This window comes from Panthera onca, chromosome A1 (genome assembly GCF_046562875.1).
Source record: "Panthera onca isolate mPanOnc1 chromosome A1, mPanOnc1 haplotype 2, whole genome shotgun sequence".
Taxonomy (NCBI): Eukaryota; Metazoa; Chordata; class Mammalia; order Carnivora; family Felidae; genus Panthera; species Panthera onca.
Window position 1 is genome coordinate 146,708,311 of NC_138339.1, and position 72,089 is coordinate 146,780,399.

The window sequence follows — 72,089 nt, forward strand, 5'->3', positions numbered from 1 at the left end:
AGACCCTGCTTAAGATTCTCTCTCTCCCTCTCCTTCTGCCCCTACCCACCCCCCCCCAAATAATAATAAATAAAATAAAAAGGTCCAGGATGCCCAAGGACATGACCTCTTCTTTTTTGTTGTTGTTTATTTATTTTTGAGAGAGAGAAAGAACATGAATGGGGGAGGGGCAGAGAGAGAGGGAGACCACAGAATCTGAAGCAGGCTCCAGGCTCTGAGCTGTCAGCACAGAGCCTGATGCGGGCTCAAACTCACGAACCGTGAGATCATGACCTGACCTTGTCAGATGCTCCACTGAATGAGCCAACCAGGAGCCCCGGACATGACCTCTTCCATGCCCCACAATTCTGTCCTCCCTGAGAGGGAATCCCTAGAGATCAAGGCCAGGAGGACACTGTACAGAAGACTGCAGATCCCAGAGCCTTATTGCCTCTGGGCACTTTTAAAAGTATTAAACCGACAAAAGTGTTCTTAAATCAATAATATTTCTGTTTTCCAACCCTTTCTGGGGATACATTCAACAAGGTCCCAAAAAGTAAAGAATCATGGGTACAACTAACAATCATTGGTAAGTCTTGATAAAGTTTTTTTTGATATGCATTCCTGAAATTGGGAGGGAGGATAGCTCTAGTGAGCAGGTAATAAATCCACCTGGAAGGAAATCAGATAGTTTTCCATTCCTCAATTTCAACAAAATTGAAGCGGCACCTAATCAAGTTATCAGCTGGTACATTAAAACTTTATATATTATATACTTATAATTTATACATTAAGATTAATTTTTGATGACCTATAACTATGTGATTTGGATGCACAATTTGGAAGGAATTCAAAAATTCATTGCTATACACATAACACAGCTCCTTCTATATAGTTATGGGATTTGGGTATGGGAACAGGGCTTTGGTGCTCGTATCTAGAAAAGAAAAATATAAATAAAAGTGATGTTCAGTCCTATTTTTATTCCAGCAATAAGTAATATTTATCGATATTCATACACGAACTGGACAACAAGTCTTATTGGTTTTATTAAGAGAAAAGTGTCTTCAAAAATATTATCTTTTGTGTTTACAAGTCACACATCAATATTTTTATTTTACTTTGATTAATTGTGCAGAAATAATCAAATTTGTGGTTAAATCAATCTGAAAGAAACTTTTTTTTCCCCAGAAATCATTCACAAAGAATATCATAGTAAAGTCAAATTTAGGAAGAACAATTTACTTTCAATTTATATAAATATTTTCTTGCACAGACATGTGGTAGAATGATCAGTAAAAGAATTCCAAGCCTAAAATATACTACACTGGGATAAAATTCCCTGCAGGAAGTATAATGAAAATACAAGTCCAGAATAGATGGAGCAACAGATGTGAAATTCCTGTTAAGGAAACTTCTTGCCCACGCCTGGGTGGCTCAGTCGGTTAAGTGTCCGACTTCGGCTCAGGTCATGATCTCATGGTCTGTGAGTTCGAGCCCCGCGTGGGGCTCTGTGCTGACAGCTCAGAGCCTGGAGCCTGCTTCATATTCTGTGGTCTCCCTCTCTCTCTGCCCCTCCCCTGTTCATGCTCTGTCTTTCTCTCTCTCAAAAATAAATAAACATTAAAAAAAACTTTTTAAGCCCAAGAAAAAAGATGCCAGGCTCCCGCATGCATGATACATTCCCTTACTTTATATGAGGGAGAAAATCACTTTTAAAACACTCCCGAAAAACTCTCTTTCTAACGAACAAGTACTTGTACCCCTGTTGAGTTACAGCTTGGTCTGGCAAAATTTCCCTCTTCCTTTTGCTGGAGACGGGGGACGTATGTGGCTTCCTTTCCTAACCTTGCTGCTGTTCAAAGCAGAGAAAAAATTCCCCTGTGGTTTTACTGCTGCACATGGCAAGTGACTCCTCCCCCCCAGCAAAAGGCCGCAGAAAATGATACAGGATTCACTTGTAATTAAATCTGTAGATAACAGGTCAGGAAAAATAAATCCAAACCTTCATCAGAAGATTGAATTGACGGAATGGAAAAACATACCACCAAGCTACTAATATATCATTTTCTCAAAAACAATTATGAGGCAGCATATTGGTCCTGGCTATAAACAGAGAACCAAATATAAATAGATAATTGACTTTTCTAGGATCTGGTTTATAAAAGGGGGGGGGGGGGCCTTAAAATACACATTCTACAACATCTGCATCCAGACACAAAGTAGATTTCATCCAGATGAAAGAAGGGAAAAGCTGACCGACCAACAGGATAAGAGAGAGAGAACTGGAGATTAAAATAAGAGAGGAAAGCCAGAAGGGATAATATGAAGAAGACAGAGCAAAGCACCAGCCAAGCTTGACAACAGGTGGTCATTTGTGTCCCAGTGAAAGAAAAGCAGAAGAGGTTTAAGGAAGGTTTCTGCACTACTTTGAATTTCCAAATGGATTGTGATCTCCACGTTAAGGGAGTCATGCTTGAGTGGAAACCCAGAGGAGCCAGCGGGCCAGCTACCTCCTCCTGCCCACCAGAACCAGGGCATAGCAAAGAGGGAACCACGAGGAGAAGGAGGAGCACCAGTGGCCCAGCATGGCCACTTTGTCTCTGTTTACTATTCCAAGTGTTACCATGTAAATAGGGAACCGAAGACTGAGCAGATCAGCTGACCCTGAACTTCTCTTTGCCTCCAGAAGAGAATTTCATTGAGTCTTACTGGGGGACTATGCCCAGGGGATGGATACCCATGTATCTTGGGATTTTTAAAAATTTCTCTTAATGTTTATTTATTTTTGACAGACAGAGACAGACAGAGCGTGAGTGGGGGAGGGGCAGAGAGAGGGGGAGGGAGACACAGAATCCAAAGCAGGCTCCAGGCTCTGAGCTATCAGCACAGAGCCCAACGCAGGGCTTGAACTCACAAACCATGAGATCATGACCTGAGCCAAAGTCAGACACTTAACTGAATGAACCACCCAGGCGCCCCAACCTCGGGATTTAAAGTATTGTCGGGGCACCTGGGTGGCTCACTTGGCTCGCTCTTGATCTCAGCTCAGGTCATGGTATCGCGGTTTATGAGTTCAAGCCCCACATCGGGCTCTGGGCTGACAGCACAGAGTCTGCTTGGGATTCTTTCTCTCTCCCTCTCTCTCTGCCCTCCTCCCCACTCTAAAATAAATAAATATTTTAAAAAATTACAAAATAAAGTATTGTCAATAAACAGTACTATGTCATGAGTCTGATGATGTCCTGTGTCCGAATACTTCTGCAATCATATGGGAGGCTGCTTTAAAAACTGTGGGGAGGGGCACCTGGGTGGTTCAGTTGGTTGAGTGTCTGACTTCAGCTCAGGTCATGATCTCATGGTTTGTGAGTTTGAGCCTCACGTCGGGCTCTGCACTGACAGTGCAGGGCCTGTTTGGGATTCTCTCTCTCTCTCTCTTTCTCTCTCTCTCTGTCTCTCCCTCTCCTTCTCTCTGCCCCTCCCCCACTTATGCTCTCTCTTTCTCAAAAATGAATAAACATTAAAAAAAAACCTGTAGGGATTATCTTATCAGTATCCTAAAATTTAGGATCACTGTGGGAGTTTCCCGGGATTGCGTGACCTCTGCAGTCACGGCAGCTCTTGGGCAAAGCTTTAGTTATTATTTCATGCTAGGGACTCAGGTCTGCGTTTATGATGAGGGAGAGTTTCCCTGTTAACAGAATTGAATACATCTCACGAACACCACGCTTCCACCCATTGATTTCAGGGAATATCCTGGACAGGACTGGTAATTACTTCCCAGGTCCCTGACTATAGCTTTTCATTTTCCCTACAATCGATGCCCGTAACTTCAGCCTCTTCCATCATCAAACATTAAAATCCATTGACTTAATTAAGTCACTCCAGCATTTACAAAATGAGGTGTCTGCTTAGCTAATAAGACATAAGCAGCTGTTTTGAAATCCAGTAACTTCGAAATTACAAAACAAGACGTACTTAAAAGGCACCCTCTGTTCTCCCTGTATTTTCTGTCTCCACAGTTATTCTGATCTGAGCTGTTTCCTGAGACTGACTTTGGACCTTCCCCAGTTCTTCATGCTCCTTGCCTCAGGGTCCCTTGAGACCCCATGGCTTTGCAATGGGACTGTTGTATATTTACATATCCTTTGGATGATATCACCTCCCTGGTGGAGATCATGACCCACAGCAGCTGGCATCTCCAAGCATGTCTAGGCTCTGCTCCTTGGGCAGCTGTCTGCATGCCCACATCTGAGAGGAATAGCAGAGTAGCTCTGCCCTGCTCAGGGTCACTCTCCACCCCATTTCCTTCACTGGGAACATGGAAGTGAGACTTAGGGGCTGCAAGCCTGTGAGCTCTGACTTTAGAGCTCCCTAAATATGCAAAAAGTTTGACCTACCTACTTGATCGTGTCCTCCTCCTTCAATCCTTCAGTGCACTACCTCCTAGGTGCAGAGCCTGTGAACTTGTGCGTGGCCCCATCTGGCTGGTAGCCAGCACTTGGAAAGGCAAACTTCCGCTCTCTGTGATGTCACCATCATACTCAAGAAACAAGGTATGTATCTAATAAAGTGGGAGTAGAGTGTCTTGATGACTAATATGCCTTTCTGAAAGATTTTCTTTCCATTAACAGTTGAAACAAACCAAACAAAACCAAATGGGAGTAGTTATTCCTGATTCATTTTGACAAGTAAAGAATTTATCCTTGAAAACTCACTGGATACTTAAAAAAAATTTTTAATGTTTTACTTATTTTTGAGAGAGAGAGACAGAGTATGAGTGGGGGAGGGGCAGAGAGAAAGGGATACACAGAATCTGAGGCAGGCTCCTCAGAGCCCTGAGACATGGGGCTTGAACTCACGAACCATGAGATCATGACCTGAGCCGAAGTTGGACGCTTACCCGACTGAGCCCCCCAGGTCCCCCAAGAGATTTTCAATCCCATTTGAACTCATCACATATTTCATTAGGAAATGAGGAACAAAACTTCTGCAGCAAAGCCAACAACTAGACTGTTAGACCCCAGGACCCTTAGCATTTATAGTTTAAGCTGAGGGGGGAACAGGTGGCAAAAACTTTCCAGACAAAACAGTGCATTTCTTTCATGAATATGGCTTCCATGTTCGGCATGGAAGGAAATAATTAACAGTTGCTTAGCAACCATAAAAGATAGACAGCTTGGTGATTATTTGTTGAGAACTTCCCTTTGCCCGAAAAGCATTTTTCTTTTTAAAAACTGAATATAAAACAGAAAAAAGAATTGAGGGAAGTCCTAGGATTCCTCAAAAGCTTAAATATCTGTTGTTTCATGTAAGCTGACAACAGCATCGTTGGGTTACCTCTGCAGGTAGTGCACTGGCAAGCGAGGAATCAGGGCTCGGAAAGGTGAAAGTGACAACATCAGAGCACACAGAGAGAAATGTACCGTCTTCCATTTCCTCTTTACATCCTAATCCTTGAAACATAAAATGCAGACCAAACAGGAGCCCACATTCCCCAAAGCCAGGTACGTCACTTTCCACTACCCGACAAGGGTTCACTCTTAAAAAGAGCTCACACTTAAATTTAAAGGTATTTCTCATGTATGAGCAGCAGATAAAATAAATGTTTGAATTATATCAACTTCTGTAGCTTTTTAAAAAAATTTTGTTAGTGGTTTCCCTAGAGTTTGCAGTATACATGTTCAACTAATCGAAGTCCACTCTCAAATGGCACCTTATGGAGGGTATCTCATAAGAGAGCATTCACAATCCTCCTTCCCATCCCTTGCAACATGGTCTCCATCCTTCCACTTATCCATATCCTATATTCAACTAATACATTATGCTATAATTACCTTGAGCAGTTATCTATTAGACTATCTTCTACACTTCTGGTGGATGAACCAAAACACATTCCACATGCCACGTTATGGGCCCTAAATTCCAAGAGGGCAGAAGCTCCTTTGGTCGGGACCCTGCCCTATGTATCTCTTTATGTGGCTATTGATTCATATCATCTAATATCATTTGTACTAAATGGGTACTCTAGTGAGTAAATGAGTTTCCGGAGTTCTGTAAGCTCCCCATCTGGAACTCTCCAAACCACACCCTTTTGGGTTTCTATGGAGGCTTCAATTGCCATTGTTGCTTAAAATCATCGGCCACTGGTGACTGATTCGAAATCCAGCCCTGTTCCTAGTCCCATGGTTGGTTTCCCCAGCAACCAGCCTCCCCCCTCATTTGGGGTCCAAAAGTCACCTAATTAACATAGCAAAAGACTCCTCTCTATATGGGGTGAAGACCAAATAGATATTTCTTTTTGTTTTTAAGTTTATTTATTTTGAAAGAGAGTGTGCAGGGGAGGTACAGAGAGAGAGAGGGACAGAATCCTAAGCAGGCTCCATGCTGTCAGCACAGAGCCCAACATGGGGCTTGATCTCACAAACCATGAGATCATAACCTGACCCAATATCAAGAGTCAGATGCCTGGGTGGCTCAGTCGGTTGAGCAACTGACTTCAGCACAGGTCATGATCTTACAGTCCATGGGCTCGAGCCCCACGTTGGCCTCTGTGCTGACAGCTCAGAGCATGGAGCCTGCTTTGGAATCTGTGTCTTCCTCTCTCTCTGCCCCTCCTCTGCCTGCACTCTGTCTCTCTCTCTCTCTCTCTTTCTCTAAAATAAACAGTAAAAAAAAAAAAAGAGTCACACACTTAACAGACTGAGCCACCCAGGCGCCCTAATATATTTATTATAAAGTTGTTTATTTGTTTTGTTTATTTTTTAGAATCCAAAGCAGGCTCCAGGCTCTGAGCTGTCAGCACAGAGCCTAATGCATGGCTTGAACTCATGAATTGTGAGATTATGACCTGAGCCAAAGACATGACCTGAGCCTCAGCTTCACTGACTGAGCCATCCAGGTGTCCCCAATATATTTCTTATTATAAATCACAATATTACAACAGGTAAAGTTTCCCCCACTCTGGCTTCATTCAATATTCTTTCTTTGGCTTTGGCTTTCTGCAGCTTGAATACGGTATGTTTATGCATCGATTTTTTTTTTTTAATTATTTATCCTGCTTCTCATTCTCTGAGCTTCCTGAATTTGTAGTTTGGTTTCTGTTATAAATTTTGGGAAGTTTTAAGGTATTATCACTTGAAGAAAGAAGGAAGGGAGGGACAGAGAGGGGGTAGAAAGGAGAGAGAGAAATGGATTCACAGAGAAATGGATTCAGAATGTGAGGTACAAAGCAGACAGGAATACCATTTAGGACATTTGGCCAAGATTGTGTTAAGCCTCACATAAAAGCAGAGCCCTGACAGAGCCATAGCGAGGGCTCCCCAAAGATGCCCCATCTCCCAGGGTACCTGTCCATCCTTCAGAATCTCTTTGCTTTGTTGAATCTGAGTTTACTTGACTGACAGCCAGGTGAAATGAGTAAGGGGGACAGTCTACAGTGGAATATAACTCGCCCTCCCCTGCTCACTACAGCACAACTAAGTTGGCCTCTCTCCTTATCCTGAGTCCCACCTCAGGGCCATTATCTGTGCTATTCTTTTTGTAGTGATGTCTTCCTCCACCCACATACTTTGTCATTATATATGTTATTTGCATGCCTGTTTGATTTCTGTTTTCCCCACTACGCATAGGCTCCAGGACGAGCCACTAAATCACCCACAGTGCATGAAACATGCTAAGAACTTGTGAGTATTTCATAATGAATGGCTAACTTGGCCACTGTGCTAAGTGAGAATTCCTGCCCCTTTTGCACAATCACCAGAATAGGCCATGGGGTGAAACATACCATCAGAGCTGAGGGAGAAGAGGGAGGGAAACTGGGGGAGGTGGTAAGAGTGTGGCAGAAGGAGAGTCAAGTGACAGCTGAGACAGACTGGAGCATTTGTCAAGGAAATGAGGTACTGGAATAACCATGAATGCATTGATAAAACTAGCCATGGTTGGGAAGCCAAGAGAGTTGAGAGGGAATAGAATAGATAGAGTATGGAATGCTTAGGGTAAGGGTCAGATACCCAAGGGCCATACAGTGCCAGGTGGGGGGGAATTTCTTAATGGCCTACAATTGCCAAGCCACCAACAGGTCAGGTTCCCATTTGATTTCATTGACTTCACAAACTCATGTCGCCATGTTGGAAAACCAAATTCCCCAATAAGATAACTAGAAACACAAAGACTTGGCCTGGAGGAAACTAAGGGGTATCTCATTTTCCATAGTAACAAACATAATTATCCTGTTGAGAAAAGAAAAACTAAATCTTTGAATGAAGTAAGCGTACCTCAGGAAGAGCGATAAAGCTCCTTCCAAGTCAGAACTGCCTAGTGGCATTATTTGAACTTGGTTATCAAGGTTGGAACTAGAAAAACTTTAAATCTCTCACCTAGATTGCTGATCAGTTAAATGTGCATACTTATTAAGATAATTGAGCTTAAAAAATTAATTGAAAAACTAAAGTTTGATTTTATTGAGTCAATCCAATAAGACTTTTGTCTATGATACTGCCAATGTTTGACTCCGGTGAAGTCAATTAGACACTAAATCCTCGAAGTCCTGCTCCTGACATACACAGAAAGTAAATTTCTCTCCATATTATTACATATTCACTAGTTAGGAAATATTACATATATGACCTCTACTAAGAGCCTCTAAAGGATGGTTATCCAAACCGAAGGTATTATGTATATGCATACCTAATGAGTAACTTTTTATCCCTAAATTGAAAAATGAAAGTCCAAGGTCACCCAGCTACTAAGTCCCCAAATCACATTTCATCAGAATCAGGTTTTCCCATTTTGTCATTTCAGAATATCCTCATATTACACATTTAAGGTCATCAGTTGAATGCCATCAATTTCTAAACATATTCAGGGATGAATTTTGTTGTTATAAAATTAGGAAGCTAAGGTTGGCTTTATCAAAATATTCTAGAACCTTGGAGTTCATCTTTCAAGTTGCTTTCTCTTTCTTTCATCTGATAGAAGTGAAGTCTATAAAAATAAAAATTTGGTTCCATTCACCCTAAGGAATTTATGACCAAATGTTAGCTCTATTTGATAAGATAAAAAAGATGCTTCCCCCACCTCATTCTCTTCACTCTCACCTCATGTTTACCAGAGATAACACTTAACACCTTTGGAAGCAATTTTTTTTTTTCTAAATTCTCCTTGCTGATAATCGGAGAAAATTCAGGGCCTTGAACCTACAAAATAAACTAAATAGAGAGCAGCTGGAATGACTTCAAGTGCAGACACATTGCACCAATGCCCAGGTTTACTGGATATAAGAGAAGGGATTGATGAAAAAAGTTGACAAAGTCCTGGATGTTCACCAACATTAAGTGACAGCTTAAGGAGTCAAGACACAGGAGGAAGAGGGGTGGGCCTGGGGATAACCTGGCTGAGGATCTAAAACAGCGGTGGCTGGAGACATTTTTGTCACAATGACATAGATGTTCCTAGCAGGTCCTTCTCAAGGATGTTGCTAAGTATCCTACGGTGCACAAGACAGTTTCACCCACCAAACAGAGAATTATATGGCCCCAAATGTCAAGGCTGGGAAACCCTGTTCTAAAAGATTCAGGGCACTGCTCCTGTCTATTTTACTTCCCCTAAATGTGTGGGGAAAGTTGACCTTGGGTTCCTCCTTACCATGGTCAACAAGTAGGACTAAAGTTTCCACAATGCCATCACGCTTCCACAACGTCAAAGTTAGACAGCAGATTGCTGGTCACCCGTCTTCTGTCCCCAGCTCCACCATACAAGCTAATTCCCCAATCCAACCTAATTCTAATGCCCAGCTGGCACATTTGTGTGCCTGATGACAATAAACAGGAAGTAAACTTCTTTTTTATATGTATTTGTATTTCCAAAGAAACTGGAGACTAGACCATGTCTTCCTTGAAGGACATTCTACAGCATCAGTCAGAAGCTTCCAAGGCCTGGGAATAGACCTAGTGGAGAAAGGAGGAAGAAGGAAAGGGGGTATTGACATAATGTCCTGATTCAAAGTCCTACCAGCTACACCAAGGGTACACTCTTAGCAGGGAGCAGCTGTCAACATGAGGATAAATCTGCCACTTCCCATGCTCCCCCACCCCTCAACCCACAGGTAAACAAGTTATTCCAGAGAATTCCGAGGCTTCCTTGAGGTCCTCATCAGAGTATTAAGCATTAGCAATGCCTGCTCTATAATGGATGTTTCTACTTTTAAAACACAGAAGATAGGCAATGGAAAAAATATTCATGCATTACCCACAGTCCTCAGTTTTTCAAGATCTCATCCAATCTGAATTTAGACCTTTTTTTTTTGAGAGAAAGAGTGCACAAGCAAGGGAGGAGCAGAGGGGTGGGGGGAGAGAGAGAGAGAGAGAGAGAATGAATCTTAAGTAGGCTCCATGCTCAGTCCAACACAGGGCTCAATCTCACAACCCTGGGATCATGATCTGAGCAGAATTCAAGAGTCAGACACTTAACCGATTGAGCCACTCAAGCGTCCCAACCCAATTTTAGACTTTACATGAAATAATAATGATCTTAAACACATTTTAGGGAATAGAAACTTAATAGTTATGTTCCTCAATTATGAAAACATGGACAAACGTCCACTTGCTACCCTTCTGCTTTGATTAGGAACAAAACTGCTGCCATGTGTCAGATTTTGTCCTTCACCAGCTTACACTCCTTTATTGGCATTTTACTGCCCTACAAGTAAACTCTAAATTTCTAGAAGTTCCTGCATGATGGTTGTTATTTCTCATGTTCCTCCTTGCTTCCCATGCTCTGTCTCCCTATCTCATGTTACTGAAGTATCCCAAGCTCTTTCTTGCCTTGATATCCTAGAATTTGCTCTTTCTTCAGCCTGCACTAGAATAGTCTTCCTTAAGGTTTTTCAGCATGACTGAGTCCTCCTGTTCTCAGGCCTTTGCTCTACTGGCACCTCTTCAGAGAGACCTCCCAGACCATCATGTCACCACAGTTATTCCCAAGACCATATTTCCTTTCCTTTCAAGAACTTATTACAATTATCATTAACCTTTTCGGTTTTTTTTTTAATTTTAATGTTTATTTATTTTTGAGAGAGAGAGACAAAGACAAAGTATGAGTGGGGAAGGAGCAGAGAGAGAGGGAAACACAGAATCTGAAGCAGACTCCAGGCTCTGCACTGTCAGCACAGAGCCCAACATGGGGCTTGAACCCACAAACCACAAGATCATGACCTGAGCCGAAGTCAGTGCTCAACCAACTGAGCCACCCAGGTGCCCCAATCATTAATCTTTTTAGTATGCTTTTTACTACTTTCCACTAGAACATTAGTTCCATAAGCACAGAGATCTTATCTGTGTGTTGTCTGCTTCCCACATAGTTCCTAACACACAACTACAACTGACCAGATTTGTTGCATAAATTAAGTAAAAAATCCATAAAGCAAGACATTCTCCATAAGGAGGCATTATTCAAACTGTACCCTCCAGAAATTTCAAATGTAATCACATAGCCTGAGCTATTTAGAGGAGTCAATATAGAGACAGAGAAGTATGAGCTCCCCAAGTTCTGAAATGGAGCGGGATGTAGAAATCAGCCAATATACTGACCTCATTGATTAAGCCACACAAACAACCCTGTTTGCCAGATGAAGGCAGTCGGTCTGCACTCTTCCAATTCATCCAGGAAAGTAACACAGACTGGTCTCATTTCCATATCAGCACAAACAATTTGGATGTTTTCATAAAAGCGAACATTTTATAAATCACTTCCACCAAGCTGATATTACAAAGAAAATCAAAATTGTTCCAAAGGACCCTGTAAATATCATGCCCTCGAGGAAAGTTAAATTATTAACGATGAATTACCACAAAGGAAGGTCATTGGGAAAGTCGTCAAATTCTCACTAAATACACACAGATGTAGGGCACCTGGGTGGTTCAGTTGGTTAAGCATCCAACTTTGGCTCAGGTCATAATCTCATAGTTAGTGGGTTCGAGCGCCATATCAGGCTCTCTGTTGTCCGTGCAGAGCCACTTTTGGATCCTCTGTCCCCTCCCTCACTGGTTCTCTCTCTCTTTCTCTGTCTCTCAAAATAAATAATAAACTTTTAAAAAAAACAGACATAGATGTGTTTTTGTGTCTGTGCATGTCCAAGACAAGAATTTCCAAGTTACAACACTGCCTGCCACACAACAGCAGTCTAGATACAGAAGGAAAGGTCACACCTCTCATGTGAGAACCTTAAACTACTATCTGACAAATTTCACTGGGAACAAAAATGCTTCAAATGTGTCTTTAAAAAGTAACAATATCAAACTTCCAAGCCCATAAGGCCCTTGGGCGTATGGCCACTGCTCCACCACAAAATGGTGGCTTTGATACCCAGACACTCTGGAAAGGGTGTTTCCCTGAACTAGGACCCTTGTGTCTTAGTCAAGTGTTTCACACGTGGTGGGGGAGGGGAGGGGGGGTAGCCTGTGCAATTACTGACACTTTTCATACTGTCAGTTTGTATGAAGATTTTGTTTCTGAATCTAGAAACTACTCTTCCCCTAGCTGCACACACTACACTCACCTTCAGCTATAGTGCTGCATTTCTTTTACAGTATACTCAAACATCACCCCAAGTATAACAATGCAATTGCTAGCAGCTATAAGCAAAAAAAAGAAATATATATTATATATGTTATATATATGTATATGTAAATGTATAAATATGTATTTTATATAAATATACATTTATATATATTGTATATAATTATTTATATATTATTTATATTATATATTACACATTATATATAATATATATTATATTATTATATATTATATGTCACAAATTATATATTATATTATGAATTATGTATATTGTATATATACAATATAATAATGTATATTATTATGTCATATATTATATAATATGTAACATATATTATCATAATATATATTATAAATATATATAAAGCATTTATTTGTTGGGTTTGTACCACAACCAGCTGAAGAGCCAAAGAACTTCAGTATCAGAATCCGACCACCCTCTTTCCCTTTCTCCCTTATTATTTATTAATTTAAGTCTTCCTAGAGCTCCCTACTCATGACTCCTTAAGGTCAGTAAAGCATCGACCTTCAATGATAAACTTTGGTTACAGTATAAATATGTCACGTGAAATGCACAACGCCAACTTTACTTCTTAGAACTCAAATCCCCTCAGGAAGGGAGCCGCCTGGCTGGTGCTACTATATCCCAAGAGGCATGATGAGGCTCGTTCTTGGAAAGCTGGGAAAAAACAGCTGGAGACCTGAACTAAGTGCACTGCCAAGATGAAGAGGCCTTGCTGGCAGGCACAAGGAGCCAACTGGACAATGTACACCTTCTCCCTCCACCAGCCTTCCGGTTGCTCTCTAGTGCCTCCTATAGGCAGACCTACGGGAAAGCTAGCATCCAAAAGAGAAAGCTGTTCCACAGCATCACAAAGCAGGGGTACAGACAGGTGCATTTGGAACTGGGAAACGACAGCACACCCCTCTCCCACCTGATCTCAGGTCTCAGATACGTGTTCACTCTGGTGGCTGCTTGGCAGCTACTTGAGGGCGTTTGGTTGAAGAGTTCAACTTGTTTACCTCTGGAAACAGATGTGGACTTCTAGTTATTAATGTTGAAACAGGGCACACGAGTCACTCACTAAATCTCCACCAACAGAAGCAAGGAGGCTGACGCCAGAGATAGATAAACACAACCTTGAGCATATGAAGCATCTTACCTGCCAAAATATAAATATAAATTGGGCTGTACCACTCTGAGACTTCAAAGAATAACAAAATCAATCCCAGTAAGTCACTTCGTCCCAGTATAAATGGTCTGCCTCTCCTCTCTGCTCTAAAGTGAATACAGATGGCTCAGTAATTCAAGGACTGATGAACTGGGTGGTAGATTTTCACAGTTTATTTCTCTTCTCCCCTACTGCCTTTCTCTTTGGCAGACCTGAACACCCACTCAGCTGCTTCATCCTGGGCTCTCTGAAAGGCTCAGTGGGAACGATCACAGAACCACTGACTACAAACTCAGAGGCCTACCAGCCAAATCCCGTGAAGTCAGGATTAAGACAAGGGAGTGTGCAAAATACCCTACCCATGTCTCAAGCAACATACTGTCTTGGGGGGAAGAATTGCCTCTACTCTTCAAGGTCCTTCCAGCTGGACCATGAGTCAAATCGACATGAGAACAATTAACAAGGGAAAATCAAATGTAATAGCATATGTAAAGGGAATCTACACAGACATGGAAATTGCAAAACCAATGAGGCAATATGATGCTTCCATGAGCTAAGGAGAGGGGTTGGGGCCCAAGGACACAAACAGGAGAAAGACCATGAGCAGGAAGGTGAAGGGAAATGTTTAGAAAACAAAGAGGTTCTGCCCTGTTACGTAGATACGTTGCTTCGGTAAAGGGGAGTCTGTGTTACTAGCTCTTTTCCTGGTAGAAGCAGGCAGTTGAGGGGGAGGTAAAGAGCTTTTCCTGAGTCTGCTGGGTTTTGATTGCTTTTAACTCAGAGTAAAGTTCCATGCCAAAGTGGCCCATCTTGGGGTGGCCTGCCCTTGGCCCCTACAGTACAGATTTCCTCAAAAGTTTACAGCCAGCACACACATTGACATGTGTGTGACATGGGACATGCCCAACACCATGGAGGAACTGTGAAAGCTCCTATAGACACCTGGCAGGGGAGGCGGGGCTGAAGGAGGAACCATGTTGCCAGGCTACTTCTAGCATCCGAGCCAAGGAAGCTCCCATAGACGAGGCTGCGTGAAGACAAGGCAGGGGTCAGGAGCTGACAAATCACAGTACTGAAAGACTCTCACCTAAAGGACTCATGGGAAAAAACGAGAAATAACACATTTCAGGGGGACATTTTAAGATAGAAAAACACAGTAGACATTTAGGACTATCCGGATAATTTTTCCTCCTCTTGGGCACCAACCCACTCCTTCCCCACACCCCGTACAGGTGGCCAGGCAAACTCAGAGATGAATAACAATCACAAAAGAACCAACCTGGACATGTGCATTTAAAACTCTGTGGGGCACCTGAGTGGCTCAGTCGTCTGAGCATCTGACTCTTGATTTCAGGTAAGGTCATAATCCCAGGGTCATGGGATCATGTCCCATGTCAGGCTCCACACTGGGCATGGAGCCTGCTTAGGATTCTCTCTCTCTCCGTCCACCCCTCTCCCTCACTTGCATTCTCTCTAATTTTTTTTAATCTGAAAAAAAAAAGGAGGGGAGAGTAAAGGTGGAATAAAACACAAGCAACAGGCAAGTAGAGAACACATTTAAAAGGGGAACAGCTGAAAAGAAAGCCAAAATGAATCCAGAGTAATAGTCATTCATAGCCTCAAAGAAACTGCAGAAAGCTTACTGATTATTGAAAAAGAGGTCAGGGGTACCTGGGTGGCTCTGTCAGTTAAGCATCTGACTGTTGATTTCAGCTCAGGTCATAATCTCATGGTTTGTGAGATCAAACCCCACATCAGGCTCCATACTCGGCACGAAGCCTGCTTGGGATTCTCTCTCGTCCTATCTCTCTACTCATCCCCCACTCGTACTCTTTCTCTTTCTCTCTCTCAAAATAAATAAACTTAAAAAAAAAAGAGCTCAAATTAGAGATTCCATAGTTCAAAGAAGATATTATGAGTTAGCATGAATGGATGAAAAGGCAAGCAGGTAGAATTTGAGAAAGAAAGGGGGAAAAGAGATAAAAATATTACAAAGAAAAGCCACACATAAACTGGATTCAACATACACATAATTTGTGTTCATTACTCAAGCCAGAGACTAGAATTGATGAGAAAAAATAAAAGAATAACTTAAACATGCAAAATAACAAACTGGAAATATATATAATAAGGAAAAAGAAAGTACACATAGGTAGGAAGAGATTAATAAAGTGTTTAAAAGCTGATTTAAGAAAAGAGAAAATACAAACAGTAGAAAGGATAAACAAAACAAAAGCTCTAGAAAAGAAAGTGAATTAAAGATTTTTTTTTCAGGGGCGCCTAGGTGGCTCAGTTGGTTAAGTGGCCGGCTTCGGCTCAGGTCATTATTTCACGGTCCATGGGTTCGAGCCCTGCGTCAGGCTCTGTGCTGACAGCTCAGAGTCTGGAGCCTGTTTCAGATTCTGTGTCTCCCTCTCTCTGACCCTCCCCCGTTCATGCTCTGTCTCTCTCTGTCTCAAAAATAAATAAACGTTAAAAAAAATTTTTTTTAAAAAAAGATTTTTTTTCAGTAACCTCTACCCCCAACATGTGGCTTGAACTCATGACCCTGAGAGTAAGAGTCGCATGTTCCACGAACTGAGCCAGCTGGGTGCCCCACAAAGAAAGTGAATTAAATCAATTCCTAGAAAAGGGAGAACACAAAATTAACAATATTAACTACAAAAAAAGAATGCTATAAAGTATAGAAGATATCAGAAGACTTACAAAAGAATATCATCTGCAATTCTACATCAACATTGCTGAAGAGCCAAAGGACTTGGATGATTTTCTAGAAAAATAAATAGTAGGTCTGAAAAGAAGGGTTTGTTTTTGTTTTGTTTTGCTTCGTTTTTAAGTAAGCTTCATTCCCAGGGTGGAGCCCAATGCGGGGCTTGAACTCAAGTCCCTGAGATCAAGACCTGAGCTGAGATCAAGAGTCAGATGTTTAACCAATGGAGCGCCCCATGAAAAGCAATTTTTAAGATCTGCCATTTAAGATCCTCGCCTCAAGTATTCTTATCAGTGGGCTTTGTGAGCAGGTTAAAATAAAACTTCATAAAACAGACAATTCCTAGTCTTATAATAGTGAAACTAGTTCAGACAACAGCACAAAAAGAGAGTTATTTGTAAAGTTAATAATACCTTCACATCAATATTAGTTAAAAGTATGTAAACTCCACTCGTGAATGTAGGTACAAAAATTCAAAATAAAACATCATCTAATTAAATCCAGCAGCATATTGAAACAACAAGACACCATGACCAAGAAGTATTTTGTTGGAGGGATGCAAACACATATAAGACACCAGTGCAATGATTACATCAGCAAACTGAAGGAAAGAAAATTTATAAAATCCAATAGTTATTTCAGATAAAAACTGAGGTGAAACAGGAATAGGAGGAAACTCCTGAAATATGACAATCTACCAAAATCAACACTGACCTAGCAAATGTACGTTAGTATTTCTCCTGAAAGCAAGAAATGTTTGAATGTGCAACTCAAAAGCCTATACCAAGTGCTGTGAAAAACAGTGAATGATAGACTATCGAAGGAGTTTCTGGGCTTCAAGTACATAAAAAAAATTGTATAGACATTTACACCTATGAAGCAAGCCCTACAGAGTGAAAAAACAGATTATTGTTAGTGATGTCCATAAATCTCCCAAGGAAAGAAAGTTTGACTCAAGACTTCTTGCAAGAAAGGTACTTTCTTTTTTTTTTTAAGTTTTATTTATTTATTTTGAGAGACAGAGAGAGAGAGAGAGAGAGGCAGAGAGGGAGAGAGATAATCCCAAGCAGGCTCCACATTCGGGATGGAGCCCAATGCGGGGCTCAGTCTCACAACTGTGAGATCATAACCTGAGCAGAAATCAAGAGTCGGACGCCCAACCAAATGAGCCACCCAGGTGCCCCAAAAGGCATTTTCAATGTATGTAAGAATTAGGGATTCCAGTTCCAAACACTCATTTTTACAAATATGCATGTGCACATACCTACACACACACACACACACACACACACACACACACACAGAAACATACCTGCATACACATGTACACATATACAGGCATACATTCATACAGACACGTGCAAACACAACATCACATGTGCCAAGTGCATACACAGATACATACATACATGTACATCTTTATTTTTCCAAATCCCACAGAGTGAAAAAATATTTACTGGATTTCAGCAATTCCTTCATTTAACGTTAGTGTCTCTTCTGCAGAATGAAGTGAAAGTCAAGGGAAGTTTATTTGATATATCTTATTTAAATTAGTATGTAACATATGATCTCAGTTTTCCAGATGATTCCTATCTATCCTGCCTGAATATGTGAGTTAAAACCCCTGTAGAATAGGGTTCACCAAATATTAAGAACAATCCTAAATGGGGCTTTAAGCGGTTCCATTTTCCTTTTCTTTATGACTTGAATTTCTAATAAAGTTTATATCCTTTTTACAAAACCAATAAAGTCCACTGTCTGCAAAATGAAAAATAACAATAGGAGTAAAATGAGAAGAAAACAATTAGCATTACCATGATGAGTTTCCATTATAATGTGCTCAGTGTGTCTGTTGGATGAGTCAAAGAAAACACTATAATGGAGTTTCCATTCTGTAAATTTGATTTCGCTACAGGAAACACGAGCTGAGACAGCCATTCCAATCACTTAATGGGCATCCCTGTCTTCTTCTTATTCAATAATACCAATTATATCTGGAGAAGGCCTCCCCATCTCCTGTCAATGTTTCCTGTGTGTATTCTCCGGGGTTCTCTTAGTTCAGTATTAAATGACTCAAGTGTCAGGGTTTCATCTATTTCCCATTATAGAAGCCAACCATTCGCTTACATCTACAGGGTGACAAATACACTATGATGTGAGGAAAGGTCATCTGTGCCTTATTATTGAGTTCTAAGAGGACCTCCTGGCATGCCACAGTTCCCTGGGTATCTGATTAAGCAACAATGGTACCATAGATTAGACTCATTGATGGATATTTTAAGTAACAAGAAGAAAATCTAGGAACCACCTCTCTTAACATTCATATATCCTTGGTCAGGCTGCCTTGTTAACAGTATGGAGAAGCTTGTGAAATTATAGTTATTCAGATTCTCTCTTTGCCCTACCTTACTTGGAAGCAGAATTCCAAAGCCTGCTGTCCTAGATCCCACCTCCATTTTCTGATCACATTGTGTCTCCTTCCTAAATTACACACACACAAAGCGCGCCTGGGTGGCTCAGTCAGTCAACTCTCCGACTTCAGCTCAGGTCATGATCTCATGGTTCATGGGTTCGAGCCCCATGTTGGCCTCTGTGCTGACAGCTCAGAACCTGGAGCCTGCTTCAGATTCTGTGTCTCCCTCTCTCTGCCCTTCCCCTACTCATGCTCTGTCTCTCTCTCTCAGAAATAAATAAACATTAAAAAAAATAAATTACACACACACTTTCAACCACATTCATACATGCACACCCCACAGAGGCAGCTGCCTTCCTGAGAAGCAGTGTGGCCAACAGAGCTCTGATGAAAATATGGTATTTGCTTCCTGGCCAAGACAATAAACATGAAAATAGACAAAGTAAATGAAGAATACAAGGTGATGGCAATTAGTAAAAGGGGCTAAAGCAAAGTCTAGAGCACACAAATATTAAGTGATTATGGCTTTAGGTTAGGATTTTAGAGGATTTCTAGAAAAAGGGTTTTTTTAAGAATTATTTTCTCCCCTTTTGGACTTATTCCTCTTCCTCACCTTCTTTGCAGAGAGTTCTAGTGCAATTAATCCCTATTCCTTTCATTCCTTTCTAAAAGAACTCTAGTAGAAAACATGGGGGCACCTAGGTGGCTCAGTTGGTTACACATCTGAATCTTGATCTCAGCTCAGCTCTTGATCTCAGGATTGTCAGTTCAAGCCCCACACTGGGCTCCATGCTGGGCATGGAGCCTACAAGGAAGGAAGGAAGGAAGGATGGAAGGAAGGAAGGAAAGGAAACAAACTTAATAGCTCTGAAAGAGCCTAGAAGCACAAGTGGCCCAGGAGCATTGAGCACATCTAACAGCCAGATCCTGGTTTCTATTATTACCATTCCTCACTAAGAGAAAGCAAGATGGCTTAAAAAATAGCTATTCCCGGTCTATCGCAGAGAAAGTACAAGATGAGTCTGAAACTTCATCTTACACCAGAAAGAAGTCCTCAAAAACAAAGGATGGAGCGTGTCCCAAGGACACAGGCATCAGCCTGTCGGGGCAACCTCGAGACAAAGACAAGACAATGTAAGCGCCAAAAAGAGTTAAAGGCATTAATAAATCATAAGCCTTTCATGGGGAAATGGGACTCAGTGAGTTGAAAATGATAACAAACAAGGCAAGAATGATACTGGCACAAGGGCGGACACTTGCTAATAGAAGAAAGCCAAGTACCAAGTAGCAAACATGGAGAGAATGTTGGAGTTAGCAAATAATTTTCTTGTTTTTTTTTTAATTTTTTTCATGTTTATTTATTTATGAGAGTGAGAACGTATGTGTGAGAGAGGAGAGGGGCAGAGAGAGAGAGAGGGAGAGAGAATCCCAAGCAGGCTCTGTGCTGTTAGTGCAAAGCCCGACTTGGGGCTCAAACTCACTAACCAAACCCTGAGATCATGACCTGAGCAGAAATCAAGAGTCAGACGCTTAGCCAACTGAGCCACCCAGACTCCCCAACAAACCATCATTTTCTAACCCTAACAATGAAGACCGGCTCAGGGCAGAATCATAAATGGGTGCTAAATATAGGAGGGAAATTGCCAACTTTATAAAGGCAAAATTGCCACATAATAAGATGTACCCATTATTTGTAGAGTTTGAGGAGTTGTGACAGATTTATATACCTAGGTGGCCACGACTAAAATCAAGATTAAAATCTTTTCCATCACCTTAAAAATTCCCACGTGCCCCTTGGCAGTCAACACCCCCCACACTCCCAGCCTCAGGCAACCACGGATATGTTTTCTCTCAGTAGATATTAGTTTTCCCTTTTCTAAAATTTCACGTAAATGGAACCACACATCCCATATTCTTTGGTCTCTGGCTTCTTTCATGGAGCATACCATTTTGTTTTTTTTGTTTTTTTTTTTTTTGTTTTGTTTTGTTTTTTTTTTTTTGATGATAAATCCTGGTTTATTTTTTTTTTTTTATTTTTTTTTATTTTTTAATATATGAAATTTACTGTCAAATTGGTTTCCATACAACACCCAGTGCTCATCCCAAAAGGTGCCCTCCTCAATACCCATCACCCACCCTGCCCTCCCTCCCACCCCCCATCAACCCTCAGTTTGTTCTCAGTTTTTAACAGTCTCTTATGCTTTGGCTCTCTCCCACTCTAACCTCTTTTTTTTTTTTTTTTTTTTTCCTTCCCCTCCCCCATGGGTTTCTGTTATGTTTCTCAGGATCCACATAAGAGTGAAACCATATGGTATCTGTCTTTCTCTGTATGGCTTATTTCACTTAGAATCACACTCTCCAGTTCCATCCATGTTGCTACAAAAGGCCATATTTCATTTTTTCTCATTGCCACGTAGTATTCCATTGTGTATATAAACCACAATTTCTTTATCCATTCATCAGTTGATGGACATTTAGGCTCTTTCCATAATTTGGCTATTGTTGACAGTGCCGCTATAAACATTGGGGTACAGGTGCCCCTATGCATCAGTACTCCTGTATCCCTTGGATAAATTCCTAGCAGTGCTATTGCTGGGTCATAGGGTAGGTCTATTTTTAATTTTCTGAGGAACCTCCACACTGCTTTCCAGAGCGGCTGCACCAATTTGCATTCCCACCAACAGTGCAAGAGGGTTCCTGTTTCTCCACATCCTCTCCAGCATCTAGAGTCTCCTGATTTCTTCATTTTGGCCACTCTGACTGGCATGAGGTGGTATCTGAGTGTGGTTTTGATTTGTATTTCCCTGATAAGGAGCGACGTTGAACATCTTTTCATGTGCCTGTTGGCCATCCGGATGTCTTCTTTAGAGAAGTGTCTATTCATGTTTTCTGCCCATTTCTTCACTGGGTTATTTGTTTTTCGGGTGTGGAGTTTGATGAGCTCTTTATAGATTTTGGATACTAGCCCTTTGTCCGATGTGTCATTTGCAAATATCTTTTCCCATTCCGTTGGTTGCCTTTTCGTTTTGTTGGTTGTTTCCTTTGCTGTGCAGAAGCTTTTTATCTTCATAAGGTCCCAGTAATTCACTTTTGCTTTTAATTCCCTTGCCTTTGGGGATGTGTCAAGTAAGAGATTGCTACGGCTGAGGTCAGAGAGGTCTTTTCCTGCTTTCTCCTCTAAGGTTTTGATGGTTTCCTGTCTCACATTCAGGTCCTTTATCCATTATGAGTTTATTTTTGTGAATGGTGTGAGAAAGTGGTCTAGTTTCAACCTTCTGCATGTTGCTGTCCAGTTCTCCCAGCACCATTTGTTAAAGAGACTGTCTTTTTTCCATTGGATGTTCTTTCCTGCTTTGTCAAAGATGAGTTGGCCATACGTTTGTGGGTCTAGTTCTGGGGTTTCTATTCTATTCCATTGGTCTATGTGTCTGTTTTTATGCCAATACCATGCTGTCTTGATGATGACAGCTTTGTAGTAGAGGCTAAAGTCTGGGATTGTGATGCCTCCTGCTTTGGTCTTCTTCTTCAAAATTACTTTGGCTATTCGGGGCCTTTTGTGGTTCCATATGAATTTTAGGATTGCTTGTTCTAGTTTCGAGAAGAATGGTGGTGCAATTTTGATTGGGATTGCATTGAATGTGTAGATAGCTTTGGGTAGTATTGACATTTTGACAATATTTATTCTTCCAATCCATGAGCAGGGAATGTCTTTCCATCTCTTTATATCTTCTTCAATTACCTGCATAAGCTTTCTATGGTTTTCAGCATACAGATCTTTTACATCTTTGGTTAGATTTATTCCTAGGTATTTTATGCTTCTTGGTGCAATTGTGAATGGGATCAGTTTCTTCATTTGTCTTTCTGTTGCTTCATTGTTAGTGTATAAGAATGCAACTGATTTCTGCACATTGATTTTGTATCCTGCAACTTTGCTGAATTCATGTATCAGTTCTAGCAGACTTTTGGTGGAGTCTATCGGATTTTCCATGTATAATATCATGTCATCTGCAAAAAGCGAAAGCTTGACTTCATCTTTGCCAATTTTGATGCCTTTGATTTCCTTTTGTTGTCTGATTGCTGATGCTAGAACTTCCAGCACTATATTAAACAGCAGCGGTGACAGTGGGCATCCCTGTCGTGTTCCTGATCTCAGGGAAAAAGCTCTCAGTTTTTCCCCGTTGAGGATGATGTTAGCTGTGGGCTTTTCATAAATGGCCTTTATGATCTTTAAGTATGTTCCTTCTATCCCGACTTTCTCAAGGGTTTTTATTAAGAAAGGGTGCTGGATTTTGTCAAAGGCCTTTTCTGCATCGATTGACAGGATCATATGGTTCTTCTCTTTTTTTTTGTTAATGTGATGTATCACGTTGATCGATTTGCGAATGTTGAACCAGCCCTGCATCCCAGGAATGAATCCCACTTGATCATGGTGAATAATTCTTTTTATATGCTGTTGAATTCGATTTGCTAGTATCTTATTAAGAATTTTTGCATCCATATTCATCAGGGATATTGGCCTGTAGTTCTCTTTTTTTACTGGGTCTCTGTCTGGTTTAGGAATCAAAGTAATACTGGCTTCATAGAATGAGTCTGGAAGTTTTCCTTCCCTTTCTATTTCTTGGAATAGCTTGAGAAGGATAGGTATTATCTCTGCTTTAAATGTCTGGTAGAACTCCCCTGGGAAGCCATCTGGTCCTGGACTCTTATTTGTTGGGAGATTTTTGATAACCGATTCAATTTCTTCGCTGGTTATGGGTCTGTTCAAGCTTTCTATTTCCTCCTGATTGAGTTTTGGAAGAGTGTGGGTGTTTAGAAATTTGTCCATTTCTTCCAGGTTGTCCAATTTGCTGGCATATAATTTTTCATAGTATTCCCTGATAATTGTTTGTATCTCTGAGGGATTGGTTGTAATCATTCCATTTTCATTCATGATTTTATCTATTTGGGTCATCTCCCTTTTCTTTTTGAGAAGCCTGGCTAGAGGTTTGTCAATTTTGTTTATTTTTTCAAAAAACCAACTCTTGGTTTCGTTGATCTGCTCTACAGTTTTTTTAGATTCTATATTGTTTATTTCTGCTCTGATCTTTATTATTTCTCTTCTTCTGCTGGGTTTAGGCTGCCTTTGCTGTTCTGCTTCTATTTCCTTTAGGTGTGCTGTTAGATTTTGTATTTGGGATTTTTCTTGTTTCTTGAGATAGGCCTGGATTGCAATGTATTTTCCTCTCAGGACTGCCTTCGCTGCATCCCAGAGCGTTTGGATTGTTGTATTTTCATTTTCGTTTGTTTCCATATATGTTTTAATTTCTTCTCTAATTGCCTGGTTGACCCACTCATTCGTTAGTAGGGTGTTCTTTAACCTCCATGCTTTTGGAGGTTTTCCAGACTTTTTCCTGTGGTTGATTTCAAGCTTCATAGCATTGTGGTCTGAAAGTATGCATGGTATAATTTCAATTCTTGTAAACTTATGAAGGGCTGTTTTGTGACCCAGTATATGATCTATCTTGGAGAATGTTCCATGTGCACTCGAGAAGAAACTATATTCTGTTGCTTTGGGATGCAGAGTTCTAAATATATCTGTCAAGTCCATCTGATCCAATGTATCATTCAGGGCCCTTGTTTCTTTATTGACTGTGTGTCTAGATGATCTATCCATTTCTGTAAGTGGGGTGTTAAAGTCCCCTGCAATGACCACATTCTTATCAATAAGGTTGCTTATGTTTATGAGTAATTGTTTTATATATCTGGGGGCTCGGGTATTTGGCGCATAGACATTTATAATAGTTAGCTCTTCCTGGTGGATAGACCCTGTGATTATTATATAATGCCCTTCTTCATCTCTTGTTACAGCCTTTAATTGAAAGTCTAGTTTGTCTGATATAAGTATGGCTACTCCAGCTTTCTTTTGGCTTCCAGGAGCATGATAAATAGTTCTCCATCCCCTCACTCTCAATCTAAAGGTGTCCTCAGATCTAAAATGAGTCTCTTGTAGACAGCAAATAGATGGGTCTTGTTTTTTTATCCATTCTGATACCCTATGTCTTTTAGTTGGCGCATTTAATCCATTTACATTCAGTGTTATTATAGAAAGATATGGGTTTAGAGTCATTGTGATGTCTGTATGTTTTATGCTTGTAGTGATGTCTCTGGTACTTTGTCTCACAGGATCCCCCTTAGGATCTCTTGTAGGGCTGGTTTCGTGGTGACAAATTCCTTCAGTTTTTGTTTGTTTGGGAAGACCTTTATCTCTCCTTCTATTCTAAATGACAGACTTGCTGGATAAAGGATTCTCGGCTGCATATTTTTTCTGTTTAGCACACTGTAGATATCGTGCCAAGCCTTTCTGGCCTGCCAAGTTTCAAAGGAGAGATCAGTCACAAGTCTTATAGGTCTCCCTTTATATGTGAGGGCACGTTTATCCCTTGCTGCTTTCAGAATTTTCTCTTTATCCTTGTATTTTGCCAGTTTTACTATGATATGTCGTGCAGAAGATCGATTCAAGTTACGTCTGAAGGGAGTTCTCTGTGCCTCTTGGATTTCAATGCCTTTTTCCTTCCCCAGTTCAGGGAAGTTCTCAGCTATAATTTGTTCAAGTACCCCTTCAGCACCCTTCCCTCTCTCTTCCTCCTCTGGGATACCAATTATGCGTATATTATTTTTTTTTAGTGTATCACTTAGTTCTCTAATTTTCCCCTCATACTCCTGGATTTTTTTATCTCTCTTTCTTTCAGCTTCCTCTTTCTCCATAACTTTATCTTCTAGTTCACCTATTCTCTCCTCTGCCTCTTCAAGCCGAGCCATCGTGGATTCCATTTTGTTTTGCAATTCGTTTAAAGCGTTTTTCAACTCCTCGTGACTGTTCCTTAGTCCCTCGATCTTTGTGGCAAGAGATTCTCTGCTGTCCTGTATACTGTTTTCAAGCCCAGCGATTAATTTTATGACTATTATTCTAAATTCACTTTCTGTTATATTATTTAAATCCTTTTTGATCAGTTCATTAGCTGTTGTTATTTCCTGGAGATTCTTCTGAGGGGAATTCTTCCGTTTGGTCATTTTGGAGAGTCCCTGGCGTGGTGAGGACCTGCAGTGCACTTCCCCTGTGCTGTGGTGTATAACTGGAGTTAGTGGGCGGGGCCGCAGTCCGACCCGATGTCTGCCCCCAGCCCACTGCTGGGGCCACAGTCAGACTGGTGTGTGCCTTCTCTTCCCCTCTCCTAGGGGCGGGATTCACTGTGGGGTGGCGTGTCCCGTCTGGGCTACTTGCACACTGCCAGGCTTGTGTTGCTGGGGATCTGGCGTATTAGCTGGGGTGGGTAGGCAAGGTGCACGGGGGCTGGAGGGGCAGGCTTAGCTCGCTTCTCCTTAGGTGATCCACTTCAGGAGGAGCCCTGTGGCAGCGGGAGGGAGTCAGATCCGCTGCCGGAGGTTTGGCTCCGCAGAAGCACAGAGTTGGGTGTTTGCGCGGAGCGAGCAAGTTCTCTGGCAGGAACTGGTTCCCTTTGGGATTTTGGCTGGGGGATGGGCGGGGGAGATGGCGCTGGCGCCTTTGTTCCCCGCCAAGCTGAGCTCTGCCGTCCGGGGGCTCAGCAGCTCTCCCTCCCTTTGTCCTCCAGCCTTCCCGCTTTCCGAGCAGAGCTGTTAACTTATGACCTCCCAGACGCTAAGTCGCGCTTGCTGTCGGAACACAGTCTGTTCGGCCCCTCCGCTTTTGCCAGCCAGACTCGGGGGCTCTGCTTGGCCGGCGAGCCGCCCCTCTGCCCCGGCTCCCTCCCGCCAGTCCGTGGAGCGCGCACCGCCTCGCCGCCCTTCCTACCCTCTTCCGTGGGCCTCTCGTCTGCGCTTGACTCCGGAGACTCCCTTCTGCTAATCCTCTGGTGGTTTTCTGGGTTCTTTAGGCAGGTGTAGGTGGAATCTAAGTGATCGGCAGGACGCGCTGTGAGCCCCGCGTCCTCCTACGCCGCCATCTTCCGGCACTCTCTCGGAGCATACCATTTTGGAGATTCATACATTCTGTGGCATGTATCAGAATATTGTTTCTTTTCATTGCTGAGTCTTATTCCATGGTATGAATACACCACAATTTGTATCTGTGGTCACCTACTGATGGACATTACAGTTGTTTCCAGTTTGGGCCAATGATGAGCAAAGCTGCCACGTATGTATTTCTGCACAAGCCTTTGTATGGACGTAGGCTTTCATTTCTCCGGGATAAATAACAGAGAGCAAAGTCCTAGGTCATATGGAAAGTGCATGTTTAACTTTCTTAAAAACTCCCAGATATTTTGCAAAGTGGTTGCACCATTTTACATTCCCACAGTAATATAGGAAAGTTACAGTTGCTCTGTATCCTTGGTATTGTCACTCTTTTTTTTTTTTTTTTTTTTTAATTTTAGTCATTTCTAGTGGGTGTGTAGGGAGTAAACTTTGATGAGGAACAGGATATCTGCATGGTCTGAAAACGCCTCACCAAAGATTGCTTATTAGGAGCCAGGGAGAAAATAATATCATCTAGTAGAGAAATCAAGCTACACTGATCAAAAGCATTGTAAGTGAAAGGCAATGGAAACTGTTGTCTCTGGATGATACACCCTGAGAAGCACACAGTATCACTTTTGTAGTATTCCTTTTTTAAAAAATACAATTTATTATTTAATTATTATTTCAGAGAGAGAAAGAGCACAAGTGGAGGAGGGGCAGAGAGAGAGGGAGACACAGAATCCAAAACAGGCTCCAGGCTCTGAGTTGTCAGCACAGAGCCTGATGCAGGGCTGGAACCAATCCAACCATGAGATCATGACCTGAGCCCAAGTTGGACGCTTAACCAACTGAGCCACCCAGGCGCCCCACTTTTGTAGTATTCTGACTGGGGGTGGGGGGAGCAGTGCATAACCTAAAACTGATCAAGACAAAACATACACAAACCATAAATGAGGAACGTTCTGCTTTGAAAGGGGACCACAGTCTTACAAATTTCAATGTCATAGAAGAAAAGGAAAGACTGAAGAATTGTTCCAGATTGTGGATACTAAAAAGACATGACTGTTAAATGCATTACTTCATCTTAAGCTGGATCCCGTAGTGCAGGGGATCTTATTCTTCGGAAATCTACAGTGAAGTATTTAGTTATACTCTATGCAGCTTTCAATTGGTTCCAAAATTAGATACATACATACATACATATATACATACATACATACATACATACATATATATATACACACACACATATATTCAAAGGGCAAATGTCAAACCAAATAAATCAAAATGTGCCAAAATGTTAACAATAGGTGAATCTGGGAAAAGGGTGTGCTGAAATTCTGTGTACTATTTCTTATTTACAAATAAAAACTATTTTAAGTAGGGGTGCCTGGGTGGCTCAGTTGGTTGAGCATCCAACTCTTGGTTTTGGCTCACGGTTCGTGAGTTCCACTCCGTCATGGGGCTCCATGCCAATGGCGCGGAGCCTGCTTCCGATTCTGTCTCCCTCTCTCTCTGCCCCTCCCCTGCTCACTCTCTCTGTCTCTTAAAATAAATAAACTTAAAAAAACAATTTTTAATAGAAAAAAACAATTTTAAGTAGCTAAGCAGATTGGATCAAGATGGCACCTACCTCGTCCTCATATCTAAATCTTCAGAAATTACAAAAAAGAAAATGAGTCTGTTTTTTTTTTTTTAATCAATAACAGCCACAGGAGAAAATAAGGAGGGACATCTGTGAACCAAAAATGGTGATATCCTAAATAATAATAAGCAAATTAGAATAGAAGTCATAACTCGAAACAAACAGATACACTTCCCACTCCTCCATGCAAACACCAAAATCCAAACCCAAATAATGGCCAGCTGGCTTCGAGTTAGATGCAAGTACATAAAAGTGAACCTTGAACTCTTAGATGGTAACCTGGGCTCCAAGGAGAAAGCATTTACAAATTCAGGATTCGCAGTGATGGCAGTAATGTGGTTCCATCCTCTGTCCTGATAAGGGGTGGAGCTCTTCCAAGGCCTCTGGCTCATCCCTGGCCATAGTTAACAGCCATGGGCCAGGAGGCTCCACGACCAATAGGAAGGGAAGTGAGGGTGGGGGTGGGGCTCAGAGAATGAATAGCTTCCATGTTCAGACCACCCATTTATTTCCCTGGCCCCTCTTTTGCTGTCTGGTGCTGCTCTCCCAATCCTCTATGACCAACTGTTCATCTCTCATCTCTAGGGGGTCTGATCCCCCTTGACTTACTATCCTGCCTGCTCCTCTCTGACAAAGCCATCACTAAATGTTTGCCAACCCTATGTGGCCAAACCTGTCCTGTTGCTCCCCAAGTCTTTTCCTGAAGTCCCCATCTTACTCTGATTCACATATCCCCAAGGCTCATGTCCTCAGACTCGGGTCTGCTAATCTGCCTCCCTCCCAAATTCTTCCCTTCTTTGGTTCTTGGCACCACAGATCATGTTTCTCCTTCAGTTCCAGACATTGTGAGTCGTTTGTTAGCAATTTTTAAGCCTATCATCCTTTTCGGCCCTCACAAGCCAACCTTGCTCATTTTGCAGACAGTTGCATTTCTCTTCCATAATTCTCTTCCAACCAAGGCAAAGTTTTGGAAGCAAGGTCCCAAATAGGCACTCATGATTCCAGTCCAAGGTGAGCACCCTGGAACCTTTTTTAATTACAGATCTGGAAAAGTAAAAGGATCCCTTTCTCTCAATTCCCAGATATGTCATTTCATAATAAACAAGAAAGGAAATAAAACCAGGAACAGCAAGTAATGAATTGGCCTGAGTTTTAGGAGTTTGTACACTGGCTTCCAAATATCATATCGAGATCCAGCTGAATTTTTTTTTTAATGTTTATTTATTTATTTTTGAGACACAGCACAAGCTGGGGAGGGCCAGAGAGAGAGGGGGAGACACAGAATCTGAAGCAGGCTTCAGGCTCTGAGTTATCAGCATAGAGCCCTTAGGTGGGGCTCGAACTCACCAGCCACAAGATCATGACCTGAGCAGAAGTCAGATACTCAACTGACTGAGCCACCCAGGTGCATGCCAAATGAATGTAACTGGCCTCTTTCCAGGCCACACGACATTCAAAACTGATGTTTATGACTTCTCGTGTCAAGTCCTCTGGCCTGTTTCTTTGTTCAGTTCTCTTTCCTAGAAGTGTAGACTCTGGCTCTTTGTGAGAGCAGCACTACAGATTCATTTGGTTGGTAGAAATCTTACGTTATCACTTCCCCATTGTTCTAACCTGGGTTAGACTCACCGTTGAAAGATCAACATGACATCTGTGATGACACACCATCTTGCTCCTGTGTCAGTGTCTGTCTCTTGAGTGACAAGCCATAAGACACATCCCAGAGGCTCTGGACTTCTACTAGGCTACCAACACGGGCCAACCACCTACTCTACCCAAAAACAGGATACCCATGAAGACAAAATTTTTAAAGCAAAGCAACAAAGATTTAAGAAAGGCATTTCTGCCAGGTTTACCCCTTCTGGCTTGTTTATAATGGCCCCTGTGAGGCGCCTGGATGGCTCAGTCCGTTAAGCATCTGACTTCTGCTCAGGTCATGATCTCGCGGTTCATGAGTTTGAGCCCCGTGTGGGTCTCTGTGCTGACAGCTCAGAGCCTGGAGCCTGCTTTGGAATCTGTGACTCCCTCTCTCTCTGCCCCTCCTCCACTCATACTCTGTCTCTCAAAAAAAATAAATGTTAAAAAAAATTTATAATGTTACCTGTAACAAAGCCGGGTTCCAAGAAAATTCTAATACAGCAACATCAGTAAAATGGAATGAGACACAATGTGAAGCCCTTTATTTTTTTTTATTATTGTGATTGCATACCCAAATATCAATGAACACAGGCTTGTAGGATTTCTCCTTTAATAATTGTTATTAGAGGGGTGCCTGGGTGGCTCAGTCGGTTAAGCGGCCAGCTCTTGGTTTCAGCTCATGTCACGATCTCATGGTTCGTGGGATGGAACCCCACGTCAGGCTCTGTGCTGACAGCTTAGAGCCTGGAGCCTGCTTCGGATTCTGTGTCTCCCCCTCTCTGTCGCATGCTCTGTCTCTGTCTCAAAAATAATAAATAAAAACATTTTAAAAAATTCAAGAAAAATTGTTATTAGAAAATATTTGTTACGAAGTCCCCAGCTAAGTGCTTTATTTGTAGGACCTCACTGAATCTCTGCAGCAGTACTCTGAGATAAACAATTATGCCTTAACTTTACAGATGAGGAGACTGAGGCTCAGCAAGGTTCAATAAACTGGCCAAGTTCACACAGGTAATAAATGGCTGTGCAAGGACTCAAAGCCAGGCTGGACTGACTGTCACCTGTGCCCTCACCACTCTTCTTACTTTTCTCCCTCTTTTTTTTTTTTTATTTCTGCACCTGTGCGTGTTATATCCCCAGTCAATACAGTTGGATTTATTAGAACCTCCTGCCAATAGCCATTCCCCTTAAAAATACCTCACACTGCTCTCTCTCCCACAATACTTTCAAAATGAACTGCCAACAAGTATGTAAATGAGCTAAGTGGCGTCCTTAGGCTTGAAGAGGACCCATCTGCAGGCTTTACAGCCTCGTATTCCTTCCAATGTTGCAAGCGCTGCCCCTTGCTGCCCCCGATAGCTGTTTTACAAGATCTTCATGCCTTCATAACTGTTCCAGCTTCTCCATTAAGTTTTCCTTGTGAAGACCGATGGTCTGCATGCCTATAACGTTGGAATAATAAAAGGAAATGGGAATGCTCTGCCAGAGCATCCTCTGTTCCCAGTACCAATACATCACTAAATTCAATGCTCCCGTTCCGGAGCGCTGTCAGAGCACACCACCTCTGCGGGCCAACTCATACAATTCTGCAGGCGGTAGAAGCCAAGAACAGGTGAACAGAGTGCCAGTCCGTTTCATGAACCAGGAAGTGCATCTACCACAGAAATGGTCTGTGCCGCCATTGCTAAAAGTAAGCCACGGATATCACCCTGGGGCTTAGTTGGGTCAAGCCACAGGGCCTTGAAGCTAGAGCCGTTTGGGGATGGATGGAGAACAGAGAAGGAGGAGATACATCCGGCGGTACAGAGCACACGACACCGGCCTTACCTTATTGGGTGCTGATATTTACGGATTTCTGTCCATGTTCTTGAGCTTTATTCTGGGATACAGGTAAGTTTCCTGGCGGCACCATGATTATCAGGGCTCTTACAGCTAAGCTTTGGCAAAAACCAGACCAACATGTGGTCTACAGTTAATTTTGTTCCATGACACATGAAACATGATCCCCTGGGTCCAGTATGCCAAAACCCTATGATTTATGAGACTGTCAAGTAGGGGCATTGGGAATAGGCAGTATCCCCTGACCAAATGTGAACACCTAGGATTTGTCCCTCTGATCTGTTAGGCTGGTTCTTTCCCAGCCGTGACAGTTCCCTTACACATATGTGTGAATCGGTACTCTCCTGTGTACCAGACTGACTGTCTACAGAGATCCAGCGTTGCTCTGTGCAGTTTTATCTTTCCAGGACTCTCCTTTAAGAATTCTGTCCCTTTTAACCACCCTGAACTCAGAGGTGCATCTTCTCAAAGTAGGCAGACCAGCAGGCTCAGCCTGAGTACCTCTCTCTGCACTTCTGACTGGAAACCCTCCAAGCAATCATCTGGGACCACCTCTCTCAAGGACTATTCTTCAATGCCTGTGTTTGATATCTTGAGAACCATTGTGTTATTACATCTTGTCCCATTGATTAGTTGTTCCAGGCAAACCTTATCCCTTTACCCATCCTCAATTAGAAGTAGATGTTTTACAGGGTGCCGGGGTGGCACAGTTGGTTCAGTGTCTGACCTTGGCTCAAGTCATGACATCACAGTTTGTGAGTTCAAGCCCCACGTTGGGCTCTGTGCCGACAGCTCGGAGCCCGGAGCCTCTGCTTCGGATTCTCTGTCTCTGCCCCTCCCCCACTCACGCTCTGTCTGTCTCTGTTGTTTCCGGGCACTTGGGTGGCTCAGCCGGTTAAGCGTCACACTCTTGGCTTCAGCTCAGGTCATGATCTCACAGTTTGTGGGTTCGAGCCTCTCATCTAGCTCTGTGCTGATGGTAAGGAGCATGCTTGGGATTCTTTCTCTCTCCCTCTCTCTCTGCGCCTCCCCCACGTGCACACACGCTCTCTCTCTCTCTCTCTGTCTCAAAAATAAATAAATGTTTAAAAAAAAAGTAGATGTTTCTTTTTCTCTTAAAAATGCTGTTTCCCAAGCAAGCCTGGAGCTTACCTGTGTTCCATGCCTCCCTCACAGTTACCTCCAACCAGAAAGTTGTTTCTCACCCTTCCTCCCGTCTTCAGATCCTATCCTGCAGGTAAGACCCAGCTGAAACACCACCTTCCCCTGTGAAGTCTTTCCTGCATCCACCAGAAGTAATCTCCCTTCTCTGAATTTTGTTGGCAAGGCCCACACTCTGTCACATAGCAAAATATGCACGGATTTTATCTCCCTCCTAAACAGTAATCTCCTTACACACAGAAATCAGTTTTTCTGCAATACCTGTAACTACTCAACCCTACTAGCTATTAGCAAATGTGAATGGATGAACAAATACAATGGCAGATAGTGTCATCCCATCACAGATTCACCAGCCACAATTGGCAAAGTATAGGGAGACAGACTACAATTTACATATGGCAGGGACACCCAACCTGTCATTCATGAATATCCTAGAAGTGAAGAGAACAAGGGATGTGTTATGCTCTTTTGTCAGTCTAAGTCTCACCAGGTATGCCCCTAATGTTAACAGCTATCCTTCTGGGGTGCCTGGGTGGCTCAGTCAGTTGAGCTTGCAACTCTTGATCTTGGCTCAGGTCATGATCCCACAGTCGTTGGGCTCTGCACTGAGCGTGGAGTCTGCTTAAGATTCTCTCTTTCTCTAAAATAAATAATAAAAATAAAAACTATCCTTTCATGATATAGTCCCTATATACAAGCCAGATATTTCTTCAAGTGCTTAACTAAGGAAATAGTTGCCTGATCGAATGCTGGAAGAAAACCTCGTGGTTGAATTGAGAGATGATGTATTGACGACAAACATGGGGCCTTTCTAGGGAATTCTTGAGAGTAATTTTGATCTCATGGGTTAGTTCACCTTAATCATGACTTCAGAACTAAACATTGGCTCAATATATGACTCCCTTAATTTTCGGAAGAATGAACCACGTGTTACCCAACTTGTATCCCCCGTGCCTGGCAGAATGTCTGATACGCTAGGGGATGGGTATATACGTGGTTCTGAGTTGAACCAAATCTGACTGCAGTGTAAGCATCCATCCAAGTGCAGGTTGTGGTTGGTAATTATGCCTCTTCCCTCCAAGAATTGTGCAAACCCTCTGCCCAAAATGAATCATGTATTGATTAATACACAATGCAGTTGTTAGGTTGCTACTATTCAAGTATCAAAGAGCTGAGTAGTAGAGCTTCCAGTTCTCTTTAAGCCTTTTTTCCCACCACTTCCTTTATATACCTTGTGTTTCACAAGAGAGACACCTCAACTATCACTAATTCTTCCAAAACTCTGAACCGAACTAGGCCATTTGCAACCCACTTAAGTTCCATATTGGTGGGATAGTGTATGTTTGAATCTTTGTAATTAACATGATTGACACCATTTTGAGTTGTGTACCCACTGAGATGTAAAAAATGATCAAGGATCACTAAACTCGGGCCAAGGTCTGGCTTCAATCACTAAACTCACCAACATATCAAGGTTGACAATTACAATGAAAATCACCACAAACTCAGTGGCTTAAAATAACAGAAATTACTTCTCTCACAGTTCAGAAGGTCAAAAGTCTGGCTGGAATCAGTACCAATGAGCCCAAATTATGGCATCGGTGAGCCTTTCTGAAGGCTCTAGGGGAGAATCCACTCCTTGCCTCTTTTAATTTACGGTAGCTGCTGGATTTCCTTGGCTTATGGCCACAGCTTTCCAATCTTCAAGGCCAGCATCTTCAAATATCTCTCTGCCTTGTCTTCACCTGGCTTTCTGTTTCTGTGTTTGTGTACTCTCTCTCTTTCTCTCTGCCTCCGTCTTATATGGATACATCCAGTAGCATTTAGGACCCACCTGGATAATCCAGGATAACCTCCCCACCTCAAGATCCTTAATTTAATCTACAAAGACACTTTTTCTATTTAAGGTAACATTTGCAGGTTCCAGAGGTTAGGACCTGATGTCTTTGAGAGACACTATTCAACCTATTATATCTTTTCTTAAAATTTTAGATAAATTAAGAATATTCTGGAGGGTTCAAGTAATGGGTGCTTACTAGAATCTAATAGTAGCCAATGCTTTGTCCATTAAATAAATCAAGGCCAATTTTCTCCTCATCTCTGTCATATGTGAGGGGATTAAAGGAACTGGTTTTTGAATATATAGATGTATCTCATCTTCCATGAGCAGTCTTGGCTCATGTATCTACCATGATAGCACACTCAGCCTTGTGTCACATTCCCAACCAAACAAAACCAATTTCATTGTGACTAATACAAACTTTACTGAAGATTGAAGTAGGAGAGGGAAGGGAAGAAGGGTGGTGGAAAAGGAAATTTACAACATGCAACCAAATTTCATTTAAACAAATTCCTCCTGGGGCGCCTGGGTGGCTCAGTAGGTTGACCTTCTGACTCTTGATCTCAGCTCAGGTCATGATCTCACAGTTCGTGGGTTCTAGCCCCCTGTCAGGCTCTGAGCTGACAGCATGGAGCTTGCTTGAGATTCTCTCTCTCTTTCTCTCTCTCTCTCTCTCAAAATAAACATTTTTTTAAAAATTCCTCCTGAAAATGCCAATCCAAACCACAGTGAGCTATCACCTCACACCTGTCAGAATGGCTAGCATCCAAAAGACAAGAAATAACACGTGTTGGCAAGGATTTGGAGAAGAGGTAATCTTGGTGGTGGGAATCCAAACTGGTGCAGCCACTATGGAAAACGGTATGGAGGTTACTCCAAAATCAAAAATAGAACTACCATATGATCCTAGCAATTGCACTTCTGGGCATTTATCCAGAAAACACTAACTAGAAAAAATATATGCACCCCTGGGTTTATTGCAGCTTTGTAATCAAGATATGGAAGCAGCCCAAGTGTCCATCGATAGATGAGTAGATAAAGAAGATGTGGTATATATATAACGGAGTATGACTCAGTCATCAAAAAGAATGAGATCTTGCCATTTACAACAACACGAGGGAGCTAAAGAAAATCATGCTAAGTGAAATAAGTCAATCAGAGAAAGACAAATACCACATGATTTCACTCATATGTGGAACCTCAAAACAAAGGAACAGACAAACACAGAAACTGATGCTTAAATAGAGAGAACAAACTGGTGGCTGCCAGAGGGGAGGTTGGTGGTGGGTGGAAGGGGAGGCAAAATAGATAACTGGAATTAAGAGGTAGAAACCTCCAGTTACAAAATAAATAAATCACAGGGATGAAACGTACAGCCTAAGGAATAGGGTCAATGATATCATAACAGATGGTAACTACACTTATCATGGTGAGCACTGATTTATGTATACAATTGTCGAATCATTAGGTTGTACACCTGAAATTATAATATTGTATGTCAACTATACATCATGATAAGCTTTTTTTTTAAAGGAACACTTATAAAATAAATTATATATATATATAAAAAAATCCTCCCAAGGCCATGCTTTCTCCTCCTTCACCTCTGCTCTGGTCTCTGAACAGTTTACTATGCTCCTCTCTTTTCTTCTTCCAAAACTTTCCCTGTTGTCATAAGCAACTCAATTCTTGCACCAAACTTGCAAATTTCAGTCAGCCAAACAAGAGCTTCATAGTTACCTAACCCTCCCGTCCTTGGCCCAAACATGCTTTTTCATGCCTCACACACCAGCTCCAATCATTTATCAGCTTACTCATCAATCAACACACCTCCTTCTAGAAAGAAGTCTGCTGGGACACCTGAGTGACTCAGTTGGTTAAGCGTCTGACCCTTGATTTCAGCTCAGGTCACGATCTCACAGTTTGTGAGTTTGAGCCCCACATTGGGCTTGATGCTGACAGCATAGAGCCTGCTTGGGATTCTCTCTCTCCCCTGCAACCGTGTGTGCACACGCACTCTCTCTCTCTCTCTCTCTCTCCAAATAAGTGAAATAAAATAAATAATTATTAGAAAAGAATCTGCTGCTAAGTAAAATACAAATTTTAATCATTACATTAGGACAGTTAATCATTGTTTATCCCTGTTTTCATAGTAAGTTGGGGGAAAGACTTCCCCGTTTCATCAGAGACTCCATACAGATGACAAAGTTTCACAAAAACTAATTCTAATTTCTGTTCCTCTCAAAAACAAACAAAAAAATCTAACCTTATTGCTTCTTTGTTATCACCATCCTGAGAAAACATTTTTGTACTAAACACATTTTTCTTATTCAGGCTTTGTGAGAGTTAAGACAACATTCTTCCGTGTCTGCAACATGTCTTGTGGACATTTCCTTTCACAAGCTAGTCAGTTTCCAAGGGTTTTCCAAAATTCTCCAAATATTCCTGGCAGCATTGTGGAAATAACAGAACCTTGGAATGATTCCCTGGATCCAATTCTCCACCTACCTTAGCTGGAAAAATTAATTCCTCCGATCAATAGTTTAGTAGCTAGAAATCCATAAATGAAATGATTTTGCCCTTTTCAATTGTGCATGAATCATTTCCCCAGCTCTCTGACACATCACACTTTTTATAAGAATTAAATTAGCTGAAATCCCAGTCTGTCAACTAGTCACTGTAGAGGGTATGCAAATGAGAGAGACCATCCTCGCCCCCAAGAAGGATTCAGAACTGGGGAGCACAGACAAGGGAGAAGTTTGCCCAATACTGACAAAAGCATAGGAACATAAAGTCGTTGGTAACAAATGTTGCACTGGGAAGCCTTTTTATCAACCTATTTCAGGACCAAACTGCCTTCCACATAGAATAGAAGACCCACATAGATTTCCACCTGGATTCTTTCCACATAAATCATAATCAGGTAGTTTGCGCATGCAGCCTAGCCTTTTTTGGGCAAGATACTCCAAAACATCTATCTCAAAAGCAACAAAGAGTGGGCCATTTGTTGCGTTTCAAACCCGTGAGAGGGATTGGAAATACCTAAAAGGACTAGAAAGGACAGCAGGTGGAGGAAGAAAAAAGAAGGAAGAAAAGCAGGAAGTCTAAAAGGATTATAACCCAAAGACACAGCAGTTACAACTCTTGTGTGTTACCGAACGCGTTTATAATAAAGCCCAAATTCTGCACCGAAAATGACCAGCTTCAGCTTGAATTCCTCATTAGAGTCTACTCAGGGGCATCAGAGAATCAAGAGGCTGGTCCTAACAAGGAAGACCTTTCCCAATTGTAATCTCAAATCCTGGGGTCGCTGGTCTTCTCACAGGCTACCAGCCTGAAGATTAAAACAAATGAGGTCAGCCACCTCGGTGGGGGGGTTGCGGGGGGGGGGGGGGGGGGAGGGCATGTGTCATAAACAGGAAGCCTGTGAGTATTTCTGACAATCTCTAAAAATGAAAATGCCTTTGGCTATTCACTGATCGTTCCAGAAGCTTTGCCTCTGAACAAGGACAGGGCACTCTTCACGGCTGACAGCTTTTTGGGAGCAGAACGTGGCGAAAATACGATTTCTCTTCTTACAGAGCAAACTTGGATGCCTCCTGACAGAGAACCGCATCCAGGAGCAGAAGGGGAGCCTGCTAGTTGCTGGCCTGCAGTGAAGGGCATTGGCGGAGACAAAAGGTATTTTCCCTTCTGCGGCAGAGAGGAGCCCATCTGTCATCCTGCCCCCGGCGCAGTGCCGGGGAAATCCTTCATGAACAAGAAGCCTCCTGCCAGAGTTCCCTGGAAACACTCCCCAGACGATCCCGCCCACGCACGCTTCTTCCCTGCGTTTTTGTACTTTTCCTTTTCATCGCTCCACGGGGCTAGGCAGAGAAGGGCGCCCGTGATTTCCAGCCAGCCGGAGGGTCTGCCTTCAAAGCTGTCCGAAGTGTTTGGTGGTGTTTAGCCCCAGAACAGCACCGACCGCCTGAATTCAGAGTCACACCCAAAACTAAGAACGGGGTCTTGCAGACAAGCTGATGGGAGGTGGGAGCTCGCCAAAGCTGTGTGTCCCCGCGCTGAAGCAGAGGCCCTCCAGAGATCACAGATAGGATCAGAACAGAAGCAGGGTCCCCAGGGAGGATGGGGGCTGCTGCCACCGCCACGTGTCCGGCTGATAGCCAGGTTTCTCTGAACCGGGGCCAAAATGAGTCTGAGCTCTGGACGCAGGAATGACTTCTCCCTCTGGTCCCAGAAGGGAAGAGGAGGGAGATGCAGGCTAAGAACCCTGTGCACCCAGCAGTTTCAATGGGGAGCCCTCAGAACAGAGAGAAACAGCAATGGTTCTCTGCTTGGGGCCCCCCAAGGCACACTGAGTCTTGCCCAGGAGGCAGGTGTATGCAGCTCTAGTCTTGTCTTTGGACCACATCTGCACAAAATGCCTAGAAGCTTCTCCACGCCTAGCCTTTGGGAATGCACAAATCTAACCACTCCACCCCTTTGTAAGCTCTGCTCTCCTTGGGCTTTTCTTCAAGAGTTATTCATGTTTTTCCCTGACCTGTCCTGTGCTTTGGGGACTGTTGGAGGGCTTTCGGAAATGAATGAACTAAGCCCTGGGGCTGCCTCCACAGATCAGACTATCAATCAGTTGCTGGTATCTGATCCCTCCCAGTAAAAGTGACACCAGCCCAGCCAGCTCGTCTTGTGGGGCACCAGGCACGGGAGCCAGGAAGACGCCGGCAAGTCCTCCCCTGACCTTTGCAAGTCATGGGCTTGTGTCATGGTGTCAGACAGTGCTCTCTTCTTCCTCTACCTCTCTGCACATGTTGATGACCCCGGGAGGGGAAAGCGGGGAGCTGTTATTTGCAACAGGGAAACAAGAATAGGGCAGCAGCACCACCGTTCTCAAACTTGCAGAACTGCAGGAGAGAACATGAAAGAAAACCTGGACGCATGAAGATGATGCTTTCATTAGTGCGTCCACTGCCGTCTGAACTACAGGAAGAAGTCATGTGGCTCACGTTGTAACTATCACACAAAACAAGAAAGGGGGAGTTTTATTCATCACCCATAGAAGGTAACCAATCCGTATCCAGTCTGGATATGCCGATAATAAAACTACGGGAAAGATTTTCACCTTTTTGGTTTTCAGTTTCTTGATTATCTACAGAGATCAGAAGAGTTGTGCAGGCACACCTTGTTTTGTTGCATTTAGCTTTATTGCCCTTCGCAGATACTACATTTCTTACAAAGTGAAGTTCTGCGCAAGCCCTGCATTGAAGAAGTCTATCCGCACCCTTTTTCCAACAGCAACAGCATTTTCCCACTTTATGTCTCTGTGTCGCATTTTGGTCATCCTTGCAGTATTTCATTATTTTTCATTGTTAATTGCTTTTCATTATTATTTGTTCATTATTATTTCATTTCTCATGGTGATCTATGATCCGTGGTTACAACTCACTGAAAGCTCACAATTAGCATTTTTTAGCCATAAAGGATTTTTTAAATTTTTGTTTAATGTTTATTATTCATCTTTGAGAGAGAGAGACAGAGCACAAGCAGGGGAGGAGCAGAGAGATAGAGAGGGCGACACAGAATCCGAAGCAGGCTCCAGGCTCTGAGCTGTCAGCACAGAGCCCAACGCGGGGCTCGAACCCAAGAACTGTGAAATCACAACCTGAGCCAAAGTCAGACGCTCAACCGACTAAGCCACCCAGGCACCCCAACCATAAAGTATTTTTAAATTAAGGGATGTACACTGTGTTTTAACACATAATGCTATTGCACACTTAACAGATGACAGTTTAGCATAAATGCAACTTTTATATGCCCTGGGCAACCAAAAAATTCAAGTGACTCCCTTTGTTGTGATACTTGCTTTATTTGCTTTATCGTGGCATTCTGGAACTTAACTTGCAGGATCTCCAAGGAATGCCTATATAATGAACAGATCTTTTTATTCAACTCTGTGGAAACAGCAGCCTTTTAGGCTACTCAAGGAAAGTGCTCTGAGAAAAGAACAGAATTCATTCTTTTACAAAAATTATAATGTCAGTTCCATCATGGCCAGGACAGGATATTTTTGTAGAAGTAGCTAAGCCAGTCCCCAGCCCATAGTGCTCTTTAGTGTATGGCATATTACTTTTGCAAAACTGAAATCAAAGTCTGGGTGGGAAGTCCAAAGAACAGTGTTTCTGTAGGTGTTGTATATATAAGTGATGAATCACTGAATTCTACTCCTGAAATCAGTGTTTCACTGAACTGTATGTTAACTAACTAGAATTTAAGTAAAAATTTGAAAAGTGAGGGGAAAAAAAGAACAGTGCTACTGTCACAGTGTGGACCAGATTGAGAAAATTCCCCGAAAATGACAGATCCAAAAGAACTCCAGTCTGGGTCTTCTCTCCCAGCATAATTGGTGACTGGTTCCCTAGGACATAAAAACAACAAAGAGCCAGAAGCTGAGGGAGAAGAATGTCCTTTCTGGAATATGTAATGAGTAGGAGGACACAGCAGTGAAACATTTGCAGGAGATTGGGGAGAAATTTCCCAGTGCAAAGAAATACCTAATAACAGGAAGAGGGGTGTCAGGGTGTGGCTCAGTCGGTTAAGCATCTGGCTCTTGATTTCTGGTCAGGTCATGATTTCACAGTTCATGAGTTCAAACCCCGCATCGGGCTCTGGGCTGGCAGCATGGAGCTTGCTTGGGATTCTCTCTCTTCCTCCCTCTCTGCCCCTTCCCCACTCATGCCCTCTCTCAAAATAAACAAAATTTTTTTAAAAAGATAACAAGGGGGCACCTGGGTGGCTCAGTCGGTTAAGCATCCGACTTCGGCTCAGGTCATGATCTCAAGGTTCACGAGTTCAAGCCTCACATCAGGCTCTGTGCTGACAGCTCAGAGCCTGGAGCCTGCTTCGGATTCTGTATCTCCCTCTCTCTCTGCCCCTCCCCCACTCGTGCTCTATCTCTCTCTCAAAAATAAATAAAAACATAAAAAAAATTTTTTTTAACATTTATTTATTTTTGAGACAGAGAGAGACAGAGCATGAACGGGGGAGGGTCAGAGAGAGGGAGACACAGAATCTGAAACAGGTTCCAGGCTTTGAGCTGTAAGCACAGAGCCCAACGCAGGGCTCGAACTCACGGACCGCGAGATCATGACCTGAGCCAAAGTCGGCCGCTTAACCAACTGAGCCACCCAGGCGCCCCCATAAAAAAAATTTTTGAGATAACAGGAAGAGGATACTACATACCCTCCCACATTGCCTGCTCTGGCACGAAAAGAAACCCTATTTTCCAAATCTTGAGGAGCCTCGTTCAAATTTTCATCATCTGAATTATCCATGTGTTCCAGGTGAGGAAACTGGGCAAAGGTACAACCACGAGAAGACATTTGCAGATTACCCAGCCCAACCCCCTCATTTACCCTATAAGGAAGAAAAGCCCAGAGAAGGGAAGTAATTAACACAAATCATCGGAGGAATAAACATCAAGCCCAATGCTAGAACTCTGGTCTTCTTTTTTTTTTCATGTTTGTTTATTTATTTATTTATTTATTTATTTATTTATTTATTTATTTTGAGACAGGGTGGGAAGGAGAGAGAGAGAGAGAGAGAGACAGAATCACAAGCAGGTTCTGTGCTATCAGACCAGACCCCAATGTGGGGCTCGATCTCAAAAACCATGAGATCATGACCGGAGCCAAACTCAGGAATCAGATGCCACCACTGACTGAGCCACCCAGGCGCTTCTAGAACTGTAGTCTTCTAAGCCAAGAGCTCCGCAGTACCAATTCAGGCTTCCTCTGGAAGTGGTGTTACTTCCTCCTACCCTGCTTGCCCTGCCTCCCTCACCGAGCTACAGGGACCAGCAGAGAGACGTCCCTCGGCATATCTTAAGCCTCTGGCCTATCACAGGTCACTACACTAATAATTGCTATTATTTCTCTCATTCATATTTAGCTCTTCCTCTGTACTCCCCTGTGACCCCTCAGATATTATCATCAGCAACATACCTACATCACTGCACCGTAAGACTTGACCTTGCTATTTGCATTGCTGCTTTATACCTGTCTTCCTCTCTAGACTCTAAGCTCCTTGAGAATGGACAATATTTTTATGTCTGCCTCCTAACACCTAACACAGGGCCCAATGAACAATAATACTTGGTAAATAAACAGAGTATTGTTATATAAAGTTTGCCTGTTTAACTGATTCATTTTTCATGGGTATATACATTCTGACTCCCAAGCAGATTTCCAGCTCCTTGATTTCAAGCCCCTTTATTTTCTCAGTGTCCTACAATTATTGGGGTATAGGACGGGGAGGTGGAGTGAGAAGTCAGGGGGAATTGTCAGATGCATATTTTATACCTCAGGTTCTTGGGCAAGAGTCTGAGTGTCTCCCGCAGTTGTGTCTGAATTCTGCCACATTCTTACCACCCACCTCCACCACCCCACCCCCCACCCTGTGGCCCAGTAAGTGGGAAGAACTTCTTAACTCCAATGCCGCAGTGCGTAGATGGACTTTTGGACTTTGCCCACCACGTGGCTCTGGAGAGGAACATGGCAGCCACAAACCTGGATGAGTCAGCTGAGTCAGCTGGCTATCCCAGAGAAGCAGGGTTTTTTAGGTGAGCAGGACTCCATTCCTTAGCCCTGCCAAGGGAGGAAAGAGGCAGTCTCTGAAGAAATAAAATAGAAGAGAAGACTTGAGGGTAAGGCCATTCCTCACTCCCTCATCCCAACTATAATCATTTTTCAGCCAACGCAAAGGGGCAATCTTCTGCAGGAGGAAGGATGGAGAATGGGTTGGCCTTAGTAATATTTCCAGAGTGATTTATCTTTTAGGCTTCCTCATGATGTTATTGTCTTATAGATTGTTTTGGTTCAATAGTTAGAAAAGGGATAATACACATATCTGTGTCTATTTATTGAGCTTTCTCTGTGGTAGACACTTTGCTAAGTACTCTACATAATTTATCTCATGTAATACAATCACCACCGCCTGGAACTGGGCATTTTTTTCATGTCGTTCGCTAGAGGAAATTGAGGCAAATGACATTAGGCACCTTGTCTGAGATCACATGACTAGTAAATGTGTTGGAAGTTCTTAATTGCCCTACTTGCTAGGCAGGTAGCTCCAGGAAAGCAGAGATGGTGTCTCCATTGTTTCCAGCTGTAAACACTCCCATTGCTCATGAGCAAACACCATAGTTCCTGGAGCATAGCAGATGTTTAATTAATATTTGTTGAAGGAACGTGGGACTCCTGGGTGGCTCAGTCAGTCCGCAAAGCATCCAACTCTTGGTTTCGCCTCAGGTCATGATCTCACAGCTTCATGTGTATGAGTCCGACATTGGGCTCTGCACTGGCAGTGTACAGCCTGCTGGGGATTCTCTCTCTCTCCTCTCTCTCTGCCCCTCCCCCACTTGTGCTGTGTCTCTCTCTCTCTGTCACACACATACACACACACACACAATAAATAAATAAGCTTTTAAAAAAAGTATTTGATGAAGGAACGAATAAACAAATGAGTGGAAAAGGGTTGTCTCAAGACTAGAAAAACCAGATGGAGAACCATCTATCATGTTAATGGTTGCCAAAACAAAGCCGGAGTAGCCATACTTATATCAGACAATCTAGATTTTAAAATAAAGACTGTATCGAGAGATGAAGAGGGGCATTATATCATCACTAAAGGGTCTATCCACTAAGAATATCTAACAACTGTAAACATTTATGCTCCAAATATGGTAGCACCCAAATATATAAATCAATTAATCACACATAAAGAAACTCACTAATAATAATACCATAATAGTAAGGGACTTCAACACTCCACTTACAGCAATGGACAGATCATCTAAACAGAAAATCAACAAGGAAACAATGGTTTTGAATGACACACTGGACTGGATGGACTTACCAGATATATACAGAACATTTCATTCTAAAGCAGCAGAATACACATTATTCTTGAGTGCACATGGAACATTCTCCAGAATAGATCACATACTGGGACCTAAATCAGCCCTCAGCTAGTACAAAAAGATCGAGATCATACTATGCATATTTTCAGACCACAACACTATGAAACTCAAAATTAACCATAAGAAAAAATGTGGAAACGTAACAAATACTTGGAGACTAACGGACATCCTATTAAAGAATGAATGGGCTAACCAAGAAGTTAAAGAGGAAATTAAAAAGTACATGGAAGCCAATGACAATGATAACACCACAACCCAAAACCTCTGGAACACAGCAAAGGCCGTCATAAGAGGAAAGTATATAGCAAGCCAGGCCTTCCTAAAGAAGAAAGAAAGGTCTCAGACACACAACCTAACCTTACACCTTAAAGAGCTGGAAAAAGAATAGCAGATAAAACCAAAACCAGCAGAAGACAGGAAATAATAAAGATTAGAGCAGGAAAAAAAAAACAGGAGAACAGATCAATGAAACCAGAAGCTGGTTCTTTGAAAGAATTAACAAAATTGATAAACCTCTAGCCAGTTTGATCAAAAAGAAAAAGGAAAGGACCCAATAAATAAAATCAAGAATGAAAGAGGAGAGATCACAATGAACACAGCAGAAATAAAAACAATAATAAGAGAATATTATGAGCAATTATATGCCAAAAAAATGGGCAATCTGGAAGAAGTATACAAATTCCTAGAAACATATAAACTACCAAAACTGAAACAAGAAGAAATAGATAATTTGAACAGACCCATAACCAGTAAAGAAATCAAATTAGTAATCAAAAGTCTCCCTAAAAAACAAGAGTCCGGGGCCAGATGGCTCTCCAGGGGAATTCTACCAAACATTTAAAGAAGAGTTAACATCTATTCTTTTGAAGCTCTTCCAAAAAATAGAAATGGAAGGAAAACTTTCAAACTCAGTCTATGAGGCCAGCATTACCTTGATTCCAAAACCAGACAAAGACCCCACTAAAAAGGAGAACTACAGACCAATTTCCCTAATGAACATGGATGCAAAAATCTTCAACAAGATCCAACAGTACTTTAAAAGAATTATTCACCACGACCAAGTGGTATTTATACCTGGGATGCAGGGCTGGTTCAATATCTGCAAAACAATCAATGTGACACATAATATCAATAAAAGAAAGGACAAGAACCACACAATCCTCTCAATAGATGCAGAGGAAACATTTGACAAAATACAGCATCCTTTCTTGATAAAAACCCTCAAGAAAGTAGGGATAGGATTACACCTTGAGATCATAAAAGTATATATGAAATACCCAATGCTAATATCATCACTGAGAGCTTTCCCCCTAAGGTCAGGAGCACAACAGGGATGTCTACTCTCACCACTGTTATTCATCATAGTATTCGAAGTCCTAGCCTCAGCAATCAGACAACACAAAGGAAGAAAAGGCATCCAAATTGGCAAGGAGGAAGTCAAACTTTCACTCTTCACAAATGACATGATACTCTATATGGAAAACCCAAAAGATTCCACCAAAAAACTGCTAGAACTGATCATGAATTCAGCAAAGTACCAGGATATAAAAGCAATGCACAGAAATTGGTTGCATTCCTATACACCAATAATGAAGCAACAGAAAGAGAAATCAAGGAATTGATCCCATTTACAATTACACCAAAACCCATAAAATGCCTAGGAATAAACCTAACCAAAGAGGTGAAAAATCTATACACTGGAAACTATAGAAAGCTTATGAAAGAAATTGAAGAAGACAAAAAAACTGAAAAACTATTCCATGCTTCTGGATTGGAAGAACAAATATTGTTAAAGTGTTGATACTACCCAAAACAATCTACATATTCAATGTAATCTCTATCAAAATAACACCAGCATTCTTCACAGAGCTAGAACAAACAACCTTAAAATGTTTATGGAACCAGAAAAGAACCTGAATAGCCAAAGCAATCCTGAAAAAGAAAACCAAAGCTGGAGGCATTACAATCCTGGACTTCAAGCTGTATTACAAAGCTGTAATTATCAAGATAGTATGGTAGTGGCACAACAACAGACACTCAGATCAATGGAACAGAATAGAGAACCCAGAAATGAACTCACAAACGTAGGGCCAACTAATCTTTGACAAAGCAGGAAAGAATTTCCAATGGAATAAAGACAGTCTCTTCAGCAAGTGGTGCTAAGAAAACTGGACAGCGACACACAGAAGAATGAACCTGGACCACTTTCTTACTTCATACACAAAAATAAACTCAAAATGGATGAAAGAACTTAATGTAAGACAGGAAGCCATCAAATGGAGGAGAAAGCAGGCAAAAACCTCTTTGACCTCAGCTGCAGCAATTTCTTACTCAACACATCTCCGGAGGCAAGGGAAACAAAAACAAAAATGAACTACTGGGACCTCATCAAGATAAAAACCTTCTGCACAGCAAAGGAAACAATCAGCAAAACTAAAAGGCAACTGACAGAATGGGAGAAGATATTTGCAAAAAGACATATCAGATAAAGGGTTAATATCCAAAATCTATAAAGACTTATCAAACTCAACACCCAAAAAACAAATAATCCAGTGAAGAAATGGGTAAAAGACATGAATAGACACTTCTCTAAAGACATCCAGATGACCAACAGACACATGAAAAAATGCACAATATCATTCATCATCAGGGAAACACAAATTAAAACTACAATGAGATACCACTTCACAGCAGTCACAATTGCTAACATTAACAACTCAGGCAACAACAGATGCTGGCAAGGATGCAGAGAAAGAGGATCTCTTTTGCAGTGCTGGTGGAAATGCAAACTGGTGCAGCCACTCTGGAAAACAGTATGGAGGTTCCTCAAAAACTTAAAAATAGGACTATCCTACAACCCAGCAATTGAACTATTAGGTATTTATACAAGGGATACAAGTGTGCTGTTTCAAAGGGGCACACGCACCCCAATGTTTATAGTAGCACTATCAACAATAGCCAAAGTATGGAAAGAGCCCAGATGTCCACTGACAGACGAATGGATAAAGAAGATGTGGTATATATATACAATGGAGTATTACTCAGCAGTCAAAAAGAATGAAATCCTGCCACTACATGGATGTATGTAGAGGGTATTATGCTAAGTGAAATCAGTCAGTCAGAGAAAGACAAATATCATATGATTTCACTCATACAAGGAATTTAAGAGACAAAGCAGATGAACATAAGGGAAGGGAAGCAAAAATAGTATAAAAACAGGAAGGGGGTGGGGCGCCTAGACTGCTCAGTCAGTTAAGCATTCAACTTTGGCTCAGGTCATGATCTCATGGTTCGTGGGTTCAAGCCCCATGTTGGGTTCTGTGCTGACAGCTCAGAGCCTGGAGCCTGCTTTGGATTCTGTGTCTCCCTCTCTCTCTCTCTACCCTGCCCCTGCCTGTGCTCTGTCTCTCTCTCTCAAAAATAAATAAACATTAAAAAAAAATTTTTTTTAACACAGGGAGGGAGACAAAACTGGAAGAGACTCTTAAATATAGAGAACAAACAGGGTTGCTGGAGGGGCAGTGGGTGGGGCGATGGGCTAAATGGGTAAGGGCCATTAAGGAATCTACTCCTGAAATCATTGTTGCACTATATGCTAACTAACTTGGATGTAAATATTAATTAATTAATTAATTAAAATTTTAAATTTAATTTAATTTTACAAAAGAGTAGAAAAACTAAGATGTCATAAATACATCAATATTTGGCCAACTTATTTTATATTTTGTATTTTTTTTCATTATTTTATTTTTTTATGTTTATTTATTTATTTTGAGAGAGACAGAGACAGTGCAAGTGGGGAAGGGGCAGAGAGAGAGAGGGAAGAGAGAGAGAATCCCAAGCAGGCTCCACACTGCCAGCACAGAGCCCGATGCAGGGCTCGGACCATGAAGCTGTGAGATCATGACCTGAGGTGAAACCAAGGGTCAGATGCTTAACTGACTGAGCCACCCAGGCACCCTTATATTTTGTATTTTGTTTTGTTTATTTATTTATTTGGGGGGAGGGACTATGAGCAAGGGAGGGGCAGATAGATAGAGAGAGAGAATTGATGTGGGCCTCGATCTCATGGCCCTGGGTTCCTGGTATGAACTGAAACCAAGGGTTGGATGGTTAAGTGACTAAGCCACCCAGGTACCCCTTGTATTTTGTATTTTTGACAAAAAAAAAACTTCCATATTTCAATCACTTACTAAGAAATACATAGTTAGAATAGACTTGTTCTTTCCCAGCCATAGTAGAATATGAATAAAAGAACCAAAAACTGACCAAAATTTGAAATCCCTCCCCCTACCAGAGAGGAAGGAGCCTGTGGACCCTGGGGATCAAGAATGCATTGAAATTGGGTTTTATGAGGAAAATATTAGAGTTTCAGCACCAGAATAAATTCTCATTGTCATCTGGTCCGCATCCCAGCTTCAAGCACAGAAACACTTAAATCAGCCAATACAAAACCTTGATTCTAGAAAAGAGAGACTTTATAAACACAAAGCAAAGGTACTCTTATTACAATTCCACTTCTCACAAAGTTGGAAGAGACCTTCAAGGATCAGTAGTCATTCATTAATTCATGGAATATTTGAAACTCTGATTACTTTTTCCCATAGATATAAAAGATCCCCCCCTTTTTAAAAATAACTGTGAACTTCAATTGTGAAACAAGAAAGGTCTGTGATAGAGATGCTGTGTTCTTTCAACCTTTAAAAAATTTAGACATCAGGGGCACCTGGGTGGCTCAGTCGGTTGAGCGTCCGACTTTGGCTCAGGTCATGATCTCATAGTTCATGAGTTCGAGCCCTGCGTCGAGCTCTGTGCTGACAGCTCAGGGCCTGGAGCCTGCTTTGGATTCTGTGTCTCCTTCTCTCTCTGCTCCTCCCCTGCTCACACTCTGTCTCTCTCTCAAAAATAAATACAGATTAAAAAAAAATTGTTTTTAAATTTAGAAGTCATGGGGCACCTGTCGGTTAAGCATCCAACTTTGGCTCAGGTCACGATCTCACCGTTCGTGAGTTTCAGCCCCACGTCGGGCTCTGTGCTGACAGCTCGGAGCCTGGAGCCTACATTGGATTCTGTGTCTCCCTCTCTCTCTGCCCCTCCCCCTGCTCACACTCTGTCTTTCTCTTTCTCAAAAATAAACTTAAAAAAAAATTTTTTTTTTAATAAAAAATAAAAAATTCAGAAGTCATTTTGAGGTGCCTGACTTGTTCAGTCTGTAGAACAGGCAACTCTTGATCTCGGGGTTGTGAGTTCAAGCCCCACGTTGGGCATAAAGATTACTTAAATAAATAAATACTTTAAAACATTTTTTAATGTTTTTGCAGTATATACTTGCTAAAATTAACCAGTGTCTCTTGCTAAAGACCCTTAGTGATTCCTCACTGAAGTTCTGTACCCCTGTGTGTTGTGGATACAAGAGTCTGCTCAAGGTCTGGCGAATTCAATTTACTTATAAATGTTCCCATAAGGAACCATGTTACTCTTCTCTAACTACTCGGGATTTCACTGCTATTTTCACTGAAATCATTCTCACAATGAGCTCCAACTCGTTGTTGGGAATGACTGACAAACAGTTAAAATTTTGGTGGCCTGGCTCTAAAGCTAGTGTTAATTAGGTTATCTCCTTACCAACTCCAATTAGTAATTACTGAGATTCCTATTTAGAAATCTTTCTTATTTTCAGACCAGTGTAAAGTGGCCCAACCTACATCCCATACTAAGAAACGGGTGTCATCTACAGAATTGTCTTCTCGTGACAACAAATCTTTCTTAACTAGTGTTTTCTCTAAGCTCTCAACTGTCAATCCCGGGAGACACCAGGGAGACTTATCATGAGGCTCAAGATTCAGTCCTCTTAACTACCCCATAAACACTACTTCAGCTTTTAGTCCCTACCACCATGGCTACCATCAAGCAGTGCCATTGAATTATGCAAAACCTGTGGCATCTACAAGACACTTCCACCCTTCCCACAGGTATACCAAGGTACAGAGCTACATGGTGAGCGATATCACACAGTTATTTCTTGCTCTTACCAACCACTCTCCCATCATCAAAGAGAAAGATATATATCCATGGAACTGGGGAGGAAACACAGCTAGGGATAGACTGCAGACAGTATTCAAATTCACCCTTAGGATGAGCTCTCTCCCAGAAGTCGCCTCAGTCTTCATGCAGATGCCCTCCAGGCTGCCTCCCCTGTGCTCAGACCAACACAGACACAACTGGCAGCGGGTGCTCTTTTGTCTAAACCCAGGCCCCAGGGCTCCAAGTTTTCATCAGAATCCATGGCAGGATAAAGAGAATTTCAATCCAACCGCTTCTGCAGCCACAAAGGAAAAATGAATACCAGAGTTTTAGAAACTTCAATCCCATATGCCAATATGCAAATGTCAGCCTTTGTCAATTTACAGAAGAAAAAATACAATGATTATGAGTGAAGAGAACGGTTCATAAGCAAAGCATTGAATTGATGCAGCCAACTGAGGTCACGCTTAACAGGGCACAAGTTGCAAAAAAACTCTCTGGAATATGTAATTGGGCTTAGTGTTGAGTGATAAGAAGTATGATAAGTACTTATGTCTGAAAGATGAGAGTAAATGTTAACTATTAATTGGATGACAGGAAAAAGAACACCATTGAGAGAAAAGAAAGAACATATTCTTTGTTCCATGTGCCATACATAGACAACAGTGAATAATATCAGGAATGAGAATGGATTTGAGAGCCCTTGGCAAATTGTAAATGCCATTCAAACAAAATATATTATTATGCAAATGCAAGATCTATGTTACAATACTTTGAAAATTAATCATTTCTCTCCACTCAGATTTAATAAAGTAAAAGGTACCTAACAAATGTGGATAGTGAGGAATAAAATGTAAGTGATCAGGGTTCATTTTCACTTATGTATGCCTAATTTTTCTGCCATTTAGCTCATAGATTATAAAAAGAAGGATTTACTCGGATTTACTTTTCCATAATGCTTAACCACACAACGTCACTTCTCTTCCTTTTCTTCTTTGTTTTAATCCAGCTCCTTCTCTCCCTACCTTATTTAAAGAAAAAAAAGGCAAAACAAACTATGGTCCCACAAAAAAATGCCAAAGTCAGTTTTGCTACTCATTCTCACTGATTTACAAATTTCTATTTCTTTTCTTTTTTGCCAATTTCCTTTTTCTTTCTTTCTTTTTCTTTCTTTCTTTCTCTCTCTTTCTCTTTCTTTTTTCTTCTTTCTTTCTTTCTTTCTTTCTTTCTTTCTTTCTTTCTTTCTTTCTCTTCCTTCCTTCCTCCCTTCCTCCTTTTACATTACTTCAACTCCTCAACTTCAACAACAGCCTGTGAACTCCAGTCTCCTGAGGCTCTGAGAGTACTTTCAGAGTCCTTTGAGGTTAGCTGTGATGCTCCCTGGGACACCTGGATTCCTACGAGTCACTAAGCATAATAATCATTATAACCTTCCAAAAATACAGGCCTCTTCTTATATAAATCATGTTAAAGGGCAGGAGCAGAGTAGTTGTTCAAGTAATTGGTTTTCCAATTAAAACCACAGTCTCCTATGCTAAAAAGTCACAATGTTGAAAATCATCCTGTCAAAATTGTCCTGGGCTCTAGATAAAATTTTTATTTTTAGCTCTGACAAATGTTAATTGAAATCAGTGTTAGCAATGCAGGTGGATCGATAAACTGGGGATTTGAAAGCTATCCCATTACAACAGGACAGCAACTGAGCAGCTGTCTTCAATATTGCAATTTTGGAAATCATCTTCTTCGTGGACAATATTAAATTGTAATGGAACCACAGCACTGAAAGGAAATTTAGTGACTTAATAACTAACCCCTGATTTTATTTTATATTTTTATGTATTCAAAATAAGATTTCCTTTTATTGCATTTCATGTTTGAATAAATAATGCATTCACATGATTAAATAGTGCAAAAATACTCACTGAAGTGTCGTGCACCCCCTCCTTTCCATCATCGATAGCTCCCTTACACCCATATAGCCACCCTACCAGGCAACCCCTTTTTATCCTAACAAAAGCTGGTTCTGCCTAAATCACCAACACAGTTTGTTGATGAGATGAAGCTGAGTTCATTGCATCAGTGAGAGAGAGGACACCACAGCCCAAAGCTTTGTGGTGCCTCCTCAGAGAGGGGAAGGTAAGGTAAAAATTTATTGAGAATTGGAAGTTTGGTTTAAGGCTTATCTTTTAAGGCTCAGACTTGACCGAGACTGGGTAAAGAATCACAATACAACAGTCAGGGATTGATGAAACAATCCAGGTGAGGATTTTGAGACTAAGAGATTCAGAACCCTAATGCACAAATGGTTGATGTTTTCCAATGAGGACTTGGGTCTTTTGAGAAGTTCCTGTAATGAGCCATCAAGCCATTTGCTTGGGAATGACAGTCCCAGAAGAGGAAAGAAATGGTACTGGAGAGAGTGGAAAAACAAAGTCATATTGATGGAGACCTGCGGTGGGGTTTCCATCCTCAGTGATCAGGCTCAATAAGGGAGTAGATGGTCTCCGGAGTTTCTCCGTACAAGTAAGATCAAGCATTAATGTATATTCTTGTCCCTCTTCCCTTCTTTTCAACAAAAGATTATACATCACACACACTCTTCTGAATCTTGATTTTCTCATTTAACAACGTATCCTGAACATCCACGTCAGCACTAAAGAGTTTCTTCTCTCTTTAATACAGCTGTGTAATATTCTGTAGCACAGATGTACTACATTTAACAATCCTCTACCGTGCTACTCCTAGACTTCTAATAATACAAACAACGCAGCAATGAATATCTTGTTATGGCTGTGATTTCACAATCTGAAGGATGAATTCTCAGAAGTGAGATTGATCAAAAGGTGTGTGCGTTTGTAATTTCGATAGCTATTGTGACCTGACCTCCACAGGGTCAGTGTCAATTTTGTCTTCTACCCCTCCCCCCCCCCCCACTTTATAGACTAAGAAGATGGCAGCCCAGAGAGATCAAATCACCTGCTTAGTTCACCCAACTGTTAATGCATGTATGGCTCTCACACCTACATCTTCTAAACTCCAGCAGTGTTCCTATTCACCTGAATCTTTCCAAATATGAAGGTGGCCATTGCTGACCTCCAGGAATCCAATGGAAGACCCCTGAAACCTCTTGACCAGCATAGGCAAACCAAGAGCATTTCCTAATCTGTGCTTCCTAACCCAGTTGCCATAGCTGAGTAGATCCTACCGGAAGAAAAAGAGGGGGAAAAGAAGTGCTTAAGTGGAAGGTGAGAAAAAGGAGAAAATAAAGCAGAGAAGGAGCAATAACGTAAAAGTCACCTTGTGCTATGAAACAGATTGGCTGCATTCGTGTATGTATCTTTAAAAATAGCAACCTCATTAAGAAATGCCGTAGTCATTTGCATTTTCAGACATTTAAGAACCTCCTCGGTTTAATACCGTCTCCATCTCTTGCCATCCAAGTTGGTTTTCCTTAAACTGTAGCTCCCAGAAATTAAAACCAGTAGGTACACTTTGGAAGCTGTAAAACTCCATATGCACAGATCATTAACAGACTTATTTGCTTGATCTGCCTCAGTCTGGCCTCCTAAACCTTGATTGCTTTAAACCAGCTCATCAAGAATCAACCCCCTTGATGACAGGTAGTTTGGCCAAAGGACAAAAAAAAAAAAAAGCCATAAAACACCTAATCTCCTATGACACCCAAATATCTTTGCTTATATGGTCCTGCTTAAGTCCAAAGCTAACGGTAATAAAGTATGTATTTCTCCCTCGCCAAAAAAAGGTGGAAATAAATGCTGAGTATTTTACACAAAATAGGCATTTAGTAAATGCTGGGTGATAAGGTGTTTAAAGCAACTAAAAATAAATGTACACAGCATTATTAGTGACCAACATTTTTTTTTTTTTTAAACGAAGCACTGTCAGTTGGCACACACCTGTTTGGAAATCATTTGACACAGGAAAAAGGAAGGTGAGGGAATGCACATGTGTTGACTACTGAGTGTCTATGGTTCACCAGACTCAAGAATCTTTTTTTAAGTTTTATTCATTTATTATTTCTGAAAGAGAGAGAGAGAGGGCACAAATGGGGGAGGAGCAGAGAGAGAGGGAGACACAGAATCCGAAGCAGGCTCCAGGCTCTAAGCTGTCAGCACAGAGCCCGGTGCAGGGCTCGAACTCATGACCCGCGAGACATTGACCTGAGCTGAAGCTGAACGCTTATCCAACTAGGCCACCCAGACGCAAGATTCTTATCCTAAAATGCAGCTGACGTGGTTCTAAGTAGGAGCTGAGGCCCCAAACCCACTGAGTCTCCATCCCACCCTGTAAGCCCTTTTGAACTCTGGGGAAGATTGACATGCAGAGAAGCAGAGAAGTTGGAGAGATTCTCCATGTTTTGAGGTGGGGGAAGACATCCCAACCATATTGATATAAAATGCAACCTCTGTGCATCTGTCTGTAGATCAAATGCTCAAAGACAGAGACTGCCTTGTGCCAACGGAGCAACCAACCTAAAGCACATTATTTTTCCAGTTGAAACCCAAATATCTAAAAAACAAACAAAATCTTTTAAGATGTAACACAATAATTGGAAAATAATTCTGAAGGTAACACCCCTTCTCTCTTCTAGATACAATCAGGCTCTAAATTGAGGGTTATGACTTTGACGGGAATTCTGCAGCTAATCTAATTTTCTCTAGGCTCGAGATCTCCAAAATACCTGGCTTTAATTATTATGCATGTTCTAGTTTGGAAAATTAATTCAGTTTGCTGTGGTTCCTCACTTTAATGAACAGAGGAGGAAGGAAAATGCAGAACTTCACCCAGAGACAAAAGGTGTTAATTTCTTAAGGTATCAACCAGTCCGAGAAAAACAAGTTGCCTGTACTTTTCATATGTAAGCCTCAAGATGTGACTTCACAGTGAGGAGACATCATGTCTGTGTTGTGTGGAAGTTTTCCTATTACTTTTTGGTCCCATAAACTTCCACACCTTTCACACGAATAGCTTGAAAATCACCTTGTCGAGCTTTGTTCCTTTAAATATCTAAGTAATGCAGGTAATTCCTCAAGATACAAACACTGGTTTTTAGGTGTGTAGATTACATAAAGTCTGTTATCTCTTTCATTCCACTGCTTTCAAAACCTGCAGCAAAAGCAGATTTTAGAAAAAGAATTTCGATCCCATGTATGTAAAAACATTGATAAAAATAAAAGCTCAGTATATATTTACACATGTGTGCAAATCTAAGGGAGCCATCTGCAAGAACACAGTCTGAACCTTACTGTTAAAAAGAGACAGGAGAGGAGCACCTTCCCCAGGTGGCTCAGTGGATTGAACATCTGACTCTTGATTTTTGGCTCAGGTCATGGGATCAAGGCCCACATCAGGCTCCGCATTGAGTGTGGAGCCTGCTTGAGATTCTCTCTCTTTCTCTCTCTCCCTCTCTCTCTCTCTCTCTCTCTTTCTCCCTTTGCCCCTCTCCCCGCCCCCTCAGATAAAGACAGATGATAGATAGATAGACAGACAGGCAGGAGAATTAGAAGGGGTATACTTTTCATGTTAACTCTGTGTACTTCAGCCACTATCTGAATTTTTAATACAGTGAGAATATATTCATGTGTTACCTGTAAGGAATTCTCTAAAGGAAAAATTATTTGATTAAATTTGCTATAAAATAAAGTTTCAAGCTATGCTGCAAAATCTGGATGCTACATTATAGACCCCTAAGAGTGCAACCTCCCAGAAAACTTTTTATTTTATTTTATTTTATTTTATTTTATTTTATTTTATTTTATTTTATTTTATTTTACTTTACTTTACTTTATTTTATCTTTGCAGGTAGAGATATCATTGGTGTCCAAGGGAAAAATCCAAGATAAGAGTCTTTCTAAACAAATTTTTGGAAAAGTTCAGCTGCTATAAACATCAGCTGCTTTCGTCACTTGTGTTTTCTGGCAGCGAAAGAGGAATATTATCCAACGTAAGTGCTTTCCACTTGTCTTCTCTTTTTACACAGTAGAGATTCTGTACAATCAATTCCAATCAAGTTTGTTCCTTTTGGATTCTTTCAAAGAATGTTCTTTTTCAAAGCCAATATCTTTGTGCTATTAACCTTTGAACATCCCTTTGCCAGGGCCCCACATCAGATTGAATTCTGACCACTCACTCCTCAACCTATGGCTTCTCTCTCATTGCTTTGCCTGGCTTCCGTCCAAGTTTCCAAGCATGGAGCCCTCAGTCAAACACTGGCAAGCCTATACAAGCTGTTCCAAGAAAACAAGCCTTTAAAAGCACTTCCCTGTATTTGATTAGGAAACCTACTTACTCCTCTCCTCCAAGGGCAAATTAAATTGAGAAATCCTGTAGGCAACCATCTAATTCAATTCAGCCGGGATTCATTGAGTCTTGGTATAGTGAAGACACTCTCCTAGATACTGTGGCATTTACAATGACAAGAGAACACTCCTGTCCTCAAGCAGTTGACCATCTAGCAAAGACAAATCAGCATCTTTCAACCCCCGGGTTTCTCCTCCATGAGAATGATCTACATACTCAGAGGATTGGGACCTTTGGAGATTTTGTGTGTGCGATTAAACATGCGTAAGATTTCCCATTTTAACTATTTTTAGGTGTACAATTCAGGGGCATGAAGGACCTTCGCCATGCTGTGTAAACCATCACCACCATCCATTTACAGAACTTTTCAATCATTCCAAACAGACGCTCTGTGGCCGTTAAACAAACGCTTGCCTTCCCCGCCCCCACCTCTTAGCCCCTCCTAACCTCCATTCCACCTCTGTCTCCATGAATTTATCTGTTTTAAGTACCTCATGTAAGTAGGATCAGACAGTATTTGTCCTTTTCCATCTGGCTTCCTTCATTTAGCATAGTGTTTTCAAGGTTTATCCATGTGGTAGCACGGTGTCATAATTTCCTTCCTTCTTAAGGCCAAACAATATTCCATTGTCTAAATACACCATGTTTTGTTTATCCATTCATCTGTTGGTAGACACGTGTTTTACCTTCCGCCTGGAGATTTTCCATTAAGTAAATCTTTCTTTTTTCAGATTTCTACAAACTCTATGTTTCGTTTCATTGAAAGACTCAGATTGATCTTTTTCATGTGCCCTCGGTCTCTCTGACATGATTATGACACTTTCTAGAATATAAAGCAAGTCACCGTCACAAAAGAGTAAAACCACATGCTGGGGGGGCTTCAGTTTTAACAGGAACATCTTCTGCTGGTGCTGATTCTCCCACCTTCCAGACACGCGCAAGCGCGTGCGCGCACGCACATGCTGCGCGCAATGTCCAGGGAAAGGCTGTCAGACTTTATCTTTGAAGAAGGAAAGCGTTTTCCGCTGGGGTGTGACACCAGAAAAAAGCTGCAAAGTGTGAAAGGTGTTATCTGTTTCTCTCCCAGTTTGACCAACCCTGTTATTAAGAGACTGAGAATTATAATGTAGAAGAATACTGTTTAGAGATTTTTTTCTTCTGTGAGATTTTCAAGACAAAGCACAATTGCTCCATGACCCAAATGACACAGTGTGCCTCACAGCTGGGAAGGCTCTCACGCTTCTGAAAATACACAACTTTATGGATTTTGAAGACTCTGAAGACAATCCCCAAGCACAGACGGGGCTGTCCTCCTGATGGGAAATGGCAGGGGTTCTCCCATCATCTAGCAGCTTTGTGGGCCAGAGACAGCTTGAGTAAGAGCCCGAGAAAGGGCAGACGTGGCATGGTGCCCACAGGTGACAAACTGCTGGGTGGACACATGGAGGCATCTTTGGGGAAATTACTGGTAAATATCTTGAGGAGAAATGGGATTCTGCTATCACGGACAGGGACTATTATCTGATATTACACTGTCTTCGGTACAAATAGAAGTGCCTCCGGGTCCACTTTACCCACAATTCTGGCATTTAACCATCCAATTCCGAGCCTGCGTATGAATCCGGGTAAATGTTTACACAGACCTTCTGAGAAAATTGTGGGTCCCCATGCCAGCAGTCTAAAGACCATTATTTTTCAGAGTCCTGTACTAAATCTGCTCTAAATGACAATACAGTGACCAGCTGTTGATGTTATTGGTTACATGGAAAATAGGAGAGCTGCTGGAAATGGTATTAGGGTGAACATAATTTATTAGTGTGTGATGAATAATTACTTACAAATCTAAAAGGGGCTCTTTAAAGACATGACCTTTAACAGGCTTCCTGTTTCTGCAAAAGGCATACTATATGCCTTGCATATAAGGTAAAGTATGGTCTCAAACTATTTCTTACTAAATTGTGAGTGACTTTTTATTCAAGTCTAAACCATTGTATGTCACATGATAGGGCATTCTCTCAGTTGTTGTTGTTTTGTTTTTTAAGATTTTAAGTAATCTCTACACCCAGTGTGGGGCTCGAATTCATGACGTCAAGATCAAGAGTCCCACGCTTTACCAACTGAGCCCACCAGGCACCCCAGCTATTGTTTTATACAAATAGTGAGAGTAGACAAGGTCGTGCTGTGGTAACAAATTAGCATCAGAGTCTTCTTGGCTTAACACAACTTGTTTATTTCTTGCTCATACTACATGGCCCCCATGGGTTGACAGACCTCAATTCCATACGGTCACTCTGGAATCCAGGACAACACAGCCTCTGCTATCTTGTTAGGGCACCATGTGGAATGTGAGGCTTGCCAACAACAGTACTAGAAGTTTGCCCATGGACTTTGCTCTATCCCGTGCCAGAAAGAGACATAATCACTTGCCCCTCACGTTGCATTGGCCATGACTCTCACCGAATCTCATCTCATTGCAAGAGGGCTAGGAAATGTAGGAAAATATATGTCGTATTTGGCGAGCATTATAGTCTCTGCCACTATAGCCTGACATGACTGAAGTCAGTGTTAGTTTGGGATGTATAAGAGTACTTAGCTGAGGTTCAACCAGGTGGCTCAGTCTGGTGTCTGACTTCAGTTTAGGTCATGATCTCACAGTTTGTGAGTTAAAGCCCTGCATCAGGCTCTCTGCTGTTAGCTTGGAGCCCACATCAGATCCTCTGTCCCTCTCTCTCTCTCTGCACCTCCCCTGCTCACTCTATCTCTCAAAAATAAATAAACATTTTTAAAAAAGAATACTCTGGGGCACCTGGGTGGCTCGGCCGGTTAAGTGTCTGACTTCGGCTCAGGTCATGATCTCACGGTCCGGTCCGTGAGTTCAAGCCCCGCGTCGGGCTCTGTGCTGACTGCTCAGAGCCTGGAGCCTGTTTCAGATTCTGTGTCTCCCTCTCTCTCTGCCCCTCCCCTGTTCACGCTCTGTCTCTCTCTGTCTCAAAAATAAACGTTAAAAAAAAATTTAAAAAAAAAAAAGAATACTCAGCTGAAAATACTAGAGAGTAATAAATTTAACACAAATTCAATAGGATGTTTTGGTAAACCAGCATTTGAAACCTTTGAAAGACTCACACTGAGTGGTTATGTTGTACAGATCTCAACAACACACTGAGAATACATTTTTTACATAACTCTTTCAATGGTAAGCAAATGGGTACTTGTGACCCAACCACTGATGGCATCATATAAGCATTTAGAAAGGTGATATCTTCAGTAATCAGATGAGGCGGATTAATGTAGGCAGATGACAAAGTGTCCTCTAGAAAAAGATGAGCCTAGAAAAAAGCAACGTCTCTAAAATAATCTCCTTTTACAGATCTATTGTTAAATTTATAGCATAAGCAAATTAATATTAAATACTATAGCTACAGAGCTGACCATTTGATTAATACCTTAAACTTCATATGCTCAGCTTGGCCTTCAAATCATTTTTATTTTTTTAAAGTTTACTTATTTATTTTGAGAGAGTCAGAGAGATCGCAAGCAGAGGAGGGAGGGAGAGACAGGGAGAGAGGGAGAATCAAACAGTCTCCACGAGGTAAGTGCAAAGAGCCTGATGTGGGGGCTCAAACTCACCAACTGAGAGATCATGACCTGAGCCAAAATCAAGAGTTAAGTGCTCAACCGACTGAACCACCCAGGTGCCCCTGCCTTCAAACCCTTTTTAAATTCCTCTCATTAGAAAATGATGAATATTGCCCTAAATTTGTGCTTCTACAGTTTATAAAGTAGATGAAAGAGACTACGAGGGAGAATTCTAACACACTGATTTAAGGAAGCAGCGCTATGGACCTCAGCATGTTCTCATCCGCTGAAATTCACCTGAGTAAAGAAGTTGTAAGATGAGTTTGAATTCTGAACCACACGGCCTAGTATTGACTGCATGCCATCCAGATTTATGGGCCCCCCCCCTCCCCGCTTCCCTTCAGATTGCAATGTCCTGCCTCCCGGAATGGCTGTGAATGGGCAGGAGTCAATGGGCAGGATTGATCTAGTTCAATTATCTTTTTTACCCCAAGGGCCTTGGCACGGTCCTGGGTACCAAGCAAGCCCTATTCTATTAATATTTCTGAGGTATTTGCAGGAGTTGCTACTGGCAATGTCACAACAGCAGCCATTTGAGATAATGAATAAATTTCAAAGTCAGTAGTCAAATTGACTGCCAAGTAATTTGAAAATGCCACAGTGGCATGCGTTTTTATCATCCTCGTTATCCATCTCTTCTATCTTCTCTTTTCTCAGATTTATTTTACTGTTTCATTGGTTTCAAAGAGGCACCCTCCTGAGTAATTTTCTCTTAAAAGGAGGCCAAAAGGAGGAAAGAAATTAATATTTTCAACAGTGACTCAGCAAGTTTTGGGTTGTTTTTTTTTTCCCAATTGTGAGCAAAAGATCAAAGAATGTTTTAAAGTTAAAATAAAACCATTTGACTTCTGCGACACGGCAAAATAAATCACATTCAGTGTAAGACATTGTGTTAACAGGAACACAATTTTTTTTTTTTTCATTTATCAGTACTTTCTCAACTTACCAACAGATCAATGCTTGGGTCGTAATTTAAGATCTATGTCTTTAAAAACTGTAGGATCTAAGGACATAGCCAAGAGAAAGAGACAGAAAGAGAATACTGATTAATAAATACTACATGTGCTAAATACTGATATAAACTCCAGACAGTAATCTCTGGGTTTCCCCCATGTTTATCTGAGGAAGGTAAAAGAATTGTTGGCATTCTGGTCACTAGCAAAATTCATTTAGGGGTGCCTGGGTGGCTCATTCAGTTGAGTGTCCAACTCTTGAGTTTGGCTTAGGTCATGATCTCATGGTTATGAGATCAAGCCCCACCTCAGGCTCTGCATTGAGCATGGAGACTGCTTAAGATTCTCTCTCCCAGGGGCGCCTGGGTGGCGCAGTCGGTTAAGCGTCCGACTTCAGCCAGGTCACGATCTCACGGTCCGTGAGTTCGAGCCCCGCGTCGGGCTCTGGGCTGATGGCTCGGAGCCTGGAGCCTGTTTCCGATTCTGTGTCTCCCTCTCTCTCTGTCCCTCCCCCGTTCATGCTCTGTCTCTCTCTGTCCCAAAAATAAAAAAAATAAACGTTGAAAAAAAAAAATTTTAAAAAAAAAGATTCTCTCTCCCTCTCCCTCTGCCCCTCCCTTGCTCACACTTGGTCATGATCACTCTATCTCTCAAAAAAAAATAATAATAAAAGAAAGAAAGAAAAGAATCTGATGTTGAAATGGATACCAATGACCTGGGCCCTCATCCCAATTGCATCGAGTTACCCAATTACTAATAGAGTGACTTTGGACAAATTACTCAGTCTCTCTTAGCTGCATTACTCATCTGAAACCTCAGAACAGGGTTACCGGATAAAATACAGAACACCTAGACAAATCGGAATTCCAGTTAATCAATAAATAATTTTTTAGTATAAATATGTTCTGTGCACTCCTGGCAAAGAACATGGAAATGCAGTATCATACAATTGTGCATATAAAATGCAAATTTAATTGGGTGTCCTCTATTTTTATTTGCTATTTCTGGTGACCCTACAAAGAAGTAACAATCCATAAGGCATTTAGGTGAGGGTTCAATAAGTCTCTATTTCCTAGAGCCTGTACTAGTGAGCTTTTCGATTATTTAAAGTCTCCTTTGATACTGACACTAATCCAATGAACAATGTAAAATTATTTTCATTTTCCAGATCAGCAAAAAGACTGAGATCGTGACTTAGTCCAGTTGTAATGGGAGAGGCAAGATTCAAGATGGAGCTGTTTAGCACCAAAGCTGAGAAATGTAACCTCTCTGTTGCCACACCGTGGCAGACTCTAAGCCAAGGGTGGGTGATGGTCCATGACCAAAGACACGGAGACAGTGAACAAGACTGGGTTTATGGTGGGAACTTATGTCCTGGGAGTCCTGCACTGGCAGACTGAACAAAGCACCTGCTGCTAAAATCTATGTGCAGCAAGCTTTGATAGTGTAGCTGCTGGCCTAGCTACTATCTCTAGCCCCTCCCCTCCTTGCACGCCAAGTGTTCCAAGGAGATCAAGGCCTGCCATCTGGACATTGTTTGTTACAAAGGAGACACTCTAGGGGCCCCTGGGTGGTTCATTCAGTTAAGCATCCCACTCTTGATTTCAGCTCAGGTCATGATCTCACCGTTCGTGCACTGACAGTACAAAACCTGCTTGGGATTTTATCTCTCTCCCTCCCTCTCTGTGCCTCCCCCACTCGTTCTCTCTTTCTCTCTCTCTCTCTCTCTCAAAATAAATAAAAACTTTAAAAAAATAAAAACAAAGGAGACACTCTGGTTGGCCACCCTGGAGCCTGAATTGAATGCTAAACAATACGTTCTTCTACACATTCTGCTTGATGGGAATATAGAAAGAGGACAGGATCTCTACATTCTCAAGATGGTGATTAACAAGGGCATGAGGGTGCCTGAGTTGCTCGGTTAACCAAGAGTCCAACTCTTGGTTTAGGTTCGTGATCCCAGGGTTGTGGGACCGAGCCCTAAATTGGTCTCTGCACTGAGCATAGAGCCTGCTTAGGATTCATTCATTCTCTCTCTCTCTCTCTCTCTCTCTCTCTCTCTCTCTCTCTCTCTCCCTTTGCACCCCCCCCCCAACTCGTGTGCTCACTCTCTCTCTCAAATAAAAAATAAAAAAACAAGGACATTCAGGGAGTGCTTGTACAAACCAGCCTTCTAGCATGTACTATACAACCTCTATCCAGTGGGTTCTGAAACTTTAGCATGCATCAGAATTACTAAGAGAGTCTGTTAAAACCAGATTCCTGGACCCAGACTCTAAGTTTCTGATTCAGTAGCTCTGAGTAGGGCTTAATAATCTACATTTTTCACACATTCCCAGATGTTGCAGACGCTGCTGGCAGGGACTATACTTTGAGAACCCCCGTCTCCTGTTGCAGCGCTGTGTGGTAACAACTGTGACTGCCCCTATAAATAAGAGTGACATGCCACCACTCATGATGAGCCACAAAAGAACTCCAGTGCCCAATTATCACCTACCATTTTGTTTTGCTTTGTTAGTTGATGGGTTTTTTTTTAACTATCATTACTTTATTGTACAATTATTTTCACATCTTTCAGATCTAATAATTTTTGTACTATCCTTCTTTTATTAAAGCGTAACTGAATGTAACATTTTATTTGTTTCGGGTTACAACATAATGATTTGACATTTGTATACATTGCAAAATGATCACCACAGTAAGTCTAGTTACCATCTGTCACCATGTAGAGTTATAAAGTTTTTCCTTTTTTTGAGACAGAGAGAGAGAGAGTAAGCGTGCACGCACACATGTGTGAGAGCAGGGGAAGGGAAGAGGGAGAGGGAGAGAATCTTGAGGAATCTCAACACCCAGCACAGAGCCCAACACAGGGCTTGATCTCATGACCCTGAGATCATGACCTGAGCTGAAATCAGGAGTCAGACACTCAACTGACTGAGCCACCCAGGTGCCCCTTAAGTTTTTCTTAGGATGAGACTTTCAAGATCAATGCTTTCAAATATGCAATATAATATTATTGACTATAGTAACCATACTGCACATTACATCCCCATGATTTATTTATTTTATAACTGGATATTTGTATTTCTTCATCCCCAACCCCCCTCTCCTCTGTCAACCACCAATCTGTTCTCTACATCTAGGAGTTTTGTTTTGTTTGTCCATTTGTTTTGTTTTTTAGATTCCACATATAAGTAAAATCATATGGTATTTGTCTTTCTCTGTCTGACTTCTTTCTCTGTCTGATTCAGTGTAAGTCCATCTAGGTCCATCCATGTTGTTGCAAATGGCAAAATTGCATTCATTTTTATAGGCATAAAAAGTAATATTCCATTATACACACACACACACACACACACACACACATACACACACACACCACATCTTCTTTATCCACTCACCCATCAGTGGACACTTAGGTTGTTTCCGTATCGCAACTACTGTAAATAATGCTTCAATGAACACAGCAGTCCATATATCTTTACAAATGAGTGTTTGCATTTTCTTCAGATAAATACCTACAAGTGGAATTATTGGATCATATGGTAATTCTATCTTTAATTTTTTGAGGAATCTCCATACTATTTTCCACAGCAGCTGCACCGATTTACATTCCCACCAACAATGCATGAGAGTTCCTCTTTCTTCACATCCTTGCCAACACTTGTTATTTCTTGTTTTGGGGGTGTTTGTTTGTTTGTTTGTTTGTTTTGATACTAGCCATTCTGACAGGTATGAGGTGGTATTTCATTGTGTTTTGATTTTCATTTCCCTTATGATTAGTGAGGTCAAGCATCTTTTCAGGTATCTATTGGCCACCTGTAGGATTTCTTTGGAAAAATGTCCATTCAGGTCTACTGCCCATTTTAAATTAGATTATTTGTTTTTTAGGGGGCTGAGTTGTATGAGTTCTTGATATATTTTAGAAATGAACCCTTTATCAGATATATGATTCACAAACATCTCTTACTCAGTAGGTAGGCTTTTAATTTTGTCAATGGTTTCCTTCACTGTACAGAAGCATTTTAGTTTGATGTAGTCCCAGCTGTTTATTTTTGCCTTTGTTGCCCTTGCATCTGGATTCAGGTCCAAAAAACCAACATGAAGACCAATGCAAAGACCCCTACTGCCTATGTTTTCTTCTAGAAGTTTTATGGTTTCAAAAGTTACATTCAAGTCTTTAATCCATTTTGAGTTTATTATTGTATGTAGTGCAAGAAAGTGGTCCAGTTTTATTCTTTTGCATGTTGCTATCCAGTTGCCCCAACACCTTTTACTGAAGACACCATTCCTTCCCATTTGTATATTCTTGACTCTTTTGTTATAAATTAACTGACCATATAGGCGTGGGTTTATCTCTGGGCTCTCTGTTCTGTTCCATTGATCTACATCTCTGCTTTTATGCCAATACCATATTGTTTTAACTACTATAGTTTTGGAGTAGAGTTTGGAATCAGGGAACACGAAGCCTGTAGCTTTGTTCTTTATAAAGAATGCTTTGGTTACTAAGGATTTTTGCGGTGCCTTGCAAATTGTAGGATTGTTTGTCCTATCTGTGAAAAAAATGCCATGGGAATTTTGATGGCAATTGCAATGACTCTGTAGATTGATTTGGGTAATGTGGACATTTAAACAATATTAATTCTTCCAATCCTTGAACACAGAGTATCTTTCCCTTTATTTGTGTCTTCAATTTCCTTTCATCAATGTCTTACAGTTTTCAGAATACAGGTGTTTCACCTCCTTGGTAAATTTCTTCCTAGCTCTTTTATCCTTTTGGATGCAATTGTAAATGGGATTGTTTTCTTAATTTTTCTTTCAGATACTTTGTTGTTAGTATATAAAGATGAAACAGACTTTTGTATATTGATTTTGTATCCTGCAACTTTACTGAATTTATCTATTAGTTCTAACAGTTTTTTGGTTGATCACATTCAAAGTCCTGTTTCCAGCCATTCTGCAGAGGAAAAAAAAAAGTTCTCTAGGATTCCAAGAGGTTCTCCAGTTTTTGTACAAAATAACTTGCAGCCAAATGAGTCTAACTAATAGAAACTACTGGAATCTTTTCTCTATCCCCTTGTCCTTTTGATTCTTTGGAAAAGAGGTAAATTTCCATGGATTTCTGTTTGCAATAATATGTGATCTAATATGCTAGTATTCAGAGAGTGGTCTGTGGACCAGAAGCATCAGCATCAAGTGAGAACTTGTGAGAAATGCAGAAAAGCAGCCTCCACCCCAGACTTACTGAAACAGAATCGGCATTTTAACAAGATTGCCAGGTGATGCACACATACATTAAATTTAAGAAACCTCGGGGCGCCTGGGTGGCGCAGTCGGTTAAGCGTCCGACTTCAGCCAGGTCACGATCTCACGGTCCGTGAGTTCGAGCCCCGCGTCAGGCTCTGGGCTGATGGCTCGGAGCCTGGAGCCTGTTTCCGATTCTGTGTCTCCCTCTCTCTCTGCCCCTCCCCCGTTCATGCTCTGTCTCTCTCTGTCCCAAAAATAAATAAAAAACGTTGAAAAAAAAAATTAAAAAAAAAAAAAAATTTAAGAAACCTCATCTGAATAATTTTAAAACTCTCCCATGCAAAGCATCTAGAGGAGGTTGACAGCAAAATTCCACTTAAATGCATGACCAAGGACACAGTAGTGAGAGAAAATGCCAAAAATGAAGAGGAACACTAAAAAACTGAAATTTCATCAAAGCTGAATGGTAAGTGGGAGCTGAATCTTCAATGACACCAGGAAACAAAGGAAGAAGGGCAGTAACCTAAGGATTTGCATATTAACAGCCATAAAGAGATGAGCTTTGGCCCCAGGCAAGGTGGGTTGGTGGAACAGACTCAACACTAAACTGGGATCCTCAAAGGGATCCACTCTCAGCAAGGACTGGATTAGAAAGAGATCCTCCCAACCATCAGCACCATCAGAACAAAAGAACAAATGTATTGGTTGAAGTAACACACAGAACTTTGGGAAATGGATCATATAACACACAGTCTGAACAGCATATTTGAAATCTGAAGAGAAAACCAGTTAAGAGGAAGACAGATGGGGGTGGCACCTGGGTGGCTCAGTCCTGATCTTGCAGTTCTTCAGTTGGAGCCCCGCGTCAGGCTCTGTGCTGACAGCTCAGAGCCTAGAGACTCTTCAGATTCTGTGTCTCCCTCTCTCCCTGCCCCTCCCCCACTTGCTCTCTGTCGCTCTTTCCCACTTTCTCTCTGTCTCTCTTTCTCTCTCAAAAATAAATAAACATTAAAAAAATTTAAAAAAGAGGAAGACAGATGGGGGGAAATGACAGAGGACGAACCAGAATAGGTGGAGAGATGCAAACCATAAACATGAGGTAAACAGGAGTGGAAGAGAGAATGAGAAGGTCCAACGTGCACCTTTTAAGAGACTAGGAGGAAAGAACAGAGGAAATGGGAGGGAGGCAATATTGACAAAGATACCGGCTGTGAATTTTTCACAACTGATAAAAGCCGCAAACTTAGTTTCAGGAACCACAATGAGTCCCAAGTAGAATACTGCTAAATCTATCTATCAACCCTCATGGTGAAATGACAAGAAACCAAGGACAAAAAGTGATAAGGCCAGTCACTTCTATTTATAAAGCAACACTAATCATACTGACGACAGGCTTCTTGATAGTAGTGACAGGAGAAAGTAATTCAATAATATCTTCAAAGTGCTGAGGGAAGAGAGCCATCATTCTATAATGTTAAATGCAGCCAAACCATCATTAAAGAATGGGAGTAATACAAAGACATTTTTCGGGCATCTGGGTGGCTCAGTCAGTTAAGTGTCAACTCATGAGTTTGACTCAGGTCATAATCTCATGGTTTGTGAGATCGAGCCCCATGTCGGGCTCTGTGCTGACAGTGCAGAACCTGCTTGGGATTCTCTCTCTCCCTCTCTCTTTGCCTCTCCCCTTCTCTCTCTCTCTCTCATTCTCAAAATAAATAAATAAATTTTAAAAAGAGGACATCTTCAGACAAATAAAACTGGAAGAAAGCTCTCCATGTTCTTCCTTATTAACGATACAATAAAACTACCTCTCACAGCTTAGTGAAATCAATAAAATTCTATTCTCTAAACCCCCCAAAAAAGGTGTTTATAATTCTCTCCATCCATGCCCAGTATCACCATCTATGAGAAGCCACAAGGCATCAGGAAATAACTTTTGAAGACAAAATGGTGATTCCTGCACTGGGCAGTGTCTCTGATTGAAATTGTCTCCTTGTGGACCCTTGATGCTGAGACAGCAAATCTGCATTCAAATTGTAGCCAACCACCAAGGGGCTATGCAACTTTGGACCATCCACTCTGGTTTCTTGTGTACAGATGGAGGTAAGGGGGCTGACTATTTTCACATCTCCAATCTCCATTCCTCTGCAGTTTACCCTGCACCTTCCTGAAGGTTGGGAATTGGTATCCACCCAGAGCCACACACTGGGTAGGAAACAGTCGAGGTAGTTGGAATAGTCTCATTTTCACTGCAAAGATCTCAAACCTAAAATCTAAGCTCAACAAATAGATTGGCAGACCAGAAAGTGTTTAGACCAAATTCTCGTTAAATTCTCGTTAAAAAAAAAATAAACTCCTGGGGCTCCTGGGTGGTTCAGTCGGTTAAGCGTCCGACTTCAGCTGAGGTCATGATCTCACTGTTCAGGAGTTCGAGTCCCGCATCAGTCTCTGTGCTGACAGCTCAGGGCCTAGAGCCTGCTTCGAATTCTGTGTCTTCCTCTCTCTCTCTCTGCCCTTCCCCCGCTCAGGCTCTGTCTCTTTCTCTCTCTCAAAAATAAATAAACATTAAAAAAAAAAAAAAAAAACTAAAAGTTCAAAACTCCAAATCCGTTCTCTCCCCCACCCTCCACCCCACACCCATACCAGAGAATCACAACTCTTCTGGGTCTTGACACACATTTCAGCTGAGGAGACTCACCAAGACTCCTACAAGTCTGGAATTTCTCCAGCAGCCTCAGTTCGTCCTTCTAAATACCTCTGCACTTTCTTGGTGTTTCACGTTTACCACTCTCTGACTTCCAAAAGAGAAGGAAAAGATGATTTATCATCTTTCCTTTAATGACCACAAGAAATATTGAATTCTTCTGGCCCAAAAGAACATTTCCCACAGGGCATCATCTTAAATCTTAATTACAAGTTTATGTATTATTCAGGCAATGCTAGAAACTTAGCTTTGGGTCAGCATTGTACTATCAGTCTTCATTCTCTCTCATTAGTCTTTCCCGCCTCACTTCCAAACGATGGTCATTCCAGTCTTGTTGCTTCTTTAATTACACTTCAGTTAGAATCAGCTTTTCCCTAGAGCACCCAACTTTCTCTGCCAGAACACCCACGATTTCTCCAACCAAAGGGCTTGACTCTCTGCTGGGCTCCTTGCTGGGATGTATTAGGAGATGCAAACAGGCTATTCATCACCCCCCAGAAATCCAGTAGAAGTGACGTCTCATAGAAAAGGATCATCAGGTTAATACAAAGATAGTACTTTTCCTGTGGTGCCCACACACGTAGGCACACACACCATGCAGACATTCACACATATATACCACCATACACACACACTTGCCCAAACATTAAAATAAGGCCAGACAATTCTTCACCAGTTGCTCAGAGATGCTATTGGCTTCATCAAAAGTTCTAAGATTTGACGAGTAGCTACTACTTACTAAGTGGTGTGTGCAGGTGATTTGACTATACACCATCGCCATTTCACCCTGCTGCATGTACCGCTTCGTTGCTTCTCCTTCCCGCTTCCAAAGGCTCTGGGCATCTTCGTCCCTCACCTGCCATGAGATCTTTGTGAATGAGTCTTTTTCTTCTTCCTGTTGTGCCCAGGTGTGATGAACAAACACCCCACAGAGCGGTGCGATCATGACCTGAGCTGATGTCAGACCCTTAACCAACAGCCACCCAGGCGCCCCAACATACCCACTCTCTTAATTACGTCTTTTGAAAGAGCAGAGGTTCTTAATTTTAATGAAGCTCAATTTATCTTTATCTCTTTTCCTTGAAGTTTCAGCGCTTTTTATGTCCAGTTTAAGAAATCTTGCCTAGGGGCACCTAGGTGGCTCAGGCAATTTGAGTGTACAACTCTTGATTTTGGCTCAGGTTATGATCTCATGGTTATGAAATCAAGCCCTGCGTCCAGCTCCGTGCTGGACATAGAACCTGCTTAAGATTCTCTCTCCCTCTGCCTTTCCCCCACTCTCTCTCTCTTTCCAAAAAAAAACATTTTTTTTAAGGAAATCTCACCTACTCCATGGTCATCTTCCTTTGTTATATTTTAGAAGCTTTATTGGTTTACCATTCACATTCAGAGCTATGACCCATCTTGCATTAATCTGGTGTAAGGTCAAGTTCAAGATTTTTTTTTTTCCCCAACTAGATACTACTTTCTCCAGCACCATTTATTGAAAAGTAATCTTTTCTCCATTGAATTGCACTGTCAACTTTATTGTAGATCAAGCCACCATACATGTATGTATCTCTTGGACTCTATCTCTCCTATTGGTCTATGTGTCCGTCCTTGCATCAAAGTATTACATCCATGAAATGAGATTAACTTGTGTGTCTGATAAATATAAACATTTACCTCTGCACATCTTCCTACTTCACTTCTAACCCCTTTAATGGTGGGACAGAAGGAGAGATGGGTCTACTCTAACCCGTTTTTCCTCCTCTGAAAAATTTTATAAGTGACTATTTAATAAAAATCCTCTTGGCTTCTTTTTTTAAAGATTGTTTTAATGTTTATTTATTTATTTTTAGAGAGAGAGAAAGAGTGCACGTGAGCAAGGGAGGAGCAGAGAGAGACTCCCAAGCAGGCTCCATGCTGTCAGCACAGAGCCCGACATCGGGCCATGAGATCAGGACCTGAGCCAATATCAAGAGTCAAACATTTAACCAACTGAGCCACCCAAGCATTCCTAAGATTTTATTTTTAAGTAATCTCTACACCCAACGTGAAGCATGAATGTACAACCCCAAGACCAAGAGTCCCATGCTCCACCCACTGAGGCAGCCAGACGCCCCCCTCTTGGCTTCTTTTGGAGAAAACTGAGAAGACTGGATAACTGAAAAACAAATAATTTTTAAGTGAATATGACTGAGATGGGAAATGACAGAATGAGAAAAACAGTACTACCTTGACACCTTGAAGTCCCTAGCAATCAATTATCTACATGTTTAGGGTTTTATTCATGATGAAAAAT